The 72,089-nt window shown below is 43.9% G+C and overlaps 1 protein-coding gene across 1 annotated transcript; it reads left to right on the forward strand.

Moving 5' to 3' along the window:
• Positions 1-24,029: 24,029 nt before the first annotated feature.
• On the forward strand, positions 24,030-37,921 carry DYNLL2 (dynein light chain LC8-type 2). The gene is made up of 3 exons (XM_007426836.3): positions 24,030-24,349; positions 32,177-32,315; positions 35,867-37,921. The coding sequence occupies exons 2-3, from the start codon at positions 32,184-32,186 to the stop codon at positions 36,002-36,004; spliced, it is 270 nt and encodes an 89-aa protein (XP_007426898.1). The 5' UTR covers positions 24,030-24,349; positions 32,177-32,183; the 3' UTR covers positions 36,005-37,921.
• Positions 37,922-72,089: the final 34,168 nt, after the last annotated feature.

Consider the following 72,089-nt stretch of genomic DNA (forward strand, 5'->3'; position numbering starts at 1 on the left):
ACATATTTTGAGGGAAATATGTTTAGAAACTCGAGTTAAAATTGGTTGAGAAACATGTGTTTCTTTTCTTTGAAAATATTTTTATTTTAGAGAGCTTTAGCACATTTTGAAATGAATAACACAAGTCTCTCTTATGTGGGATGCGCTTCAAAATAGCACAGTTGTGAAATTAAAGGATTAGCATGAAGAAAACAAATCAGAACAAACTGCAGTAGGAAAAGCTATAACAGAGACTTGGTTGCATCAAGGACTTGATTATAGGCACTGAAGAAACTTGTTCATCCCAATCAGTAAAATATTTCTGAAAAGAACCAGTCTTTAATTGGCTATGTTTGAATGATAGAGCTAACGTAGTCAGCTGCTATTCCAGCATACAACCAGGTACGCCTTGGTCAGTTATGGATATGTCTTAAGCAGCCTCCCAGTTGTTGGAAAAACCCACACTCCCTCGCATTGATGATGTTACCTAGTTGGGTAATGAAACGTCTGCAAGCAAACCACCAAGCTCAGAGAGCCCCAAGGACTCCGTTGTTGGAAAACTCAGGCGCTCTATAGCAGGCCCATACTTGCATACAGACAACCAGCCAGTCTGAAGCAAATTCTCACAAGCAGCGAGAAACAATAGGGCAACGATGCTAGCATGGGAACCAGAGGCCCAGCAGAGATTATACTACCTGAGACTTCTCAGGAAACACCAACTGAATGAAAAACTGCTGGTGACCTTCTACCGCTGTACCATTGAGAGCATTTTAACCTACTGCACCTGTGTATGGTTTACTAACTGCACAGTGGCAGATAGGAAAGTGCTCCAGAGGGTTGCCACCACTGCTCAGAGGATCACTGGTTGCCCTCTCCCCTCTTTGGAAGAACTTTACAGCTCCCGCTGCCTTAAGAAGGCTCAAAACATTCTTAAGGACCCATCCCACCTTCTTTTTTTGAACTATTACCAACTGGCAGATGGTGCAGGATCATAAAAACAAGGACAAATAGGCTGAAGAATAGCTTTTATCTCAGAGCTGCAACTATACTGAACTCTACTGTATGGTGCAATATTAATGTAACATCAGGGGTTGTGCAATGGTGAATAGAATGTGAAGGATGTGTGTTTTTTATTCTGTGGTTTTTATATTTATAAGGTGCACTGGGGATGGCATTTCATTTCGTTGTACAAGGTACAATGACAATAAATCATCATCATCATCATCATCATCATCATCATCATCCTGCAACAAACTCAGATGTCTGCTCTGCCACCACGTCTACACCAACAGCACCATCACAGTCCCCAACACACACAAGCCTAGAAGGTCCTTCACATGCTTTTCCTCTAATGCAGTGTTGTGTTTGTTGAGACCTTTTGAGGGAGTCTGAAACCTTTTGATATATGTGAATTCAGCAGTCTCTCATTCAAGGGTGCGGTTGAAGTCTTTCCAAAACGACTACCCTGAGATCTGCAGTAGCATCCTGGGAGGTTGAAAGGCTCGGAGATTAACTTCTCCTCGTTTTGAGTCCTGATGTCAAACTGGCGGCCGTGAATTCTTTCACACAAAGCTTGTCCCGCTTGTCCTATGTAGAATCCAACAGACCATTGCTGGATGGTGATGGCATATATCACATTAGAACAGTGTTGTCCAAACTTGGCCACTTTAAGATGAGTGGACTACATAGGACAAGCGGGACAAGCTTTGTGTCAAAGAATTCACGGCCGCCAGTTTGACATCAGGACTCAAAACGAGGAGAAGTTAATCTCCGAGCCTTTCAACCTCCCAGGATGCTACTGCAGATCTCAGGGTGGTCGTTTTGGAAAGACTTCAACCGCACCCTTGAATGAGAGACTGCTGAATTCACATATATCAAAAGGTTTCAGACTCCCTCAAAAGGTCTCAACAAACACAATGGGGTTTTTAACACATTACAATTATTCCTTTGTGTGTGCATGTTTCCTTCTTCAAGTATCCCCACTCATTGTATCCCCATGTTTCATACTCATGTGGCCGTGGGGGACAGAGGGGGGACGAAAACAGAGATAGACACCGAGTTCCAAGAGCAGCAAATTTTTCAGGGCCAAAGTAGGATCCTGTTTCTTTGCTAGCAGCAGAAACAGATATTTAGCCATCCTCTATATCCTTCTATCCCGTTTGCATGGCACCGCTGATGGGTAGGTGGGTACCTGGAGAAGGTTAATTTATTTCCCTAAAGCAGTGTTTTTCAAGCACTAAAAGTCAGTGCTTGACTAAAGCAGTTGGCTGGGGAATTCTGGGAGTTGAGGTCCACGCATCTTAAAGGTGCCAAGTTTGAAAAACACTACCCTAAATGCTAGAAATACTTTGGGTTAAAATACAAAGCCCTTCTGTTCACCTTTCTGATGGATATGGGGATTTTTAAACATGCTAACCTCGCCTTCTTTGACCCAGGTGAGGGTTATGTACACAAACATTGTCCAGATACCCACCAATGCACTTAACCTGGTTACTGAATTAACCACGTTTATAGCTGTTTGAGTTCATGGATTTGCACCCTACTTTGGACTATAAATTAAATGGCATGCTGAGCTCCACAACATACTAAGCCATAAAGTGAAATTCAGCATGCTGCGTAAATACATATGCTAGCATTAACCTGCCCTTGTTAAATGTGTTGTGTGAACACAGCCATTGAATTGGTCATGTTCAGAAGGCAGCCCCAAGAAAATTGTGAATCTTCATATGCAAATTGTGAGTGTGAGTATGTCTTTTAAGGGCATATGATTATAGAAGTAGCATAGAACTGATTTTCATGTGAAGGTACTTGGAAGTGATACCAATCAGAACAGAGTTACCTGTCCATTGTTGGATTCATAAGCGTACCAGTTACACATCTACTGCCCTAACTCACTAACACATAGGGTCCCTTTCAACTGACCTTCATTTAACATTCCAGAACATCAATGTATCTGGTGGATTGCAAAGAAGCAAAGTGAAATGCAAGACAATACAGGTAGTCCTCATTTAGTGACCGCAATTGGGACCAGCAACTTGGTTGTTAAGTGAAGCTAAGTGAAAAATCACATGACTGTGATGGTGCTTATGATTTTACTTCAGCTTTCCTTTGCTTTACAGCGTCAGAAGGATACAACCGCAAACAGATAGATGAGACCAAATGGTGGGGAAGATTTCTGGAACTCGACTCACAAGGAAACCAGGTAAAAGGGCAAATCTTATGGCCCTTTTTCCCCACACCCATGCCTTTTGGAATGCTTATCCAAGTGCTGGGATAATTAACAAGAAGAGAATTGATGTTTGTATTTACATTCTTCGTAGAGGAAGGAAATACAAGAGAGTAAACAGGCACACCATGGGGACTACACATTGAAAGCAATGCTCTAGTGCTGCTCAGGAGGCAAAAGAAAGCCTTTAGTGTGAAACTGATTTTGTCTTGTCAGTTTCAAGCAACAGCACCAATGGTCATTGTCCCAAGCGGTCACTAAATGGGGACTCCCTGTACTAGCACTCTGGAGCAGCAAGCAACCTAGTATCTTCCAGATGTTTTGGACTGAAACTTTCAGTCCATCGCTTTCAGCCAGCATGGCCAATGGCAAGTCTTGTCACCTAAATATGATCTGCAGGGGGCCTATCCCTGAATTAAATGCTGGCCACACCACCTGCAGACCAGGAACCAAAATGTCAAGGGAGGGAGAAGAAATGCCCCTGTGCAATCCTTTCAGCTCCTTCATTTATTCAGGGGACGAAGTGAAAGGTGAAAAAAAAATCTCTGCTGACTGAATAATGCCACGCAAGGACTCCACACCCTCTTCGAGGACCTAACACTTCCGGACCTGCTAAAAGGAAATGCATCCATCACATGCAGAGGTTTTCATCCAGCTTTTGCTCAGATGCCTCGGGCTCTTTACTCTCGCTTCAGTTGCTCAACACCAGCCATGGGTGTGAATGCTTTCCCTGGAAGGCAAATTCATCACTGTCTAACCTGAACCTGGAGACATGTGGGCATTCTAGGAAGAGAATCACAAGCAAGAATGCAGCTGCGCTCTCCACAAACTTGCTCTCAGGGAGAAAAGAGTTTTCATTTATTTCTATAGGCTTCCTCCATGGCTAAGTTGAAGGACCTTTAACAGCTAAGGATGACTTCAGCCTGTCTTGCTCATAGGCTAAGGATGAGATGAAGTCAACATCATGGGGGCATGGCAGAAAACACAGATTGCTGGGGTATATTTGTGTCATTGAGGAAAGGCCCATGACCTTCTTGCTGGAACTTAGATCCCACCTTTCTGCCAAGAGATTGTGCTACTGGAATCATAGTAACTTTGGAGGCAGGAAAATGGATCGGGGAGGCTGTAGGAAACTCATAACTCAGAGTTGCCCATGTTTGTCCTATAGCCAAGGACCAAAGGTAGTTGAAGTGTTGGGACTCAAGTCCAGTTGATCTATCTGGAGCACCTCAAGTTAGGAAAGGTTGTGATAGGTGGCTGAGTAAGCATCCTGAGGAGCAACATTCCACACTGCAAAATGTAATTGCAGTTTCACTTGGAATTCGCTCATCTCCAAATGTTCTGCAGGCTAGCCTTGTCATATGGCAGGGTGAAGAAAGCAGAGATCAACACCAGACAAACAACCAGGCAGAAATCAATACTCTGATCAAGGAACCACCAAGGAGGAAACCACATCCCCACCAAAACTGGCTGGGCATGGGAACTTATTATATATAAACAGACAGCAAACCCCACACTCCCTCGCCCTGATGACACTAGCTAGTTGTGTAATGAAACATCTGGAAGCAAACAACCAAGCTCAGATACTACTAAGAACTTCACAGTTCAACCCTGAGCTACAGATACTCTCTTCTATTTGAGAGTGAAGAAACCTGTTTCAGGCAGCACCAGGACAGGTCCGTACAGGTAGGCCTCACTTAACAACCACAATTGGGACTGGCAACTCCATCACTAAATGATGCAGTCGTTAAGCGAGACATCATGCGACTGCGACTTGCAATTTTACTGCCAGCTTTTTCATTAGCTCTGCTTGTTGTAAGCTGGCTATGAAGCATGAAATTGTGATTACATGACCATGGGATGGTGTGACAGTCATAAATGCCCACCAGTTGCAAAGCGCCTGAATCTCAATCATGTGACTGCAGGGATGCTGCAACTGTTGTAAGTGCGAGGACTGGTCGTAAAGTTACTTTTTCAGCGCCATCCTAACTTCGAATGGTTGCTAAACAGGACAGTTGTTAAGCGAGGACTAACTGTAGAAGAACGCAACCACAGGTATCTGAATGGATAAGAAATACAGGGCTCTAATGCTGAACTAAATATTCAGGGCATGTTTGCACATAAGATTCCTTCCTTGCCTTCCCCCTCCCCTTTTAAAACTTTTTAATAAAATTCCAAGGCTTGAGGGGAGGACATGGGTCAATTGCAGCCTGGCAGGCTTAAAAGACAGTTGTTTCAGCCAAAGTTCACCAAGTTTTAGCTTTGTCAGCCTCCCCTTTTCCCTCTGGATGGTTATGACACAGCGTCTAATTCTCCCAACTGCTCTGTTCGCTGATCAAAGGCTCCATCACGCTTTGACGGAGCGCTTTGTTTGGAGCTGAGCAGAATGCTGATGAGAAATTGCCCCAGCCACGCAATTCCCCATCTGACAGCAGTGCCTTGACCCAGGACGTCACCTGCTTCTATTTTAGGTTTTAGCTGGTTATTTTGGAAATAACATTCAATTGGGAATTCAGTGCATCACCTGTATATTTACAAGAGAGAAGAAAGAATCTCTCAGATGTGAACCCTTAAAACCTTCCACCAAAAAGGAAGCCAAAAAGACAGAGAGGAAAAAAGGCAGGGTACTCTGAAAAAATCCATTAGGGTGGGGTGCAATATCTCCTTTGAGATATTTGCCCTAAGAAGAAGCTGGTGCAGGAAAACAAGATCTCCCAGAGTTTCTTCCCTATTGAAAGGTTTAGGCTGTGTCCGCATAACACACTTACCGATGGGGAGGCCTGGGAGTCTGAAAGCAAAATCTGTATCATATATCACCTCCACCTTCCCCTGGATGCAGTTCGCTTCCAAATTCCTGCCATATCTCTTTCAGCCTGTCACCCCCCAGATGGGACTGCTTGCTCTATCTCCTCCACTCCGAACCAGAGTGCGACCCACCCCTTTCCAATCCTAAACTTTCCAAAATCCACCCAAACACTTCCCAAAACAAGGAAAAACCTGCCAACTCCAACTATTCAAGAGCCCAACCACAATATTCAATTTTTCCTTCCCTGCCATTTGAAAAAACAAAACCTTGTGTCTCCCTCCTCCCCATGCTCAGTTTACTTTAATCCCTGTAAAGGATGCAGGGCTTTTTAAATTGTACAATCATTGTATTATTTTTCTTCATTTGTTCATTATGGTTCCCTAATAGAAATGAAAAAACATGGTAGACTCAACTCAACTGTCTGATACATGATGCATCGGATCAGAAACTGTAACGGCTGGATCCACCCATGTGGGTGGCTAGTTTATGATTGCCAGTTGTATAAGAAAGTCAGTTTGGTGTAGTGATTAAGTCACCAGGCTAGAAACCAGGAGACTGTGAATTCTAGTCCCACCTTGGACACGAAGCCAGCTGGATGACCTTGGGCCAGTCGCTCTCTCTCAGCCCTAGGAAGGAGGTAAGGGCAAACCACTTCTGAAATCTTGCCAAGAAAACAGCAGGGACTGTCCAAGCAGTCTCCAGGAATCCAGAATGACTCAAAGGCACACCCACCCACAAAATGTGATGGCAGTTGACAACTATTAAATATCAGTGGAATAACTGCCTTAGCTGCATTTCATTCATTCAGAATACATGAAACTGCTTTGATTCTCGTCCAGCCCCTTCTTCTGTCCTGGCCTTGTCTATTTTTTGACCTGCAAATCCTGGTGTGCCACTCCAAAGCCAAGGGTGACTCAGCCCAAAGAAGACGGTGCAGCTGGGCTTCAGAGGACATCTTCAATTCTCGGTAGCAGCCCCAGGGACTCATTACTGACCTATCGTCCCCATCTTTCACCCACTGGCCTGCTTCCTATGCTGTTGGTCCAAAGCGGGAGGTGAAGGGACACAGCTCCTCAATGTTCAGGGGGCTATTCTTGCAAAGAACTTCTAACCCAAAATGTTGGCCGCTCTAGCCCAGTGTTTCTCAACCTTGCCAACTTTAAGATGTGTGGACTTCAACTCCCAGAATTCCCCAGCCAGCCTTGCTGGTTGGGGAATTCTGGGAATTGAAGTTCACACATCCTAAAGTTGGCAAGGTTGAGAAACACTGCTCTAACCCAAGCATGGTGCCAGTAACAAGGAGCACCTTTCCAAATCACAGACCTGAGTCTTTTCCAGCCCTGCCTGGAGATGCTAAGTGCTGAACCTACAAACTTTGGCATGTAAAAAGGAGGCTCTACCACTGAACGATGGCCTACCCGGGCTGAGGCTTGGGGTCAGAAACTTGGTTCAGCTCTTCAGCTCCTAGTTCTGCTATTTTGTTCTTCTCCAGTGAAGCTGAGGCCAAGGCTGGGGTGCTCAGCCCATATTCCCACAATACAGCTGATCTGGCCATCTGTCTCTAGTCAACTGACTCTCCTCCGTGCATCGTCAGCACATGGGATGAAACGACTGATCTGCCAGGCGTCAGCCATTTTTTTCAATCCCCTCTGAAGCCAACCCCTTAAGCCAACTGAGAGCAGAGCCACGCAGGGCTGCCGAAAGGAAATGGAAGGCCTGTCCACAACCCCAATCATCGCCATCCTTGTTAATCATGGCGTTTGCGATCACGCTGTAAAGGGGTAGAGGATTATTCTTCTGGACAATTTCACTCTCAAGAATTGAAGAGCAGTTTCTGCCCTGAAAGCATTCCTGTTATATGGGAAGACTGAAGTGACAGCTAATGAGCTATTGCTGCCACCATCATTGCCACCATTTATCTCGTCTCCCCCCAGCCTGGGGATTCGCTGACACGTCTGGCAGAACTGGCAAGAGAAATGGGAAAAGTGGGTTTGGGGCACAGGGGGCCAGCTCTGATTCTCCCACTACCCTAATCAGGGACCAGAGGGGACAGTGTGCCCCAAACAGCTTCGGGTGACCAACTCAACAGGACAGGACTTTGCCCCTTGTTTTATCTTGATACTAAGTGTCACAGATGGACCACACAGGCATGGCTTGTGCCAGAAGCAGCTGAAAAACACCAGATTAAAATTGGAGCACAAAAAGGCAAGTTCAGGCTTCTTTCTCGACAGATCAGGTGAGTTGAAAGTGGCATCTTCCATTCCTCTAACTCAATGTTTATCAGACTTAGCAACTTTAAGATGTGTGGACTTCAACCCCCACAATTCCCCAGCCAGCATGGCATCACATGACCATGATGGACTTACATCCCATTTGGTCATTAAGTGAGTCATAAATGGTCATTAAGTGAGACATCACATGACCATGACTTGCAATTTTACTGCCAGCTTCTCCATTGACTCTGCTTGTCAGAAGCCAACTGTGAAGTGCCCAAGTCTTGATCACGTGACCATGGGGATACTGTAATGGTCGTATGTGTGAGGACCGGTTATAAAGTTACTTTTTCAGTGCCGTTGTAACTTTGAACAGTTGCTAACAGGGCAGTTGTTAAGTGAAGATTGATATTAACACTATTTATCATTGTTTCAAAGATAGATGTACATAATCATGTAAAGGGAAAAGAAAAAGAAAAAAGGGGGAGAAAGGAAAAAAATGGAAAAAAAAGAGAGAAATCAGTAAAAACAATATTGGGAAACTACATAGTTTTAAATTCCCCCCCATTGTACCTGATTGATGATTGCATCAATATATTTATTGAAATTGTTCTTAATTACTGTCTTTACAACAATTATTTCTCCCTTAAAAACTGTACTTTAAGTATCTGAATTTGCCTTGTTGTTTGTAATGGGATGTAAGAATCACCTTGAGGAACAGGAGGAACAGCCACAACAAAGACAATGTCGGATAAAAGAAGGTTGAGTCCAAAGCAGAAATGGAATTTGAGAAAACGTCTCAGACTGGACCCTCCCTAGTTCTCTTTAGGATAAAGGCAGGGAGGGAGGAGGCACATTCAAGACGTGCATGATTCTGTAATTGTAACCCTATTATAAAAGTACTTTTAGTATTCATGACTTTGGTATCCAAGTCTGGTCTACCTTGAAGGGCTGATACTTACGATATATTGGGGAAACCCTATCCACCATTCACCCAGTTAAGCACGGTGTGCAAACCCAAGGGTTGTACAACTGGGCTTAGAATGTATGAAGTAGCATACAAATGTTGTAAGTAAACAGTGAAATAAGCAAACCATATTTGCCCAAAGTCACCTGTGACATGAAGCTCCTCACCAGTTTGCATGTAGGAAACTCTTCTTCCCCTATCTGTCTCCACAGAGCAGTTTACGTGTTATAAATTACAGCGCTTTTCTCCTAAGCTACAGACAACATTTAAGCTGATAGACCAGTGTTGTCCAAACTTGGCCACTTTAAGATGAGTGGACTTCAACTCCCAGAATGCCCCAGCCAGCCATGCTGGCTGGGGAATTCTGGGAGTTGAAGTCCATTCATCTTAAAGTGGCCAAGTTTGGACAACACTGTGATAGACATTAGCGGGCCTATAAAAGGCACCATTTCCTTGAGAGCAACTGAATGAATGCATGCAGAGGTGTGTGCAAGGGGAAGGGTGTCCAAAAAGTCAAGATGGCCACAGCTGTGCAACTAAAGCCCCACTCTTTTAATCTGCATTGCACGTATATGTGTTGCAACATGCATAAAAAAGGGCGAGGCCTCAATGGCGTGGCCAAGGCTGCCATCTTGACTTTTTTGACTGCTACCCCGCCCATGCTCGGTATATGGATCTGATTATGATTACACAGAGGTGGGCAACCTTGGGGCACATTTGGACACTTGAGGGCATGACAGAGGAGCTCCTGACATGAGCTACTAGGAGGGTGTGTCTATCCATAACATGGGTGCCACGACAGCGATTTGTGAAGACACATGAATTGGTGAGATTGCTCCTACTTTTCTTCTCACTCCCTTCTGTCCCAGTTTACATTTCCCTTCTGTTTTTTTTAGGCAGATAGCACACTTCCAACCAGGTCTGGACTTCAGCTACTGTACCCTCATCCCCCCCTCCCCAAAAATACCAGTGGCATCCATGTGGAGTCCAGAGGCATTCTTGGAAATGAAGGACAATGTCTGATCCTGGTGCTTTGCCTTCTGGCCTGCCAGCTTCCCTCTTCTTAAAATTAAAATAATCCAATAAAAAGGTCAAGTGGGCAGGCAGCCTGATGGGAGGTATCCGTAGCAGCCATTTCATCTATTTCTATTTTAGATAGTGGGTGAGCTTGGCTCGAAATGAGGTAAGGACTGCAGGCAGAGGAGATAATCACTTTGGAATGCTGCCTTTTGCATAATAAAATAAAAGAAACACAAATCTTTCTGCAAGTAAGCAAAAAACACTACTAAATCCAGGAGGAAATGTTCTCTCTATCTGCCCAGCTGATCTTTTTTTATTGCAGGTGGTTTCTGCATTAGGGGAACATTTCCAAATCACAGTTGCCGTCTGAGATCTACAATGAAGTCCATTCTGTGGCCTCAGATCTTCACTGCCGTGTTTTGCAACAGATGTAGATCCCGGAATAGGAATCTATAAGGCAGGGTGGGGAGGAGATCAACATCTGTAAGGTGGTCGATTGTCCTGTGTTGCTGCCGCATAGAGATTCAGAAGGGGGCAGGGCTTGCATTGTGACGCCTTTTCTGCCATCTTGCGATTTTGACCCTCTTGTGGACACCTATGGCAAGGTGGTCTGGAAGGGGGTTACAAAGGTCAAAAGGCCATGATCATGCAATTCAAGTCCTGCCCTTCTATTAGGTGTATTGCATGGGCCATGCATATATAAAAAAAAGGAGGGCTTTAATCACATGGTCGTGGCTACCATCTTGACTTTTTTGACTCCCCAGATATGTAACATTTTGGTGGCCAGTAGCTACACCCAAAGTTACTGGGAGGCCAAGAGCCATGTTGTAAGACCGTATCGCACTACAGTTTTCAAGTTGGGTTCTGGCTTCCTCTTCTCAGAGGAAGCTCGGAGGCCACTAAGGAAGAGCTTAAGGACCACAAGCTGTCCATCCTTGCTCTAGATCAGTGGTTTTCAAACTTGGCCACTTTAAGATGTGTGGGCTTCATGCCGGCTGGAGAATTCTGGGAGGTGAAGTCCACACGTCTTAAAATTCCAAGTTTGAAAAACCCTGGTTTATAGGAAGCCAATGTGATGAAGATGTTCCTTTCTGTAGAGCAGTGTTTCTCAACCTTGGCCACTTTAAGATGTGTGGACTTCAGTTCCCAGAATTCTGGGAATTGAACTGAATTGAATTCAATTCAATTCAATTCTGGGAATTGAAGTCCACACATCTTAAAGTGGCCAAGTTTGAAAAAACACTGCTCTAAATCCTGATTGATGTGCTTCTCCAATACCACCTCCCATGGAGAACAATGTCAGCAGTAGATTGGGGATTGCCTGTTTTCAAGTCCATCTGAATCAAATGCTTTCCAGAGACCTAATTAACTGATGGACGGACTGGATCTAGGGATTGCTGTGGTCCTGATTTACTGCTGAAAGTTCAGAAATGCCATCCAAATGAGGTTTTCCCTCTTGGCCCACGAATGGCGTTTCGTGTACTTGGACCCAAAAAAGCAATATCTCCCTGGGGAAACCATCTGCAGAAAAGCTGCATTTTCTTTTTCAAATAAAAGGATAAGTGTGCAGTTCCACCATCCAACATGTGCTGGACGGATTCAGAAAAAGCAACTTGCTCTCTGCGGTGAATGGGATAACATCAAAACTGGTTTTGGAGCATGGTGCTTTCAACGCAGGGCACAGCTTTCTCATCTGGCCCAGAGACTGAGACACATTATGCTTAGCGCAGAACGGACCTCGGGCATCAGCTTCTGTGCCAGTTAATAACTCTTATTAGTGGTATGGTGGAAACTGAATTACTGCAAGCTGAAAACAGGGGGTAACAGTTATAATCAAAGCAACCTCATTGCATTCCACAGATGAACTTTTTAACAGAGATGCGTATGTCCGCGTCCCCTCCAACCCAAGGCCTTTTAAAATTTTGCTTCTGGATTCAACATTTGCAGAAATGTTGTATTTCAGAAAGGACTGCCAAGAGGAGAGTATTGTGAGGGGGGGTACAGTTGGCCCTCCCCACTACAAGCCATTAGGAAGACACAGGCTCTTTCCAGGCCTTGGGGTCAGGATGAGTTGGGTTCCCACAAAGAGTTCATTTCTGATTGCCATTTCATTGTTTTTGTACGTTTTAATGAAATACCTTAATTTGTATTGATTGTGGTGTTTTCCTTTTCCTTTTTCTATGCCACCCACATGGTCTGAGTCAGGGGGCCATAGAAATGCTTTAATCCAGTGTTTCTCAAACTTGGCAACTTTAAGATGTGTGGATTTCTTGCTGGCTGGCCAGGGAATTCTGGGTGGCTGGCTGGTGTATTCTGGGAGTTGAAGTCCACACATCCTAATGTTGCCAAGTTTGAGAAACACTGCTTTAATCAATCAATCAATTCTCCCCACCTGTATTTATCTTCCAATGTTTCCATTGTTTTTAGGCACCCCACATCTCTAATTATAAGGGGGGGTAAATGTGTGCATCCCTTTTTAGTATGATGCTTAACAGGGCCACAGAATTTCAGATGGCTACCAGATCTGGGCTGCAGGAACTTTGCGTAACCCCTAGATGGCAGCAGAGAGAAACCAAAAACTCCCTTTGCTGCCATCTAGGGCTCATCTTTTATAGCCCCAATCTTGCATTTAACCCCAAGGTCTGGCTAGAAAAGCCACTCCCTGCCCTCCTGAAGAGTTTGGCTGTCTTCACACAACCACCTGCTTCCTGAATTAATCCATTTTCAGCATTTGCACAATATCTTGACCCAGAAACTAACCAAGTGGGCTATGTTTGTTGTTATTTAGCCATTACGTGGCTTCTGAGTCTTTGTGATGTGATGTTCACCAGGATTGTCAATAGCTGCTTCTTCGAGTTCTTATAAGCTCATGCTTGTGATACCAGTGATAGTCTCTAGCTGCTGTGTCTTCTATCAGCCTCTTTTTCTATTGCTTTTGATTCTTCCAGTCATCAGTCTTTTCTAGAGACACTTGCTCAACCTCATGCATCCAAAACATTTAAGCTTTATCTTCATGATCAGCACTTCTGACGAACTGACTGGTCTTCCTTCATCTGGTACTGAAAGATTGGGTCTCCTTGCTGTCCAAGGCATTCTTGTAATGGCATGTGGGAAAGACCTTGGGAGACAGGGCAACAAGACACACCCAAGGGAACAGTCAGATAAGAGGCAGCATAGCCTGCAGCTGGATAATGGGCGGGGTAAGAGGCTCTGAAGAGACCCTCCCTAATTTCTTGGGGGTAAAGGAGATGGGAGGAGAGATCTGCTTTCAGACTTGCAAGATTCTGTTAATGTAACCTTACAATAAAGTAGAATTCACTCATCTGGTCATGTTTCCTGTCTGGTCTACCTCATAAGGCTATTGCTCAAAAGCATTGATTTTTCTTCGTTCAGCCATTCTGATGGTGCAGTCTTCACACCCATATGTTGCAACTGGGAAAACAATGACCTTGTCAATACGTTGGCAGGGTAATATTCCTATGCTTTGATATTTTTTCTAGATTTGTCATAGTTTTTCTTCCACAAAGCAAATATCTTTTTATTTCATGGGCTCCCAGACACCGTTCCTGTAGATTTGTGAGTCCAGGAAGATAAAGTCGGTGACTACTTCTTTATCTATTTGCACTGGTCTGGCACTAGCAGTTCACATATTCTTAGGTTTTTTTTCTAAATATGGAGTATCAGATTGGCTTCTACACTTTTCCTTCCACCTTCGCTGAGAGGCTCCTTAAGTCTTCCTCAATTCAGCATAACTATGGTTGTTAATATTTCTTCCAGCAATTTTAAATCCAAGTTCTGTTGTTTTTTAACCCAGCATTTCTCATGATACGTTCTGCACGTAAGTTAAGTTGATAAGGTGATGGTATATAACCCTGACTCATTCCTTTCCCAATTTTGAATCAGTTAGTTGCTTCATATGTGGAAGAGCAGCAGTTTTGAGAAAGCTAGCACAGACAATACTGAGTAAGATGGACTCACTTTTTCTGGTTCAGACACTCCCATTGAAAAGTCCCCAATATTCTCAGGAAACATGTTGATTAATTAATTATATTTCTATCCACCCCAATCCTAACAGACTCTGGATGGGGACAACAAATTTCCTCCCCCCCAAAGCAGTAGAAACATATATAATAGAAATGAACAGTTAAAAAGCCTGGTGCTTCAATGGTGCCATTCATTTAATCGAAGGGGCAAATACCTGTTTGAACAGTAATTAGCAAACATCTTGTAGGATTTTAGCAATTATATGTAAGATGATGCTTCCTGAGCAACTTGCCAATTCCACCAATTCTTGGAATTTATTTATTATTTATTTATGGCCGTTTTTATATTGTATGTCAATTATTTTATCTTCTCTGTAAACCACCCAGGGTTGCTTTTTAACGAGATGGGTGGTGACAAATTTGATATACTGTATGTATATGTAGATATTAATTAATTAATTAATTTTTATGTGAGATGCCCATATCTACTTTCTTGTAAGGCCTTGCAGGATTTTGTGACTGTAAGATTTCAGCCGTGTTTTATTTTATTTTACTTGGCTGGTAAGGGGAAACTGGTGGCCTTTGGCCTTTGTGGCAGGTGGGCATCAAACTGCAGATTTGGTCTAAATTGGATGAATCAGATTGGGTTTTTCCAAAATGTGCTTCTGAAATGGGACTTGCTATCTGCAGTTTTATTAGCAGGCAATCATGGGGACTTTAGTCAAAGGACGCAGAGGCCAGCAATTGGGGAAGACTGCCTTTAAACCGTGGTTAACAGTGGCTTTGTAGATCAAGATTGGAAGTAGCTGGCTGGTTGCAATAAATCATAAGAAAGGCGAATTGCAGTCTGTCAAGGTTTTAACATATCATCAGTTATCCCAAACCCAAAACAAAGGGGAAAACTTTTCAGAAAATGTACTGGAAGAGGAGAAGGGATGGGATGGGAGAGCCAATTTGGTAACTATAATGAATTTTATGGATATGCCCAAAACAAGCCATTTTGTTCCTCTGGAGATGCTGTCTCTAATCTGGGAGTTTCTAAATTTGCAGACTTCAACTCCCCAAATCCTCAGCAACTCCCATGACAAAGTTAAAGCCCCATATAGGGAGTAGATGCGAGCCTGCTCCAACATCTAGTATCCAAGCTAACCCTTCAATGTTCTGAAGACAAATTAAAAAATAGAGAGAGAGAGGCACAATTTTAACACCTGCACTTTTCCAGCATGCATTTTGGCCCGTGACTCCTCCGTCTGCAGTTATGAAGACACCAAAGGACATTACCCTGCCTGCTGTATTTTGCATTAACAATAAATCCCCCCCAACATTAAAAACCTTGAGGGTGTTGTTTCACTCAGTTAACAATATGCAAAACAAATATAATTATTCAGAGATAGATCTCTGTCGCTGTGTGTCAAATGACAGGCTGTCATAAATGTGGTAACCCTTGGCCAATTGCCTTTGTTGTTCTACCCAGGGTACCTCAACTGTGGCAACTTTAAGACGGGTGGACTTCAACTCCCAGAATTCCCCAGCCAGCCTTGCTGGCTGGGGAATTCTGGGAGTTGAAGTCCACCCGTCTTAAAGTTGCCAAGGTTGAGGAACCCTGGTTCTACCCACCTAGGCTGCCATTTCAGCAGGACCCCCAGTGTCATCACGAGAGTTGCTCTGAATGAGCACAATGCATTTAAATTTCCCACAATGCTTCTAATGTAGCACCACTGCCAGGCATTGTGGGAAATTAAAATGGCAGCATCTACTTGGGGAGCAGGGGAAGTGAGGCGCTGTCAGATTCATTTCCCACAGTGCCTTGGAGGGATGCTAGTTTGGAGACGTGGGAAATTTAAATGTTGTTGTCACTTGGAACATTTGGTTGCAGAATCAGGCACCAATGAAGTGGGGGCTCTGTTAAGGAGCTTTGCTGAAATATAGCAGTGCTAATCCCTGAATATACTGGACTTGCACCTTTGCATGAACATGAGAGACAAAGCACATCTACAAACCAGGAAAAAAAGCACATTTGTGGCATTTATGGCACATTCACACATTACATCCAATGCTTGTACAATCTGCGTGCATGTGAGCACAGAGCAATTCCCTGTCAACTCTCACAATTATTCCCTTCCTAGCAAATGGCCGCACCAGGTTGATCGTGTTTGAGCTCTAAACCTAAGCAAGGTTGGACCTGATTAATATTTGGATGGGAGACCACCAGGTCATCCTTCGGCTACAGACAAGGCTGAGAAGTTGAAAAAAAATCCTGGGTGGAAGAAAATAATAGCACGGATTATGACGCCCAAGACAATTGCAAGGATGGGGCTGTGAAACTGCAAGGACCCAAGCTGTTTGTAGCGTGATTCCAGGAACGGAAGCAAACAACAGCTAGAAGCGTTGCAAAAGCTGTTTGCTCTTCTGAGCATCCTTCTTGGAATTAGTTCCAGAGCGCTGCACAGTCCTTGTGGATGCAATCATGTGGCTTTCTTAGCAACAACACAGAAATGGTTCATGTTGTCAACTACCCAGCCAGGCCTACATCCCTGAGGTCTTCGTTCTTCCTTCCAGGCCCAACGCTGCTTGGGGTTTTCCAAGATCAACCGAGGTTGCTAAGTCCTGCCGCCTGCTGTATACTTGGCTAGAATCAACTTTGCACCTAAAATTACTTACCCAACCATCTAAACCAGTATGCACGCCAGGGGTGCTGCAGGGTAGGGTCAAAAAAGTCAAGATGGCAGCCACCACAGTGCAACTGAAGCTCCGCCCGTCACGACACACATCAAAAACAAGCGTAATTCAATCACACCATCACAGCTGCCATTTTGACTCTTTGGACCATGCCTTACGGACATCCCTGGTGTATACAGAGAACCTGAACTCCTATCAATCGCAGCTGAAAGAAGCAGTGGTGAAGGATGAGAGGAATTATAGTTCTGCATCATCTGGTTCTGAAATGAGAGTGCTCCTCCCACGTAATCGAGGAACTCCTCTTTAATTTCTAGATTAGATCCTGAGATAGAAACCGCATTTTCAAGTAGACTAACTATGTTTTAATAAGACATTGGCCAGAAGCAAATCCAGCTGCTGACTTTCCATCATGGGCAGAGAACAGAAAACAGGAATTGCTGTAATAATTAACATTTGAATCAGCCAAAGAGAAATTGCTGGGACAGCAGAGTTTATGACACATGCTGACAAGCCAGACACTGATCAACAGTCCTGGATGTTGGCTGACAGGAGCCTAAAAGGCTCCTGGTTTTACACCCTGCCAAGGACTCTAAAAGGAAAAGTGTTGCAAGACTTTCTCCATTTTTCCCAATCTGCCAGCCTTCAGATGAGTTGGGACTTCAGTTCCCAGAATTTCCAATGCACCTGGAAATGTTTCCAGGGCTGGGTTTTGGAACTGGTTGGAAATATGCACACCTGTCTCCTTATCTACAGTAAACAGCAGAGAAGAGGTTAACTGTCCTGTGACAGCAATCTGGAGCAAGCAAGGGAGAAGGCGTTTGAAATTATGTACATATTTCTTGTATGGTTATTCTCTGTTGCTGCCCCATTATTGAGACTCCAATTAGAAAACGAAGGAGAGATTAAAAAATAAAGTTCACCCCAAATTGAACTGGACTCCAATGGTCTGGGAAACATCTTCATGTCATTTTTTTTGCAACAATAAAGAAGTACTTTATCCTTCCTTCCTTCCTTCCTTCCTTCCTTCCTTCCTCTCTCTCTCTCTCTCTCTCTCTCTTCTGGGATGGTCTCAATTCACCAGTCGAGCCTACAACCCTCAGGTTTCTGGGTGACATTCCCTCCAAGTGGCAACCAGATTTGAACCAGCTTAACTTTTCTAAGATCAGCCGTGAGCTCCAATAACTTGAAGAAAAAAAAGTTTTGAAAAGAAGAAAAGGTACAAAAGTCTCAACGCTGATAAAAGTCTGAGGAAGAGTCTGGAGAACGTTCCCTCCCCCCATTAAAAAAGGGCTATCTTTGCATAACACATGAAGCCATGTTTAGCTCAACTATGGTTTTCTCAATCCAACTGCCTGCATTTGCACAATACAATGAATCACACTGAGTTTATGTAACATGCTAGGTTAACATTTCATTGTCTAATTTCTGGTTTTGTATATTATGAGCATACAGCCCCATTCTCTGCCCAGAAAAAAGGAGCCTGTTATGAAGCACATAAGAATATAAAGTCCTAAAATAGGCCTTGCTGGGCTAAGCCATTGATTATGTAAGTTGGTGTCAACTCTTAGTGACCACATAGATTTTCTCCATGACTATCTGCCCTAACCTAGTCTTTCAGGTCTTCTAATGGGCACTCACTGCTGCTGTAACTGAGTCCATCCACCTGGCTGCTGGTCGTCCTCTTCTTCTCTTTCCTTCCACTTTTCCCACCATTAGAGGCTTCTCCAGGGAGCTGGGTCTTCGCCTCATGTGTCCAAAGGAGGATAATTTGAGTCTGGTCACTTGTGCCTGGAGTGAGAACTCTGAGTTGATTTGTTCGATGATCCATCGGTTTGTTTTCTTGGCTGTCTACGCTATTCTCAGGAGTCTTCTCCAAAACCAAAATTCAAAGGCATCAAGACTCTTCCTATCCTGGTTCTTCAAAGTCCAGCTTCCACTTCCATAGAGCGTCTCAGGGAATACCGTGGCTTACACACTTCTCATCTTTGTAGGTATAGCTGCATCTTGGGTTAAGCCAAGATGCATACAAACAGAGTATTTTGTTTCTCCCAAAGCACAGCCAGATGTTACTATTACTTGGAATCAGTGGTGTCTGCAGAGGACATTAAACAAGTCAATACGGCAGTTGCAGCAAAGCCCCGTGCCTTAGTTTGTGCACCTATAGAAACAGGGCAGGCTTCAGTTGCACAGCTGCAACCACCACCTTGATTTTTTTGACAGACACCACTGCCTGGAGCTAACATTCAATCTTCCAGACAGATAACTCTTGACAGACCCGTCCTCCATGAATGTATCCAATCTCTCTTTAAGTCATGCAAGCTAGAGACCACCATCAGGACTTGTGCTAATGAATTCCAGAGCTTAATTATGAAGAAGGGCTTCCTTCTGTTTCTTTTACATCTTCTTCCCATCAGCCTGATGCTCTGATAGTTTGGGACAAGGAGAAAACCTTCTCCCTGTCTATGTCCATGCCATGTATAATTTTATGCATTTCTATCATGATCTCCCACCTCCCAGTTGCTTTATGTTCCACGCTAAGAAGATGCACACCTTCTAGCCAGCGTTTCTCAATTTTGGCAACTTTGTGATGTGTGGACTTCAACTCCCAGAATTCCCATGCTGGCTGGGGGGTTCTGGGAGTTGCAGTCCACACATCGTAAAGTTGCCAAGGTTGAGAAACACTGTTCTAGCCTTTTCTTGTTGGGGAAGTGTCCACATTTCTTGGTCATTTAGATTGTCCTCTTCTGCACTTTTTCCAGCTGTATGACTTTTTCAGAAGTCTATTGTCCACAGATCTCAAGAAGTAGACGCACAATAGATTGGATAGGGGCATTACAATGTTGGCGTTTTTATTTTCAACCTCTTTCCTACTTATGGAAATTTGCCTTTTTCACTGCTGCTACATGCTGAGTCAACATCATCATTGTGCTGTCCACTATGACTCCAAGAACTTTCTCCTGATGCATTTCAGACAGCTCAAACCCTAGCGGTGTGTATGTGAAGGCAGTATTTCTTGTCCCAACACACATCACTTTACCATTACCGTTACTTAGAGAAAATTGCATTTTATTTATTTATGTTATTTCTGTGGCTGCATATAAATCACAAAAGTGACTCTGGTTGGCTTTCAATTGGTTGGAAACATAAAAACAAAAGAACTCAAAATCAAACACAGCAAACAACCAGAACAGAAGAATAACAGAGGCCAACTATCACATTCCAGATCTTTCATTTCTGGATGGGCTCATGGGGGAAGAACCAGGTTTTCAGGACCTTAAGGATGGCCAACAGGGCTGAGGCTATCCCAGGGATCCCCAAACTCATTAGCTCATCAACCCCTTCATTAAGTTTCAGACTGTTCATTGATCCTCAAACATTTATTATATGAAAATAATTTCACAAATTCTACTTTAGCTAATAGTACTACTAATAAAAATAACAATAGCATAATCATAATTGGTCCCATGGATACTCCTATCAACCTTTGGGGGTTGATACTGACCACTTTGAGGAACCTTTGGGAAATGTTCCATAGGCACATGCTACAACCTCCAGGTGACTTTGTTTTGTAGAAGCATGGCCACGCTGCCAGATCTCATGGGATGAGCAGAGAAAATTGGAGACAGGTGGTCCTGCTAATAACCTGTCCCTGTGACATGAAGGGCTTTATAGGTGATAACCAGCAGCTTCAATTGCACCTGGAAGTCTACAGGGAGCCAACACAGCTTGCAAAGTAGTGGTGTGACATACTGAGGTGTACCCACAACTACTTTTGCCACTGCATTCTGGACTTTTTTTTATCACACCCTGTGGATACCCCTGGGTAAAGTGATGGTTTCTTGAGGGGGCACACCCCCACTTCCTTCAAAGCAGGTGGAATGACCCTCTCTTTCAAGGATGAATTTACCACTGCACAGATCTACCATATATCATCTCATGGAAGGCCTTAACCGTGCAGATGGAACACGGATCTGATACTGTAAATAGGTGTCCACTTCATGAACAGTTGCAACATCAAACATTTCCCAGGTAAGACAAGACAAGGCCATGTCTCGGTCAACCCAACAGGACCTGCCCAGTCAGAGTCTAACTCAGAGTGGATCTAAGCCACTTTAGCTGTTAGATGCCTGAAGTTTTCTTCACAACAGCCCTGTAGATGTTCTTGTCCTCCAGCCATGATCTGGACTCCATACTTTCCTTAATCAAGGCAATACGTGCCTTTTCAGTGCCTGCATCACACTGCTGGCTCAAGTTTAACCTGTGGTCAAGAAGGACACCTAGATCCCTCTATGTGTACTACTCCACCTTCCTATATTTGTCGCTCACATTTTTCCTGCCAGATATATTTCTGGCTCTTAAATCTCATCCTCTTCATTTCAGCCCACTGCTCAAGCCTGTTAAGATCTTTTTGAATCTTCTCTCTCTCTTCTAAAGCAGGGTTCCTCAATCTTGGCCACTTGAAGATGGGTGGACTTCAACTCCCAGAATTCCTTGCTGGCTGGGGAATTCTGGGAGTTGTAGTCCACCCATCTTCAAGTGGCCAAGGTTGAAGAACCCAGTTCTAAAGTATTCACCACTCCTCTGAGCTTGGTGTCACCTGCAAACTTGATTAGCGTCCCCTTGACTCCTTCATTCAAGTCATGGATAAAAACGTTGAAGCATTTCCGATCCCAAGGATTGGAATCCTGTGATGGGGGAAACCTAGAGCTTGTCCTGAATAAAGCAGTGTTTGTGGCTCATATCAATTCTGCTCTTTACAGTCTACAGCTGGTGCAAATATAGGGACCGAAGAGCTTGCAGGCCGATTTCCAGTCCCCGCTTTGCCTCAGCTTGCATGCTGGAACAAGGCGCTGTTAGGAACTGCGTTTCACATTTTTATTATGTTCTATTATCATATTTCCCCTCTCCTCTCCCTTAATTAAGATGAGTTAGTTAGTGCATGCATCTGATTTCCAGCTTTCTATTATGTTAGAAAAGAACCTTAGCTATTCTGACACTCTTAGTGAATGAGTCAGGTGTTGTGTAAATATATTTATAGAAACGTGTAGTAAATCTAACATCTGTCTTCTTTCATACTTTGCTCGATTCTCCCAGGCTGCCTTTAAATACTAGAATTAGTTCAGCCCTGGGCCCTAATACAGAAATGCTTCAAAAGCTTTTGGGCGGGTGGAGCTTCTCCAAAAGATGCCATATATTTTAACGCTAATATTTGTCTTTCCTTCTCTCCCATTAAATGCCGAGATATGAATTATGTGGCCTGTATTTTAATCAATGTCATACAAGTTTAATTACACTTAAATTCTATTTATTATTTTTTTCCTCCAGGCCCTGCCACTCATTCAACCAGTAGTCATCTGTTTTCAGGACTGTGATCCACAGCACGTTCCCTCGACTTAACCAGAAGGGTGCACCTCTCTCCCGACCGTTCAACTTGCTTGGTACGTTGGCACAGTGTTCATAGTCATGGTTAACTGAGACAGGATTTACTCTATGCAATTCTCCGTGTTTGCATGATGCCCAGAAGCATAAACTAACCACGGAAACTAGGTTCACTCAATCCAAGTCTCACTCAATGCACAAGGCTAAAATGTGATTTGCCGGCCGTATGTTATACAAACATGATTTTTGAAAAAGCTCTAAAGAGGAGGGATCCTATAGCTGTAGGATAACTGGTTAAATGTTGTGGTCAAGAGCACACACTCTTTCCTAATTCCATTTTTTTAACCTGTTAAATCATCAGAATGGTATCGTGGGAGAATCCGTATCACATAAAACTCTCCCCTTTATTCTCCTTTTCATATTAAGTTTTCTTCACTTCCTCTCATCATCTTTCCTCCAAATGTTTCAATGTAACTTTGATGTGGTTTTAAACAGACCTGGCCCATCTTGCTTCCTTTCTTAATGGGGTTCTGGAAATTGGTAAAAAATTAAACTTTCATTTTAGGAAGACACTCAAGCAGTAAGTTTTATTGTATGCCGCCCAGAGTCACGTTTGTGGGACTGGCAGCTATATAAATTTATAAATAAGTGCTTTTTTACGGGAATGTGGTTTTTTAACTGTGTATGTTTTTTTAAAAGGTATCATGATTACTTTCTGCTAAGGTCTGAATGTTTTACGGTTAGATTGTTGAGGCTTTTTTAAACTTTAGTTCTTGTTTTATTTTATTTGTTGCCTGTAACTCTTCTGGAAACGTGCCCCATTCATGTTGAAAATAAATTAGGTAAATAGTTGCACTTCCTTTCTGTCCTCCCTGTGCTATTAAGTATCCAAGAACATAAATCGATCTACTTTATTTCACTTTAAAACGTCCAAGTAAAATACTAGTCATTTCCTAATCTATTCATACGGATGGAAAAGTGCACCTTTCTGCAACACAGAAATGAGAACTGCACAAATGCAATGTTTAAATATATTGTTTTCACATTCCCCTCCTTTCAAACTCGCTTAACTTTATCACCCAGCCAAATCAGAGTTTCTGCTACAAATCTCAGTCAACGGGTAGCTCGAATTACCGCACTTTTAATTCCCACCGAGTAACACTGGGCTTGCTCCTAAATAAACAGGCGTCAGATTGCACCGCACGCCACCTAATCCTGAGAACCCGCTAACACAGGATCCTTAGCTTTTATTTCTTGTAACCTTTTCTCCAAGGGTGCTTTGCAACCGCGATCGTAACCACAGCCGTGCAACAGGTCATCCTTTTCCAGAGCCGGAGATGCAGCCACGGGAATAAAGCTCTACCTGTTGCAACTCTGCCTGGTGATGCAGCTGTTCATGGATCAGAGCGATCGCTGCTCGCCCCCTCCCACGCCAAAAAGGAGAGGCACGCTAATCCCCAATTTCTTTCTTTTTTTTTGCAAAATTAACACCCGCCTGTTTCCCTTGGCTGGCGGAGCGCGCTCCGCTCTTAAGATAAAAAGGGAACCCACCCGGCTTTCACGCTCCAGCCCAACCCCACCCCTCCCCCTGCCGCCGCCCCCCCCGGTTCTGCAATCTCCTCGTGGCATTATGGGATGAAATAAGATGTAGGTAGAGAAGAGCGAGCGGAGAATGCTACGTCGCTGTGGGACGAGGCTTTGCGGCAACCAATGGCGGCGCGGCGTGGCTGAGCCACTGCAAGGGGTGGGACGCCTATTTCAGCGCTGGGGGGGACGGGGCAGCTCGCCAGAGGAGGCTTGCTGGGGAAGAGGAGAGGAGACGAGAGGAGCGGAGGGCGTCGGCGCTGCTGCTGCTGTTGCTGCCTGCGAGCCCCACTGCCGCCACCGCGCCGAGCGAGCGAGCGACGCCACGCTCCGGACGTCTTGGCTCGCCGGCCGCTGCGCTCCCGTTTTGCACCGGGCAGGAGAGGCGAGAAGCCGCGGGCGCTGGGGCGGGGAGCGCGGCGGGCGCCTTGTGAACCTTGCTGCTGCAGGAGGGGCGCGGAAGAGGCTTCGTGTCGGGGCTTCCAAGGCGAAGGCTTTGCCTACACCGTGAGGGTAAGCGGCCCGCGTGTGCGCGCAGGTCGGGGCTCAGATCTGGGCGCATCGCCTTGCCTTGCGAATAACGTTTGCTGGGCGCGTAGGACCGGATCAGGTGGGAAGGGGGGTGCCAAGCAGCGCTCCGAGCGAGAGAGGCAGGCGGCGGGGGGATGGTGCCGGCGGTCTCTCCTGCGCTCCCGGCTTCGCGCGCGTTATGTTTTGGTCCACGCCCCTCGCTTCGAAAAAAACAGCCCCCGTAACTTCGCCGTCGTGGGGATGGCTGCTTGCAAGTTGGCCCCCTTGAGTAAAGGAGGACGCTCTCCCCCAGGGGAGCCCGGGTGCCCGCCTCCCCCCTCCCCGGCGGCTCCAGAAGCCGCCGCTCCGCTCCGCTACCTGGGGATGCGCTTCGAGGTCTCTGTAGGGCGCCGGGTTGGGGAAGACGGCTCTGCTCGGGGGGGGGAGCCTGTAAGTCATGCTACGCCCCCCCCCCCGCCTCGCAGCTCTCCTGGGCTGGCGATTGGGATCTACCTGTAATTCTAACGTACCTCTAGTTTTAATCTACCTTTAATTTGTGCCCACCTTGGCTGAGATCCATAGATGCTCTTCTGGCCGACTCAGCCTTTCTTTACAGGTACTAAGGGGAGGACTAGCCGCTTTCTTCTCCCTTGACTTGCCTGCCTCCCTCCTCCGCTGCATGGGAGGGGGAAATGGATGGGTACCACTGATCTGAATCTTCCTGGACTCCTTTATCCTGGCCTTCCCCCAACCTTCCCTGTGTCTTGCTAGAGAAATAATGTATCCTATCCCCCCTTTTTTTCTTTTGGGGGTGGGGCAGCAGTTTAACTTGAATCAGCCTTGAGACTTTTTGGGGTGCTGGGAGAAAATCTAGTGGGGTGTCTTCCTCCTTTGAAGGCATAAGGTTGATAGACTATGCCTTGCTTTGAGCTGCAAATGGCAAAGATTAAAAAAAAAACTAAAGGGGAGGGGGAGCTTTATAGAGGTGGTCTCAGAAATTGCCTTGTCATGTGGGAAAAGGTGGAGTAACGTGACCTTATATGGGGGTGTGTGGCTAGGTGGTGGCAGTTCTCTTTGCCGGCTTTTAACCTTGTGTATCCTTCCGCAATCCAGTCCCTTACCCCATGGACACCGAAGAACTGGCATGGATTCTTCTAGAGTAGTGGCTTTGAAATGGGAGGGGGTGTCTCTTTTTTGGCCAAGGTTTTTCATGAGTGAGAGCTGCCTCCTCCTAGCCTGCAGATGGAGTTCCTCTTGGACTGGATCCATGCAAGGGGGGCATTTGGACATTCTGCCCCCCTGGAAAAGCTGCCCATGAGGGAACCTCCCTCGTGCAGCCGTATAATTGACTGTGCAAAAGGATGAGAAAGGTTCCCCCCCTTTTAAAAAGCCTCAGATAAATGGCTGCAACCTTCACTGTGCTGCATTGATAACAAAGTGCAGCATAGCTCTGCAAGTAACTTTTATGGGTGTTCTTTTCCTTGCAGGATTCACCATCTTCTCACTGTGCAGGCAAAATGCTTGTCATGGCAGAAGGACCGTCATGGAGAAAGGTCTCTTCTCTAGGGAGGGTACTGATTAATAGCTCATCCCCTTATTGGGGAGAGGGTTGCATCAAGATCTTCTTGTCAGAGACAAAGCTTTATCCCCACCTTCTTTTGGTGGTGGGAATTCAAAAGGGACCTGGCTGTCTTCCTCCTCTGATTTCCTTTTGCACATATGGCAGTGACTGCACATGTTATTGTGCTGTGCTAGCCTTCTCCAGTCTTGGGGTGCTTCAGGTATTGGACTCTTCAGACCCTGTCACTTTCAGCAGTGGAGTCCTTGGGGTTCTCTGAGCTTGGTTGTTTTCTTGCAGACGTTTCATTACCCGGCTTGCTAACATCTTCACTGCGCTGAAGGTAACATCTTCAGTGCGCTGAAGATGTCACCTAGCCGGATAATGGAACGTCTGCAAGAAAACCACCAAGCTCAGAGAACCCCAAGGACTCCACAATTCAACCCTGAGCTGCATAGATTCTCTTCTATTGGTACTTTCAACAGTGGCATACTGGATGTGAATCCTGGGAACTGAAATCCACTTCCTGGAGGACATCTATATGGAAGGCTTCTATGCTAAGCCCAAATGTGTTGTGATGTATGCACCTTATCCACTTATTGTTTTGGGGTTGGAATTTTGGAAGGTAGCTGGTCCAAATGGCAAAAAAAAAAAATTCTTCTTCTCTCCAGGTCCAGTTTTAGATCACTGAGAGGTTGAGATGGATAATGCTTTAAAGGCAAAGCAGCTGATGCTAGTGGACAGATTTGTGTGGGTATCTGAGGATAGGGAACTGCTGTCCAGCCTTGTTTTGAGCTAGACTATCCCACATAAAGCTTATTTCCCCCAAAAGAGTAACAGCTGAAGTTTGGAGGTGGAATGTGTGTTGGAATGCACCAGGGGACAGATAGGGTACTTGCTCCCTAGATACAGCTGGGAAACTCCTGTCTGGCACTCAGAAGAGCATCTGCTACCTTAAGATTTGCTTGCTGGGTCAGCCAACGAATGCTTTGGTTCCACACAGGACTATTTCTTATTAAAGTAGCATATTGGGAATTTTCCATTACATGGTTAGTGATTTATGGAGTCCTTTTGCTGTTAGTGATCTTTTCTTGGGAGAAGGCCCCTGTTGCTCCTACCCACGAAGGTAGGAGCAATAGAAGGTGAAAAATGAGGCCGAAGACCTTCTACCGAAGAAAAGGCTTTAAAAAACAAAACAAAACCATGAAAATACTAATCAGTGGAAGGCTTGCAGTGAATGTAGCATCTCTTGATGTAAATGCAATTAGCTTATTTTATTCTGTGTAAATGCAAGAATTCAAGCTCAGCCTTGAACTGAAATCACAATCAACACTTTGGAGAATTAGAATCTTGGCCGTGGGTATTAATGTGATGGGCCCTCTTCTTCTTCTTGAATAGCAGTGTTTAATTCTATAACAGCTTCAGATCTTTTTTTGGGTCCATGCCAAGAAGTGAAATTAGCTTAGAATTTGCCCTACCCTCCACAAATAAGCTCTCATTCTTAGGGTACTGGCTTCAATTGGCCAATAGAATGAGCTGGGCGTCTAGCCTTGGGAAAGCCATGGATGGGTGATGGAAACATTGAAACAGGCTAGTGAGTCTTGTTTTCAAGGAATGCAGCACTCAATGGCAAGTTGGCTGGGGAATCCTGGGAGTTGAAATCCTCACCTCTCAAAGTGGCCATGGTTGAGAAACACCGTGCTAGTGTGTGCTCCCATTAGAAATGCAGCCATTCTTTGCTTGAAAATATGTTTTGCACATTTGTAGTTTGACTAGGAAAATTGCAAACTCTTATTGCTGGGCAGAACATGGATCCATTTAGCCAGTTAAGGTTCTGCTCTTAACAGAGAACATGCATTTTTAGGGCTGAGTAACTGAGCAAAGCCACAATTGGGGATCCAGTGGGAATTTTTTGCAGCCAGGGACTGCAGTCTTTTTCTTTATTTACTACTAGGGAGTGGCAGTGTTACCAAGAGGGGATAAAGACAGATATTTTTAGCTGCTTTGCAAATTTGCATGGTGCTTTTTTTTCTTTTTTTAAAGATCCATTAAGCCTTTTGAAAACCTAACTCAATTGTTCTATTGATTGCTAAGGGAAGTTAAAACATGCTATAATGATGAACTGCTGCCAAAATTCAGCAGGTGATCTTCAGCAGGTGATCTTCAGGGACTGCAAAAAGGACATTGGGACTTTTCATTTTGTCTACTGTTGTCATAATCTGGTTTACAATCCCTAATGGCTGTGTTAAGATACCATGCTGTGGCACAAACAGACCACATTATACTTAGAGGAGAGATACGGCAATTGTTTCTTCCTCCAACTCCAATTCCAGGTGATCTCATAGAAAGTTTAGGTGTCTTAAGAGTGGGTACAGGAGCAGAATGCTTTTGGGGAACTCCCTAGTCTGATTTCCACCCTTGGAAAGCCTCCCAAATTGTGGCACTGGGAGGCAAACAGGCTGAACTTTGGTACACTTTTGGGCTCTTTTGGTGAGTCGAGGGTGAAGACTAAAGTTCCCACTCCCATTTCCCTTTTGAATTTTGAGGGAAACTAAAATCGCACTGCTGAAAACAGGCCAGTTAGCTGTTGCATTTAGGTAGCGTGGTCTCAGAGTGCAGGAAGAAAGAAAAGTGTGTGTCTACAAAGACAGCCCTTGTATCTTAATGCTGCAGAATGGTCTTGACTCTGGTTCCAGATAGGCAAGTGCTGTGGCATCTTCTCCAGAAATCCTGTTCTCCAGCTGTGTTAGGATGACAGTTCCCACACATCTGAAAGAGGCAGATGAGGGAAAGATAGTCCACAGGGGAGAGGGTGTAGGACCTTACAGTAATTTTAAGGTTTCTTTGGTGAAAAAAGCTAGGGTGTTGGTTCTGTGGCTTTTGCTTTAATTGCACATTGAATAGGTGGTTGAGAGCATGTGAAACTAGAATCGTTTCCATGCTAATTTAAATGGGCATGGCTTTCACCAAGAATTCCGGGAACTGTAGTTCTGTGGAGTTGCTTGACATTCACCACTCCCAGATCTCCAGCCCGGTATGAAATTGGTTCTTGAGATATAGATTTATAGCTACTTCTCTATGAGCATAGCATAGAGGCTGTAGGGCAGTGTTTCTCAGCCTTGGCAACTTTAAGATGTGTGGACTTCAACTCCCAGAATTCTGCTGGCTGGGGAATTCTGGGAGTTGAAGTCCACACATCTTAAAGTTGCCAAGGTTGGGAAACACTGCTGTAGGGTGTGCCATAATTAGCAGAGAATGTTGATATGTGGACCAGTAATTTATTTACAATCTCTGGCTTAACTGCTGTTTCCTTCTTCGATGGGAACTCTACATCTGTCAATGTGTTGGGAATTTCATCAGTAGACATCCCCCACCTACTCACGGAGCTACAATCTAGTTTCTCTGGATCTGCTTTTAAAAGCTGAAATGTCAGTGTGTTGAGCAGGAGAGAGAGCACCAACTCCATGAATCAAATCCTTCCTAGTCCTGCCATGTCTGCTGCTTAGACAGCTGAGTACAAAGCTACTTTCTGAATAAGTGTGGATAAATAACTATCGATGCCCATGAGCAGCTGTCCACGGACAAACCTGTGCATGATCGAGCTATTTCAGTGGGCAGCACTTGTGCGACTTAGTGTGAGGACCCTAAGCCTTTGGAACTCTAGCTTTTAGCAAGCGTTGGTGAAGTTTCACACACAACCCCATGCTTCACATCCTTGTAAGCAGGTGAACATTAAATCCTGTTTGTGCAGTGCAGTTAGCATTGTGCTTTATTGAAGTGCAAGAGGTGGGAAGATCTCTGCGCTTAGCAGCTTGCAGTCAAGAGTTTCGTGCTGGAGAAGGAAATAGAAATGAGAGTAAATGGGAGTATATTTGTCTCTGGTACATCTTAAGTTCAGATGTAATGAAGGGTATCAACCCAGGTCCTGGGGAAAGTGTCTTTGGAGAATGGTTTGAAGCAAAGTGCTAGGATTAGATAGAGGTTGTTGACTGAGTACTTAGTTTTACATCCTGCCTTTATTTCAGGAGCTCAAGGCTACCTACGTACTGATCCTTCCCCCTGTTTTCCCATATGTGCTAAGCAACGAGCATAGCCGCTGTGCTATTTCAGCAGGATTTTAGAAAATGGAATTGAGTGAGTGGAGATCACAACTAGAAGGATGTGGAGGGAAAAGGAAAAAGTTGGAGTGAACAGAGCTTCTGGATATAGAACAAGGAAGTTCTCCTGCTTATGGAACTAGGTAGGAATCTAGGACAGAGAATCTGAGGGGGGGGGCGATGCAGAAGCCGTCATATTAAAGCGCTTACAAATTAGAAGGGGACAAAAAAGTAATTCCTCAGCAAACCTATAAAGAGGCCTCAGCAGTGTGGAGAATTGGGTTCAATTCATTGAAATAAACCACATTAATCACAAGGTGATAAACCATGCTTTAGCGATCACCATGGCTGGATCTGGACAGTTTCCTAAGCCATAGCAGGCCATAGTACATCATGGCTTAGCATAGGGGTCAGCGGTCTTTCCAGTCTCAGGCATGTTCCCAAAGGGTGGTTCAGTAGCCTTCTGAAATGTTTCAGTCCAGGAACATACTTGCTACTTTATAGTAACTGTCCTTTTACAGAGCATGCGTATTTCTAGGACAACTTGAGATAACGCTGATCTTCGTCTTTGAGATTTGGTAGTCTTGCCTACCTGGATTTTCAGGGTTGAACATTGAGATGCATTTGGCCTTCATTAGCATTAATAGGTCAACTTGGGCGAAGTGATCTTAGTCTTTGCAAGCAACAACCTGACCTGCTTCAGATATTAGTGCTATGAATGAATGACAGAATTGATAAAAGGGAGCACACACTGGCTGTGGGTGTGTCTCTCCTGGCAGTTCAGCAACCTCTATTTAAAGGCAGCATTCTAACATGAAAACTCCACAGGCACTTGCAAGAGAACGAAAAGGCAACCTGTATCATGATGCAAATGTCCACAATTTGCACCAGATGCACCTTGGATTATTTGCACAGTGATGTTATGATGCACGTTATTATTTTATATCATCATGGCTTATTTCAGATGCTTGTGTAGAGCACCGTATGGATTTCAGGCTGGTAAATAAAATAGCTGCTTTGCTTACTGGACAACTTTGCTGTACCCTTTGAACCTCTTGTCTTCCTGCAAATCATCTGATAGGTCCCAAAGACTAGTGGGGGTATAAAATTGGAGATTTCTCTGTGCAGTGAAGTCCTGGTTTGTTTCAACCATTGTTTGTTGAAGTTGGCATATTGAACTAAGCCCCATTGATTTATAAGCCACACTGATTCAGTTTGCATACTTGCTAAATCAAAACCATATTACTGCTTAATGCAATAGGAAGCCCCCTCACTTGCTGAATCTGCATACCTTGCTAACCTAGCATTTTAAACGTATGAATTAATTATGGTATGTTAATCCACAATGAACTTGTTCACGCATTGTGGCATGTGATTAGCTTTTAATATGATAGGTGTGAACCTAGCCAGTATCACCATTCAGGTGAGCTCCCAGAATTCCTAGGTAGACCATGATGGATGGGAATTCCAACAGGCACCAGACTGGTGAAGGCTGATCTAAAGTGCAGGTAGTCCTCGTTATCTGACTGCAATAGGGACCAGAATTTAGGTCGCTAAGCGATTTGGTCATTAAGTGAATTGTTGCATGACTGGAGCTGATTTTATGATCTTTTTATGACAGTCGTTAAGTGAATCCAGCTTCCCCAATGGATGTTTTTTGCTGGAATTTGCTTAACCACGTGATTTATTTAGTGACCGTGGGGATTTGGCTAACGACCATCATAAAAACGTAGCAAATCACAATCACGTGACCGTGGGGCATGGTGCAGCAGTTTGTGACGGCCGTAAGTGCGAGTACAGGTTGTAAAGCACTTTTTCCAAGGCCATTGTAACTCCGAGCCATTGTTAAACGGTCATTAAGCAAGATCTACCTGTATGGTGTATTCTTTGTGGATTAGTGACTTTTCAGATTGGCTTGTGAAGCTGATAGTTGCCTGTGCACTTGTGAGAAATTGTTCCTGTGTTTATTGGGACTGAATTCCTCAGTGACCTCAATGAATAATAGATATATTTGCAGGGATATGGAAGTTTGGCTTCCTCCGCAGAATATCTACAGTTATACATCCTTACCCAGCAGATACAAAACAAGACTGCAATTCCTGGGTGCTTTCTTGGAAGCAGATCTGGGATAGGTTGAATTGTGGCTTAGCCTCCATCTCTGGTTTCTTCCCACAGGTCCATCATGTCTGACAGAAAGGCTGTGATCAAGAATGCTGACATGTCTGAGGACATGCAGCAGGATGCTGTTGACTGTGCCACGCAGGCCATGGAGAAGTACAATATAGAGAAGGATATTGCAGCATACATCAAAAAGGTATGTTTTGGCCTGCCCAGCGCAAGGTGGTAGGGCAGGGTTGGAATAGCCCTACTACAGTGCTGTCCAAAGTTGGCCACTTTAAGATGAGTGGACTTCAACTCCCAGAATTCCCCAGCCAGCCAGGCTGGCTGGAGAATTCTGGGAGTTGAAGTCCACTCATCTTAAAGTGGCCAACTTTGGACAACACTGCCCTACTAGCTTATCTCACCCAGTGCCAGCCAGACACTTCTGGAAAAGCCTGAAGCACGTTTTATAAGCATTTACACTTTTCTGCAGCTGATATAGTTGATTTAGAAGGTTCTCCCTGGTTGTTATAAAAGTGAAGTTCACCCATCGCAAGCTGTGATTTCCTTAGGCAAGGAATCCTACAGTAAACCAGTGTTTTTCAAACTTGGCAACTTTTAAGATGTGTGGGCTGGGGGAATTCTGGGAGTTGAAGTCCACACATCTTAAAAGTTGCCAAGTTTGAATTGGCCTGTCTAATTCTGTGTGCGCTGTTGATAGCAGATTTCAGACAAGAGTTTCTTCCCTGGAGATACCAGGAATCAAACTAGGGACCTTCTCCCTAGAAAGCAAATGCTTTATCTGGGTCTGTCTCTGAATTGGAAGGCTTAATGTTGTGTTCTACTTTTAATGTTTTTTTTTAATTCAAAGTTGTTCAATAAAACAAAGGGAAACATTAAAAGGCCATAGTTTTTTTTAAGTGATTCTTTCTACTGGAACATGATCTAAAAGAATTGTTAAAACCTTTTTGGAAGAGTGAATGTGCTAATGGATTGGGGAACAAGGATAACTTTAGGTGCAGTTAACTGCCTCTCTCTATAGATTTGGAAAAGAAATTGAACAAGGAATGACCTCAGGGTATGGGGGGAAAAAACTGGAAATGGGTGTGTAGAAGGGCCAGGACTGCATTAGTAAAGAATAGTGTACCAGATTTAAAAAAAGAAAAATCAGGCGAGTCTCTGTCTGCAAATTGCTAATCCCTTTTACAAAACCTTCATTCTAGGAAGAGCACAGAAGTTAAAACTGATTTCACACAGAACTGAATCATTGTTTGTTTAACTGTGATTGTGGCATAGGTTACTATTGGCTGGGATTTACATATACTAAACCAAAAATCATGATTTCTAGATCACAGTGTTTGGACTCAGGCAATATGTGAAATTGAAACCAGCCATAATTTGGCTTAGAGCAGTGTTTCTCAACCTGGCGACTTGAAGCTGTGTGGACTTCAACTCCCAGAATTCCTCAGCTAGCAGTCTCCAATTCTTCAGCAGGAATTGGCTGGAGAATTCACCATGGCTGGCTGGAGAATTCTGGGAGTTGAAGTCCACACGTCTTAAGTTGCCAGGTTGAGAATCACTGGCTTAGAGCGATGTATTAATTTAACTCATGAAATTCACTTTATGAACCAATGATGCATATTTTTTTAAATGAACATATGCCTGATTAAATGGAAAAGGTGGCACTCTAAATATTTATGTGGTGCATCTATTTTATAGCACTTGTAAGTGCAACAATTTTCCCATGTGTTGCAAAATTGTGCCTAAATAAAAAGGATAGAAGATGCTTAAGACTCTTCATTCAAAATATAAAGTCAGAGTCGTAGCCAAGGTGTGAGATGTTTGCTCCAAAGAGTTGTTAAGCCTTTCTATGTGTTTGAGGCCTTCTCTGTGAATATTTAAACCCTTAAAAGCCCCCAGTCCCTCTACGCTTGGAGAGAAGAAACATTACATTGGCAGGGTTCTGCTCAGTAGAGTCCTTATAAGTACTAGTTGCTGTTCAGGCCTAGATATCTGGTTACACATCAGACTAACTTTTCACCCTATGAAAAATAAAACCGTGTATTTAAATGTTAATGCATCAAGGTGATTTAGCCAGCCTCTCCTCTCTCTCAGGCAACTTACCCTGTCTAGGCCTCATTTCTGAGGCCCCCAGATTGCTTAAAAATGTGGCACTGGCCTTTTTTTGCAGCAGGAGTCTTTTGCAAACTCTCTAATACAAATTCCAAAATGGGATTGATCCCTGCTCAGGAATGATAGGCGTCCGATGGCCCTGTTGAATTGGCGTTATTGCCTTACTGTACTCCTTACCCACCCACCCCCCCATGTCAGAAGCGGCTCCTGATAATCAGACGGCTGGTTGCCTCCACTACAGTGCTAGAGGATGACGCGTCACTGGAGTCGTGCTTTGTTCCTTTGGAGTTGGCGGAGCAGAATGAAGTGTATCGTGGAGTGGAACCTTTATTACTCCAGTTGTGTTCTGAGCTTAGGGATGGTCAGATCTTCCAGAGACAGGAACTTGATGAATACCTATAAGTTCTGTGCAGTTGCTCTTAAAGGGTTTTTTATGAAGCCTGTAACTTGATCAAATCACGGTGGAATAAGGAATGGGGGGGGGGGCGGTGGGGAACGGTCATGCATATTTAATTATTTCAAGGAGAAGCAGAAGTAAAAATACTATTTAAAATGTGGGTTTGGGGTGAGAAGTTGTTTGACGTGCTATGGGTTAGTGCAACGTGAACTCAGTTTGTGGAGAATTCACACCGGTCAGGGAAAACACTGATGCATTAAATGGAAAAGGGATGTAAATTTCCTGAGAAACTGTGGTAGATGGAAAGGAGGGGAATATCTAGTCCCTTGATACCTAGGATTCAAAGGGGGCGATTAACCTGATAAAGAATACAGTGTCTGAACTAATGGGTGTGCTTCTCATGTATGATACAACTTATAGGTCATGCAGTGTGAGATTTTACCCTGTAAAGTATTGAATGATCAGAGGCAGGCAGCTGGGTGTTAAATCTTTGGGGTTTCCACCTCCCCTTAGCCTACCCATCTTCCCAGGGCAAGGGATTGTGGGAATTGCAGCCAACAATATTTGAAGCATTGTCCAAGAAAGGTGTAGTCAAGAAAAACATTCAATTCATAAATTGAAGAAATAAAGAAAAATAGAGTTGGTGCAATCACGCCATAAGGCAATCACACCCTAGGTTTTCAATAATATCCTTGGATCATACTAAATGTCATTTGGTTGACTCTAGAGGTGGCCCCAAAGACTTTCTAAAAGTGTTTATGGGGCAGAGGGAGCCCAGATCTGCTTGTATTTTTTACCAAGAAAACCACATGGATAAGAAATTTAAAACAATTGACAATTTATGGAGAAAAAGTATCTGTGTGGTTGCTAAGAGTTGACATCAACTTGATGGCACGTGATCAGTGCAATGCAGATAAAACAGTGATGGACCTCCCACCACCTCAAACAGTGGTGGCTGCCGCTTTGACTTTTTTCAGTCACCCCCACAGAGGCCTTTGCCCAGGGGTAGTACAAAAAGTCAAGATGGTGGCCTCTACTGTGCGGTTAAAGCCGTGCGCCATTCCTACTTGCGTGGCAGGGCCTCCATTGCCTCTGTTCTGGCTTTTTCAGCCGCCATGTTGACTTTTCCTCCCCTAAGAGCAAGGCCTGGTGAGCGTACAAAATGCTTTGCCTGTTGAAGATGCTGCAAAGTCACTGATTTTCGCCTTTCCTTCCCGCTTTTGCTTATTCCTCAGGAATTTGACAAGAAATACAACCCCACTTGGCACTGCATTGTGGGCAGGAACTTCGGCAGCTACGTAACGCATGAGACGAAGCACTTCATTTACTTCTACTTGGGCCAAGTGGCAATTCTCCTCTTCAAATCCGGCTAGGGGGCAGGCGTGGGCCTGTGGGGGTCACGGCTGGTGAGGAACACGGACTGTAGTGCACTAAAAGCAGGAGCCCCGGCTTCTTTAACCATGGCTGCACCACTGCATGGACTCAATACTATATTTAATGTGTATATGTTGCCGTAAAACACCTACAATTCTCGTTTCTTTCTCTGTTTTGGGGGGATTGCCTAGGAGAAGAAAGGCAGCATATTTTCCCCTCTTTTTCTTCTTTTTTTTCCCTTTTATGTTCCTGCTTCTTATTTTTCTGTTCTTTTGCACTAGGAGAACTGTAAAATGCTTCAACAATGGCCTTTAAGTGAGAAGAAGAAATAAATAAAACAAGAAACTTCAATTCCACAAAATAAATCTTTGGGTTTAACTTTCTTGCAGAAGGCTTAAAGCCTAACGTAACAGAGAGAAAAAAAACAGCGTCAAGTGTAGAATCTATGTAAAAGTTACTAAATAATTTTTAAATTCTTGTCAGGCTTCCTCTTCCCGAGATGTCATTATTCTCCCATGAAGTCGCCTTAGCTCTAAACGAGGTGGTTGGAGGCAGCGCTGGGCGTGTCTGCGTATCTGTGTTGTCTTGACCCAGCTTTTTGGGATTCACCAGGGCTGCCTCCAGCACAAATCTATATAAATATGAATAAATAAATAAATAAAACCGAGCAAGCCAAGCTGCTTCTGATTTGCAAAATGCTCGGTATCCTCTTGAGGAGACGGCTGTCGGAATCGGCTGGCCTGGTCTCTCCCACATTCCTGTATTGGCACTTCCAAAGCCTTTTCAAACGAAAGATGTCTAGTCTTGTATGTCCAAGAAGATGTCATGATGCCCAGTGGATGTGATCAGGATTTTCTATGCCCCCGTTTTGAGTCAGTACGGTATTGCCTTATTGTAGCTCACGTCCTCTTGTTGTGCAGGGCAGATCTGTCTGAAATCAGTGGCTTAAATGTTGCTGTGCTTTAAATGTCTCCAGTAAAGATGGATAGACCTTCATCTGTTAGAGGCTGAACCCCAGTCTCTCTTCGGTGGGCTTTCTACTCTGATCCCCTCCTGACCCTACAAGAAGAGGGTCCTCAGGAGCAGCTGTGTACCTAACCAGCTCCTGAAGGTGCAAGAAAAGGTCTCCCCTGGGCTTCCTTGGCCTCCTTAGTCTATGGTTGTACAGGTAATATTTTAAGTTCTGTTGCAACAATAAAAATAAAGTGGGATTGTTTCTTCCTTTTGCAAAGGTTACGTGTGAAATGCAGTGATAGCTTTAACATCTTGGGTTGCTTTTTGAAGTTAAAAGAGCCTAGACATTCTTTTTGGGGGTGGGGTGGGGTGGGGAAAGCAGGTCCCTCTTTTGAAAGCAAAGTGGTGCGAAGAAGCAAGACGACTTTATTGAAGGAGCACTCTAACTCCCGGGTTCAAAATGTGAGGATACGGCCCCAGTCTTTCCATTCTGTACCTGGGGTTAGCGGTAAGAGAAATACGGCAGTCTCCCCTCACTTATGGGGTGCGTGTGTGTGAAAGAAGACTGACCCAAACCACTTCTCCGAAAAGAAAAACCGGCACTGTGTGTCGAATCCAAAGTATGCCAAAAATCACAGGCTCTTTGTTAGAACTGTTGGGTGAAATAAAACAAATGTCAAGGTTGGAATAGCTGTTGTGTTCAATGTTGACTGATATTCTTACATCTAAGGGGGCAGTGGCAAAGTGCCTGGGGTTCAACGGGGCACCTGGGTCACCATCATACAGAAAACTTCATCCTTGATCGGAAAAAGAAGACTCTCTGTTTCTTTAATTCTGTGCATGAGTCTGTGAATAAGCTCACTTCATGGAGCGTGAGAATGAACGTTCCCATCTTAACAGCAGTTGCTCAGACTAACCCTTTTTATTTTTCAAAAACATTAAAACCGAACTGACACATTTAAGACCGGTGTTGACTTTTGTTCTTGGGGGTGGGTTGGGGGAGGATCTTCACGTACCGAACTTAGGTATTGTTTGGGGAGGGGGTCAGGTACTCCTAATTTGGTTATGACTCGGTTTATGCAAAAGCTGTTTGTTTGGCATGTTGTGGGAAGCCCGTCATTGTGGCTTGTAAACCAGCATTTATACCAGCAGTACAAACTTTACAGCCTCACCTTCACGCTTAAATAGTGACACCCCCCATTAAAGCTGGCTTGATATAGTACCTCACATCCAGTGCTGAGCCAAAACGGATCCTTACTCTGCAAGTACAAAAGAATTGGCAGGATGCAAACAGAATAAACTGATTCTGAGTTCAGACAATTCCAAGACAGAATTTGTTATGCCATGGTTACAAATGGATTTGTCATTACTTTTCTTGATCTGGATTTGCATATTGATTTCTGCCAACATCAAAACCAAATCACCATTGTAAAAGTCTATTTCTCCTAGCCCACAGCCTAAAACTAACCACTGCCTGGGTTTATGTTATACCGGGCCACAAACCAGCTATCAATGGTTTAACGTAATGCGCAAGTCCACCCTATGACTTGGGATAATATGGAAACATGACCATAAATTGGTTTGGGTGTGGGGTCCAAAAGCACATGTCGAGCTGAACTTCTACAGTGAGGTTTCAGACTGCTAAGGAGCTGTGTATCTTTGGGGCAATTTTGTGTCCTTTTTAAAAAGCCCTTGAACACAGTGATCAAGTACTGAAAATTTTAAAGTTAACTACAAAAGGAAAAAATGCTATATAATTTGGAAGTACATAAATATTTGCCAACTTAAGGAAAATTGCAGATTGAAATTCTTTTTAATTCCTGTTAACATTCTTTATATCCTATCTTTGAGGATCATAGTCCTCGCAAAGAGGCAATACGAACAACCTTTAAAGTAATTGCTGCATTTTTATTTGCAAGCATCGGGGCAGGACAACTGGCAGCTAAGATGGTTTCTTGGAGCCACAGTATTCCCCATTATGACCACAGTACCCGAACAAAAGAAATTCCGTTTCTGATAGAATATTTGTCATCTCTCCTGTTTTGTATATTGGCCTTCCAAATCTTTTGGGACCTCCCTGAATTCCACCCAACACAGCATCTTTCTAAGAGAAAAGTTGTAGAATTCATCTGAAATAGCAAGTTGCATTTTGGAGAAACATTGTGAAGACCGCAACTTTTTTCCAGATTTGCTTTTGAGAATGCTGGGAGTCCTATTCCAAAAGTGAGCCAGGAGGAAGTGGGTTGAGCTAGCAAAAAAAAATTTTTTTTTAATTTATTGAACTGTGTTCATTTAATCCTTATATATTAATTATTTTCCATATTAAAAAAAAGTTAGTGGCAACCTTTGGAAAGACTGGGGGGAGGCTATGGCCATTGGTTTTAGCTTAGTCCATTTTGGCTGAGTTGTCCCAACTTTGGAGGACAATGGTTCCCCATTACTAATTTAATAAAAATGCAGGTGAGGGCAACTAGGAAGCTATATATGAGTTTTGGGAGTCTGATCTTTGAGGATGAATCCCTGCTTTTGGGGAAGGGAAGTGCTAATCCCAAAATAAAGGACTCATCCCATGGCCTTCCAGATGTTGGAGAGATGAACTCTCAGGAGCCCTGGTCAGCACGGTGGTAGGGATCATGCTGGAAATGGCTGCTCTGTAAGATCAGGAGGGCTACAGCATCACAGCTCTTCCTGGCACAAGAAGACGGTCCTCTGCTTAGAGAAAAAAAAATTGGAAGAATGGAGAGAAGACAATCAAGGCCTGTTGACAGGAGAAAAATTGTTCCAAGGTCCTTGACAAAGATAATGACAGGGGCCTCCATGGGGGAGGGTCAGAAAAGTCAAGATGGTTGCATGATCAAAATTTTGCTCCTTTTTTACAGACATAAAAAGGATGGGGTTTCAACTGGGCTGCCATGGCCACCATCTTGACTTCTGACCCTCCACCCCCACCCCCGAGATGCTTCTGAATATGGAGCAGGCATGAACAGTCAACTTTGGTTACCACTGAGCTACAAAGCTATCTTGGTAACAGTCTTACTCCTTCCAACCAAACGGAAGGTTGGAGAGAAATTCTGGGAAGGGGGTCAGGACTCTATGCTTCCCCCTGCTGAAATCTGCAGCTCAGATATAGTGACTAGGCCCAGAACATTGGAAAAACATCTGGGAGATACTAGATTGTTTGGCCCACTCTTGTTCACCCAAACCTAGAAGACTGACCACGGTCTGACTGAATTATTTCAAACTACAGCAGATAACACCCATTGTTCAATACTCCTCCCAAGAAACAACATTTCCTTCACATAGCAAGCCAGCACCTCAGGGACATAAGAAGCTCCTTTATAATGGCTGAGTTCATGTGCTATGCTTAACCATAGGTAACCGAACTGACTATGAATTCACAAAACGTGCTGAATTGTAAAGGAACCCAACTGGCTGGTTCATCAGTGTCTTCATGGTGGTTCAAGCATGGGCTCAGATTCTCTGTCCTGATAGCTCAGGGACAAGCATTTTGGGTCCGGCCTTCACCCACACCCACAATGGATCCAGAAGATGGGTTTATAATGGTTATACTCCAACACCTTGAGATGGTATCACCTAGGGATGATATAGTAGTGCCTTTCTCAGCCCTTCTGAAAATTCCCAGGACCGAAACAAGAACTTCTGCATCAGATCCCACCTACTACTACTAAACTAAGCAGGAAATCTGTGGAAGTGGGTTAAACATTTCAAGATGGTGACCATGACTGTGCAGTCAAAGTCTCACCCCTTTCTACATGCATTGCAGGTAAAAAAGAGGAAGGGTTTTGACCAGGTGGTTGTCACCATCTTGACTTTTTTGACTCTCCCTGTGGATACTCCACTAGCTTTAAAAAACAGCTAAACTAAAATTCTGTCCTTTGATGCGCTAATATTTTAGATGTTGTGCAGAAGAAACAAAAGATACACACCTAAGAATGCAATTCCATGTCACGGTAAAAAGATGACTTGCAGAATTCTTTTTTTTAAACATTAGTGTTTTTTCCCCCAAGAAATGTTTTTAAAAAGTTTTAAGCCTCTGTTGGTAAAGGAATTTAAAGCTGACCTTGGGGAAGGAGCAAATTGTTAAGGAGGGACGAGAGACTACATTGTACAAAAATAGAAGGAAGGGTGAGAAAGAAACTGGAAAGAACCCAGCCTTGATTTTGTTTCGTATAAGATGAGACAGAGAGAAACTTGGACAGGCTTTCAAGTTGCTTTTATTATACCTTACAACAATAAAGTAGTATTTCTGGAAGCCCTATGGTGTCTGGTATCCAACCACATTTTTTCATTAAATGTGTATGCTGTTAAAAAAGCAGATCATGCAGGATCATCAGCCAGCAGTTTCCAACATTTGGTGGGGTGGTGGCCTCATCTGGAATTTTGAAAACATGTCTCTGAGACTGCCTGAGTAGGCGGCTGGTTACAAAACACTCATTTATTAAGAGCAGTGTTTCTCAACCTTGGCAACTTTAAGATAGGTGGACCTCAACTCCCAGAGTTCCCCAGCCAGCATGCTGGCTGGGGAATTCTGGGAGTTGAAGTCCACCTATTTTAAAGTTGCTAAGGTTGAGGAACACTGATCAAGAGGCAAATGGGAAATTGCTCCCTAGCAGCAAGTCTACTGTCAGCCCCTCTAGGTAGACCAGACCCAAAACTCCACTCCACAGGAAGGCTAAAACTATTTTTATTGAGATGGGCTGCAATAACAGAATCTTGCAAGTCTTGATTGTGCTGTCCCTCCTCCCCCTTCTTATATTCCAGTGAATCAGGGAGGTGTCTGTCTGAGGCCCTTCCAAATGATATCTCATTGTTCTGGACTTAAAAAGGTTTCGGCCCCTCTTGCTTAGGTAACGGTTCCTGCATATCTCCACCAAGGCCATCTTCCGTACTCTCTACACCAGTGTTTCTCAACCACTTTAAGATGTGTGGACTTCAACCCCTGGAATTCCCCAGCCACCGGTCACAACATGGATGGTGTTGACGAAATTGACAGCATTGATTCGTGACAAGACATTGTGTAATTTTAATACTATCTGGAAACTTTCTGGGGACTTTTTGCGAGTTACTGAAAAAAATGAAGTTTTGTCGTATGGATTCGATGATTCGAAATAATATGGATTAATAGAAATAATGGAAGTTGTTTTTTAAACTTAGAGTAAGAGTTGGATGTATATTGTTACTTATATCTGTTGTGAGAAGGGTCGGAAGTCAATTTTTTCTTTTTGCTCTTTCTTTTCCCTTTTCACACTTTTAATCTTTACTATTTTCACTCTTTTCAACTTTCCTTTTCTTCTTTTTCTTAATATTAGTTCTTGTTCGTTTTTATTGTTTTTTCTCAACATGTAATAAAGTTATAAAAAAAACAACCACCTTTAAGATGTGTGGACTTCAAGTCCCAGAATTCCCCAGCCAGCATGCTTTAAGATGTATGGAAGTTGGGGAATTCTGGGAGTTGAAGTCCACACATCTTAAAGTTGCTGAGGTTGAGAAACACTGCTCCACCCAGCTGCCCCAAGACAAAAGCCACACCTAAAAGGTGACTCCCAGTGTGCACTGGGCTTTCAATCATTTGGGACAGGTCCATGAACTCCTGAGCCATCGCCAGGCACAAGTTGAAATCCCCAAGAACGAACAGCCTCCCTGTTTCCACAGCCGACTCATCAAAGGAACTCAGTTGTTAACGGGACTATTCTCTGTGTACTTAACAATTTTCTCCTCCAGATTCATTAAAAGTTCTCACTCAGCAGCAGCTTTTAGAGACACTCTACGGGGTACACCCAGTGGGGTGCATGTTTTAGGGTATTAGACGAGGAGCAAATTGACCTGGATTGAAATTTTCACCCAGCCACTGAATTCACTGGTGATTTGGAGCTCAGCACTAAAATTCAGAATAATTTGCATGTGGCTCTGAGCTTCCTCGGGATCACAAAAGAACATCACAATTCTTTTTCGCTCCCTTTTTTGCTTTTTCCCTTTTATTATATTTTATGGCAAGATTACAAAAATAAACAACCAAATAAACAGAATGCAAAGATGCAAAAGGTAACAGGTCTAAATTTTATTTTGTTGAGTCTGTTGGTTTCTTCAAGACCTTTGATGAAAGAAACTCTGATCTAACCCAGTTGTTTCTGATCCTGGACAGATAGAAACCCCAGCCTTTTCTGGAGCCTTTGTTCTTATGGAAAGCTCCTTCCAACCCTATGAAAGTGGATTAGTTATTATTTAAAATATGTTTATATTGCTTTTAGGGGAAAAACAAAAAGAGCCCTCCCCTCAAACCAATCCTTGGGGTCATTTGCACGTATAGCTGTAGCCCCCTGTGTTATAAGGAAAATGCATGCACGCAGAATTCTATATTAAATTTGTGGCATACAGCTGCATTTTGTACAATGCAGGAAGTGTTTGCAAAAAAATCCCTGCAAACTAGCTATGTTTTGTTGAGAGCAGTGATACAGCCCTTTGATAGGACACCTGATTTGCACCGTAGATGTAATTCCAAGCATCTCAAAGGAAGGCTGAGAAACCTTGATGCCTCTGAAAAGCCATTGCTACACTGTATTGGCCTGAAACATCTGGCTAGTCTACATCTACCCCCAGACTTACCTGCAGCTGCAGCACGCAGATAAATCATGAAAAAATGGTGATCAAGAAGAGACTCAGCTACAGACAGTCCTTGTTATTCACAGATCCATGTTTGCGAATTTGCTCATTCGCAAAAATGTTTTTGTCACCCCCACATCAGTACTCGTGGCACTGTTGCGCTTGTTCGTGGACAAGTGGAGCAGCAAAACATTGGATTTGCACAACGCGCATGTTCCCAGCTGAGGTTTCAGCCTTCACTAATTCAGTATTCGTGGCATTTTCAGAGAATGTAACTACCGCGAATAATGAGAATTGCCTGTATTATTTTTCTCCCACGGCCTCTTTTCTGGGAGCAAGATTAAAAACTCCTCCTCCTCCTCCTCCTCCCCTCCCCTTCCCTAAGCTGCATACTTTTTTTTAACCATAAGGCAATGTGAAGAAGCAATCACAGCATGCAACAATTTCTATTATGATAATAATGGTAAAACCCCGAGAAGAATGTTCCATCTCCCTGATGAGCTGATTGGCCTTAATTAAGCCAGTGAGCAATTCATATGAGCAGCTGATCTTGTGGTCCTTGGGCGACACATTGGGAGGCGCGTGGTTTCTTTCGCTTCGCTGCGATAGGGTGCCCAGGTTGCTATCCCCGGGGTTCCCAGTGGCAATGCTTTAATCTTCTAGCTATTTTCATTGCCCTTTGGGGCTAATGAAGATGGCAAGGCTCTTTTGGAAAGGCAGCAGTGGGTTCGGGGGGCCTTCCCCTTCCTTCCCACTGTAACGTTCAATGCGGCATACACCACAACACTGGTTAGAGCACATCTAGAATTACTTGATGTGGTCCTCAGACTATGGGCATATATGCGAGAGATGGTGGGGAAGCTGGAGAAGGAATGACAAGGAGATTAGACATAAACAATCAAAAGATAGAAGGTGAGTCTCCTGGCAGCTTATTTCAGCAACTCAGACCAGGTGACTAGAAACCTGGGAAGAAACGTTTCAGATCATCCAAAGAGATTCCACCTTATCTCCTAAATGGCAACTTAGCCCAGGTGGACAGAAGCTGGGAAGAAGCGTTTCAAAGCATTCCAAGAATCTCCACCTTAATGAACTCCCTAGAAAGGAGGGTGGGAGATCCCTCTGGCTGTTTCCAAAACTTTGCCTGCACCCCACACCTAGCATTAAAGAGACCTGACTGCGATCTGTGTCGTTCTTGCTTCCCAGCTGGGTGGGGTTTGACAGTCTATGGGTGCGCATATAGAGGTGCATGCCTGCCAACGGCTGTGCTGAACGACAAGCTTCTCCACACAGCCCCTTCTCCTAGGCAATAAGACGTCAACACAAGGTGGGCATCTGTGAACGATGGAGGTGGGCAGCGTTTTCTGAGCGGCTTAGGCTTTTACAGAAGAAACTTCCCTGCCAGGCTGAACACTAAGCAATTAGCTTCCAAAGCAATTGTCTTGCACGCGCTCACTTATCCACAACATGTACAAGGAAAGCAGGGAGCAGTTTTTGCATGAGAAACGCAGCCATTCCCCTTGTCGGATTTAATCCCCCACCTCCCGCCTTCCTTTCTTCCCCCTTTCCCCTTCTCCTTCCCTCTCTTTGATGCCTAGTTGGATTCCAGCCTGAATTCCTGCTTCAAAATAACTGTAATTATCTCTAATTGCCATGATTATTTCAGGTTTTTTAGTATGCAAGGGGAGCAAAAATTGGTGAGTGTTCTTTATCCACTTGGGTGCCAGAAATTTGCAGCTAAATAGCTCAGATTGAGAAGTGTGTGTGTGAGAGAGTGTGTGTCTGTGAGTGGGAGAAGATTATACAAATCTGTCAATGCAGCCAACTGATGTTTAGGTTAGAAAAAGCTTTTTTTTCCTTGATCAGATAGGAAAACAGGTGTATTCCGCTTCTCTTACAGCAGGGTAAAAACTCTATAGTCCATGGGCCACAAGCGGGTCACAGAGCCTCTGCATCTGGCCCATAGAAGCCCCTCTTTTCCGCTGGAGATTCATCCTTCCTGTTATTTTTTCCCTTTAAGACCAAAAAAGCAGACAGGGGCAACTTTTGCCCTACAAAGAACTAACCCCAATTATTGAAATTCCCCCATTGCAGAACCCTTGCAGGAAGAGTAATAAAAAGAGTAGGATAATAGAATATTAAAAAAGTATAATGGATTCCCCAGGGGCATCTTTGGAGGGGGGTCAAAAGAGTCAAGATGGCAGCTGCAACTACATAATAGAAGCCCCAACCCTTTTACCATGCATGCAAAAAGGGGCGGGGCTTTGATCACATGGTAACTTCCGCCATCTTTGATTTTTTTTACCCCCCTGTGGAATCCCTTGTGTCCTCCCCCCCATCCCAGTTCTGATCCCCTAAATATAATCCCTCCCCATTCCAGGTATGAAATCCAAATTTTGAAATACTGATTTTAAGCCGGTCATCCCAGGCTCAGCTGCTGGCCTCATCTGGCCAATGCGTTGTCTATGGAGGAGCACACGCAACAATTAGTTTATGGCTCTGTTCATACAATGTTGCTTAATCAGAGCAGGAGAAGTTGTGAGAGCTACATTGGCACAATGTATTAACCCTGGTTAGGGTTTGGTTGTGATGAGCGGGTGGGTGTGTGGCTTAGAGCTGCACAAATTGCATCCGTTCGGCTAGATTGAAGGACCGTGTACTGCGTGAACATAGAAAATGGGTTACAGTGGTACCTCGGTTCACGAACTTAATTCGTTCCACGATTCTGATCGCAAACCGAATTGGTCGCCAACCGAATCAAATTTCCCCATAAGGTTCAATGTAAATAAGGTTAATCCGTTCTGACCCCTACGAACGTGGTCATGAACCGAATTGGTCGCCAACCAAATCAAATTTCCTCATAAGGTTCAATGTAAATAAGGTTAATCCGTTCTGAACCATGTTTTTTTTTTTAACCACAAAAATATGAAACAAAGTACAGGCGATCTCACCTAGAGGAAGCTACGACCAGGTGTCAGAGCAGGGAAGATGGCCGCGGGTCGTGTTCGTCACCCGATGCGGAGTTCACAAATGGAAGCAAAATTTTGCGAACACTGCTGTTCGTGAACCGAGTTGTTCGTGAACAGAAGCGTTTGTGAACCGAGGTATTACTGTACTTCAGCAAGCAGGTTAAGCCAACACCGAGCCACCCTCAAACCATCACTGACTGCAGGGTTGTTGTGACATCTCAACCCAAAGTCTTTTCCTCTTTCCCTCGGGATGCCAGAACGGGCTTGGCATCTTTTACATGCAAACCAGCCAGGAGTGTCCGCAGGGTATGGTCAAGAAAGTCAAGGGGGCAGTTGTGATGGTGTGATCAACATAAACATCTCTTGTTTATGTGTGTTGCACTTCCTACATGATGATCGATCTACTGTAGAAATCAAGCCGTGAATAGGCGGAATCAGTCAGGGCTGGGTTCAGGCATCCTGCCAAACCAGGGGCTGCTTAAACGTGGTTGAATAAACCAGGGCTGTGGAGTCGGCACATAAAACCTTTGACTCCGACTCTGACTCCTTTATTCGTGATACCGCTGACTCCGACTCCTTTAATTATATGTTGATATAGGAAATAAATTATAAAGATACTAATTCTAATTTCCAAAATATGTTATATTTTGAAATTTGCAGAGAACTTGAAATTAAAATATATCCTGAAAAAATAGGTTAATTAATTAATTAATTAATTAATATTTCAAATTTAGATACCGCCCATCTCACGAAGAGGTGACTCTGGGCGGTTCACAATAAAACCACAGATAATCAAATCATTATCTATGAAATAGGAACTTTTAACATATTATACTATTTATATTATTATATACAATTTAAATTTATCAGGAGTCAGAGTCGGTACGTTTTTACCAGCTCCGACTCCCACTCCAGTAACCCAAGAATGGCTTCCGACTCCAACTCCAGAACTCCGACTCTGACTCCACAGCCCTGGAATAAACTGCAGTTGGTTTGATCACATTGAGTCGGGAGCAAAGAAATCACAAGGGTGGTTTGGTCTGTGACTCCATCCAAGGATAAAATTGCAACTGCTGCCGAAAGTCACAATCATTTTCTGCAAGGGGGAGATAGTGATCCAAGAACCAACACGGACCACTTTAAGGCAGCGTTTCTCAGCCTTGGCAACTTTAAGATGTGTGGACTTCAACTCGCAGAATTCTGGGAGTTGAAGTCCACACATCTTAAAGTTGCCAAGGCTGAGAAACGCTGCCTCAAAGGACATCAAAGTGGGTCAGTTGATGGGGATGGGGGAAAGCCTGGCCCAGGACGATGCTTACAAATTGACTGCCAAGCAAGAATGGTGCCCTCTAAGATCTGAGATGGGCATGGATGTGTAGAAGGGGTCTTTGAGACCCTCCAGTCCAACCTCTTGCTTTGATTAGCATTAGTGTTAAAGCTTCCCAGACAGATGGTTGTCAAGTCTCTGCTTGAATACATTAAACGAAGGGGGGCTGACCACCTCTCTGGGTCATTGGTTCCACTCTCAAACCACTCTTGGTATTAGGATTTCCCCCCCTAACATTCAATCAGAATCTGCCTTCTTGTCACCTTGTATCCTATAGTCCATGTCCTCCATTCTGGAACAAGCCATGATCTTCCATGTGACACCCTTTCAGGTATATATCTCCATATTCCTTCTCAGGCATTTTTCAAGGCAAAACACGCCCAGCTCCTTCTATCTCGCATTGTGCAATTAGTTTCCACTCCCTCAGTCATCTTCACTGTTCTTCTCTGAACCTGTTTCAATTTCTTTGAAACCTCCTTTAAGCGTGGGTTGTGTTGTCCAGGAGTAGATGCCCCTGAAATCTGACCCAAGAATGAAATTATTACTATCAGTGATTTGGAAACAATGTTTCTGTTGATACAGCCCAAAATTGCATTTACCTTCTTTGCAGACACAATCACACTGCTGGCTCATAATCTGTTTGCAATTAGCTTCTACTCTCAGATATTTTTTAAAAGTACTGTTAATAAGAAGGTATTCTCTATTTACAAGTAGTCCTTGTTTAGTGACTACCTTGTTTAGTGACCATTCACAGTTACAACAGTCATGAAGAAGTAACTTTGTGACCAATCCTCGCAGTTACAACCTTCGCAGGTCTGTGAAGCCAAGGAAAGCTGAAGTGAGATCATAAGCACAGTCACAGTTTCACTTAGTGACTGCTTCGCAAGTTGCCAGTCCCAATTGTGGTTGCTAAACGAGGACTACCTGTGTACTTGTGCATCTTTGTTTTTTTAAGTAAAGTATTTTGAACGTAAGTTTCTTTCCTCACCCTCCTGTCTTTCCAAGCTAAGCTTATTTTTTGTTAATGGCTGTTGCATATTTTGTTCAAAGCTATCTCCCTACCCCTTCACATCCACCCTTTGGACATTGCAGCCTACAAAAATGGTACCAGTGCATGGCAGAACTGAATGGCCACAGCGGGTGACAGCACCTGGCTGATTTTGAAAAGCAGCACTGGACCTGGTTGGGACTTGGATGGGAGGCCACCAGGAAAAGCCAAGCCACTCCTGTATTACTGGCTGGAAAATTCCATAGCTGTGTTCATGAAGTCCCCAGGAGCTGTGTTCAGTTTGAAGGAATTATTACTTTTTTAATATTCATACTAACCTTCCTCTTGTTTGCCGCAAAGCGCAGAACCCCTTTCCCCTGAGTTCTGCCCTGAAGATGAGAATGGGCTGCTCCTCTTTTTATTGAAGCGCCTCAAGAAAAAGAACTCCGTCTCGCTAAAGGGAGAGGGGCCCCGAGCAAACTTTTACATCTATTTTTATACGTGTGGGAGAAAAAGGGAATAAACATAATTGGTTATATTGAGATAAGAAGATAGGTATAATTGGTTACAATGTTGCGCAGACGCACCTGATTCCATGTTACATATGAACATCCCATAATAAGCTTAGTTTTCTGAAATTCCCACCTTTGGGGCATGTGTTTTGCTATGCTCATTAAGCAAAGGATACCTCTCGGCCAAGCCTCTAGCTTTGCCAATTAAGCGAAGGTTGTCTCTCCATCAAGCCTCCGATCTTCTGCATCTCTAACGCTCCCTTATCTCTAACATTCCTCTTTTATGCCAAGCCATCTGTAGTTTTTACATGATTCACACTTACAAATCTCATCTTCTGACCACGAGGTCTTATTGTTGCTCTCGCTCTCAGGTCAGGACGCCTAATGCTAAAGCCTGGTCCAGATGTTCTCCTGCAGAACATCTCACAGCCCTGGCAGTACAGTCACAATGAACGATGTGCAGTCCTTTCCGTCTTCCGCCACAGGCAGCTTTTCACTCTTTTTTTATTATGGGCTCCATCACCTGTATTGAGTTCTGGGAAGAACAGAAAAGCTTCTCTTGGTATCTATGCTTATATTTACCCCATTTAACAGTATCTCGATGGCTGATCTGTTGAGGCTGTCCGTATGCCATTTTTCTTATGCTGCCCATTGGCGGGTGTTCTGCGCTGGCAGAGCAGACCAAGACGCTGGCACGAGGGTTGGGCCTGGAAGACCAGAAACGTGTTCCAGCAGCCCCCTTGGAAGTCTATAAAAATAACTAATTCCTGGTTTCCTGGAAAAGCTGCTTTTGGGGCTGGAAGAGCCCAAACCAGCTTGGGAAGAAACAGCTCGAGGTTCCCTTGCACTACAAGCCACCACTTAAAAGGCAATTGCCCAATTAAAATGCAAGATTCCCACCGAAAGCGAGACACCTCCTTTGTTTTCCATTCATAAGCAGCTGGCTTTGTGGGAAACATGCAATCGCTCAGGATGAAAGGCGGCACCTTATTTGCTGAGTCTCTTCTTCGGCCTGCAGAAAACCCCAGCCAGGTAGGAAGGAATGAAACTCTGGATGAGCCCCTGCAAAACGGCTCTCGCGGCAATGGGTATTACTAGGTTCGGCGTACAAACAGTTGCTCGCAAAACCGGGAGTTCCCCAATCACGAGCTGATTGCTTTAACTCAAATCTGTGGTTCTCCCCTTTGTCTACAGCACCCACGGCAACCTGGCATTAACACAACGCATCCACTTCCGGTTTAGTTAAGCGGCGCCAGCTGGCCCATTAATCAGTTTGCGGTTTCTTACTTCCCCTTTCCTTGCTAGCGCTCGAGCGGTGAAACTGACTAAGTGCGGCTGGGCAAGTTCCTAGCCGTGCTGCGCCGGCTGAATCTGACATATTGTCTCTTTCCAGTTATGACCAGTCCCATGACTTTCATTCAAGGTCATGGGTGACAAAGCCTAACACATTTTATGTACTTTGTGGCTCTCTTTTGGATGGTGTTGAGTAAGAGGAAAAATATTACTTTAATACTAGCAGAGCTAAGGATGACTTAGCTTCTATAAGACTGCCCTTCCTGCAAGCTACTGACAGTCTGAGATAGCTATAAAGCTAAATGCACAGTATATTCAACAAGTGCATGACCTAGGGGTTCACAGGTTAAGAGGTTCATCACAGAACATCTAACGTGGAGGATAGTTTCTATGAAGCCTGTCTCACTCATGTGCTGGAAATGAAATGTGGACAACACCAGGAGGACATGTTGGAAAACAGATGTTTCCAGGGATCTGGTTGTGCCGTGACTAAATACAAATAGGTAAATGCCTTAATTCTCCTGAAGGAAAAACTCTAACTTGGATTTAATTTATATTTAAATGTTGTTGTTGTTGTTCAGTCGTTAAGTCGTGTCTGACTCTTCGTGACCCCATGAACCATATTGCGCCAGGCCTTCCTGTCCTTCACTGCCTCCCTGAGTTTGCTCAGTTTCATGCTCATTGCTTCAGTGATGCTATCTAACCATCTCATCCTCTGCCGTCGTCTTCTCCTTTTGCCTTCAATCTTTCCCAGCATCAGGGTCTTTTCCAAAGACTCCTCTCTTCGCATTAGGTGACCAAAGTATCTGAGCTTGAGCTTCATTATCAGTCCTTCCAATGAGCAATCAGGGTTGATTTCCTTTAAGATTGACTGGTTTGACCTCCTAGCAGTCCAGGGGACTCTCAAGAGTCTTCTCCAGCACCACAGTTCAAAGGCATCAATTCTTCGGCGCTCGGCCTTTTTTATGGTCCAACTCTCACAGCCATACATTACTACTGGAAAAACCATAGCTTTGACTATGCGGATCTTTGTCGGCAAGGTGACGTCTCTGCTTTTTAATATGCTATCTAGGTTTGCCATAGCTTTCCTCCCAAGGAGCAAGCGTCTTTTAATTTCATGGCTGCAGTCTCCGTCTGCGGTGATCTTGGAGCCCAAATAAATGAAGTCTGTTACTGCTTCCATTTCTACCCCTTCTATTTGCCAGGAATTGATGGATCCAGATGCCATGATCTTAGTTTTTTTAATGTTGAGTTTCAAGCCAGCTTTCGCACTCTCCTCCTTCACCCTCATTAAGAGGCCCTTTAGTTCTTCTTCACTTTCTGCCATTAGGGTGGTATCGTCTGCATATCTGAGGTTATTGATGATTCTCCCTGCAATCTTAATTCCGGCTTGTGATTCTTCCAACCTGGCATTTCTCATGATGTACTCTGCATATAGGTTAAATAAGCAGGGTGACAGTATACAGCCTTGTCGTACTCCTTTCCCTATTTTGAACCAATCGGTTGTTCCGTGACTGGTTCCAACTGTTGCTTCTTGGCCCGCATACAGATTTCTCAGGAGACAGATAAGATGGTCTGGTACCCCCATCTCTTTAAGAATTTGCCAGAGTTTGTTGCGATCCACACAATCGAAGGCTTTTGCATAGTCAATGAAGCAGAAGTAGATGTTTTTCTGGAACTCTCGTGCTTTCTCCATGATCCAGCAAATGTTGGCAATTTGATCTCTAGTTCCTCTGCCTCTTCGAAACCCAGCTTGTACATCCGGTAGTTCTCGGTTCACGTACTGCTGAAGCCTAGCTTGTAGGATTTTGAGCATAACCTTGCTAGCATGCGAAATGAGTGCAATTGTGTGATAGTTTGAGCATTCTTTGGCATTGCCCTTCTTTGGAATTGGAATGTAAACTGACCTTTTCCAATCCCGTGGCCACTGTTGCGTTTTCCAAACTTGCTGGCATATTGAGTGCAGCACTTTAACACCATCATCTTTTAGTATTTTAAATAACTCAGCTGGAATACTGTCATCTCCACTAGCTTTGTTGTTAGCAATGCTTCCTAAGGCCCACTTGACTTCACTCTCTAGGATGTCTGGCTCAAGGTCCGTGACCACACCAGCATGGACATCAGGGACATTAAGATCTTTCTTGTATAGTTCTTCTGTGTATTCTTGCCACCTCTTCTTAATCTCTTCTGCTTCTGTTAGGTCCCTGCCTTTTTTGTCCTTTATCATGCCCATCTTTGCACTAAACGTTCCTTTGATATCTCCAATTTTCTTGAAGAGATCTCTAGTCTTCCCCATTCTATTGTTTTCCTCGATTTCTTTGCACTGTTCATTTAAGAAGGCCTTCTTATCTCTCCTTGCTATTCTCTGGAAATCTGCATTCAGTTGCTTATATCTTTCCCTTTCACCCTTGCTTTTCACATTCCTTCTTTCCACGGCTATTTGTAATGCCTCATCAGAGAGCCATTTTGCTTTTTTGCATTTCTTTTTCCTTGGGATGGTTTTAGTTGCTGCCTCCTGTACAATGTTACAGACCTCCCTCCATAGTTCTTCAGGCACTCTGTCTACCAAATCTAACCCTCTAAATCTATTCATCACCTTCACTGTGTACTCACAAGGAATATGATCTAAGTCATACCTGAGTGGTCTAGTGGTTTTCCCTACATTCTTCAATTTAAGCCTAAATTTTGCAGTAAGAAGCTCATGATCTGACCACAGTCAGCTCCTGGCCTTGTTTTTGCTGTCTGTATAGTGCTTCTCCATCTTTGACTGCAAAGTATGTAATCAATCTGGTTTCGGTATTGACCATCTGGTGATGTCCATGTGTAGAGTCGTCTCTTGTGTTGTTGGAAAAGAGTGTTTGCTATGACTAGCCTGTTCTCTTGACAGAATTCTATTAGCCTTTGCCCTGCTTCATTTTGTGCTCCAAGGGCAAACTTGCCTGTTATTCCGATTACTCCTTGACTTCCTACTTTAGCATTCCAATCCCCTATGATGAAAAGGACATCTTTTTGGTGCTAGTTCTAGAAGGTGTTGTAGGTCTTCATAGAACCGGTCAACTTCAGCTTCTTTGGCATCAGTGGTTGGGGCATAGACTTGGATTACTGTGATGTTGAATGGTTTGCCTTGGATACGCACTGAGATATTTAAATGTTATTAGAATTAAATTAATTGCACTTCATATGGATATTCCCCATGTATTTAATAAGGTCCCCTTTCTGTCATATTCAAAATGACAGTGTGGTGTCAATTTGGGAGAACTAGATCAAAAGCTTTTGAGGTCATACATGGCCTAGAGCAGTGTTTCTCAACCTTGGCAACTTTAAGACAAGTGGACTTCAACTCCCAGAATTCCCCAGCCAGCATTCAACTCTGGGAGTTGAAGTCCACTCTTAAAGTTGCCAAGGTTGAGAAATACTGGCCTAGGGTGTCAGGTTGTACAATCTTGCATTATAATCTGAATTAGAAAACAGATGAAGATCATTTTGTTCTCCATCCATTGTCCTTAATGGTGCACAGTTCTCCCCGGGCCTGAAGTGCCAAGAACTTGATCCATTGCTCCCAAACTGCTGATACATTTGGTCTTTGGACTAATTTAGATGATAGTCACTGCATTACAGTTAGAACAAAGATTTCTTTTCTCTTCTTTTGTGTTGGCATGCAATTTCCAGAGCAGTTTGGACATAGCAAGTATAACTGTAAGGCCAGCTAAACAATAACACTATGATAGCACATCCTTTACATTAGAGGAAATTACACTTCCAACTAATCAGAACAGAGAATCAAACATATGATCATTGCTATCTTTACTTGAAGTCTCCCTTTTGCCCAGTAGAGAATATGTCATATACGTTTAAGTTTGGAAATCTACAATATGCTGTTTCATTTTGAGAAATAAAAGGACATGGTAGATTTCAATTTGAATTCCAGCATTGACTCCACTCTACATCTGTTTGGCCTTAAAGTTAGTCTCTTCCACATTAAATACTTTATCATTATCACCTCCTAAATAGCTCCTTACATTTTCCCCTCCAGATTAGACACAGACACTAGACAATGAGCCTTAATGCTAGAGCAAGCAAAGTGCCACACATTTAAAACCGATTTGCAACCATTTGTTTGCCTAAAAGCTGCAATTTTGCCTCCACAATATACTATTATGGATCATTCTTTTTGGCATAAAGTAAACACTGTCTTCATCCTGGATGTTCTGCTACAGCTGGGTAGATTTTTAATGCAGCAGCCAAATGAAGCTCTCTCCCATTTGCCTTTTCTTCAGTGGAAGAGTAATTCCTATTGGAGAAAATGGGCTTAAGAAGAATTTACATTTGCCTGGATTTTTCCTGTGTTTTCAAATAGGGCAACAGTCATGCTGTAGTCTTCTTCCCCACCTGCATGCAGACACATCACTAGTGTTATGGCTTTGGAGAGGAAGCAGAAGGTCATTGGTGGGCAAAGAGGTGGAATGCATATTACATTAAGCCATTATTTGTTTTGCCCAGCACACTAAGCCATACACTGGTTTGTGTGTGTGTGCATTTGAATCAGTTTTGGGCGCCTGGCGACTGCCTGGACAAGTCCCTGCAGTTTTCTTGCAAGATTGCAGGAGTGGTTTGCCCTTGCCTCCTTCCTAGGGCTGAGAGAGAGGGACTGGCCCAGGGTCACCCAGCTGGCTTTGTGCCTAAGGCAGGACTAGAACTCATGTCTCCCAGTTTCTAGCCTGCTGCCTTAACCACCACACAAAATTGGCTCTCTAAAAACCACTACACCTAACTGGCTGTCCTGTAAACGGGTTTACAAACCGCAATAACAAGATCTACACATCTCAGAAGCTAATTACATCCTTCCTTATTGCTGTTCCACCATCCAATAGCTCTTACCATTGAAAAGCTATTTTCCTAAGGTTCAAATGAAATCTGTTTTCTAACAAATTCCACCCATTGTCCTCTGGAGCAAAAGGAACAGATCTGCTCTATTTTCTGTTTGTCAACCTGTCAAATAATGAATACAGCATTTCAGCTGGGAATGCCAGAGGATTTGCCTTCTAAGTGGATTGAGGGCACTCTAGAAACAGGATTCACCTTCACCTTTCCTGAATATTTTCATTATTACCTGTGAACAAAAGTGCTTGTGGTAGAGATTCAGGGAAGATGTCAGAATGGGCAGTTACTATGTAAATAGATGTGGAATGAAGTGGAATATGATTGACTAAAGCAGTGTTTCTCAACCTCAGCAGCTTTAAGATGTGTGGACTTCAGCTCCCAGAATTCCCAGCCAACATGGCTGACTGGGGAATTCTGGGAGTTGAAGTCCACACAACTTAAAGCAGCCGAGGTTGAGAAACACTGCTTTAAGGACTTGTCTTCATGACAGTGCCTTCCTCTCATCCCTATCCCATACAGGTAGATGAATCTGCCTAACTTTGTATTTAGCTGATCTGACATTTATGGCAGCTTCCATCTTTTTCAGACCCAAGCTTTGCATGATTTATGGTGTGTCAGTGGCACCTGTGGTCGTGGTGGGACAGTCAGGAGCTGCACAGCTCTCGTTGGCCACTTTCAGCTGCAGTGGGTACATGGTACGCTTTCACTTGCCAGCCACTGTCCTCCACAGCCCTCTTGGTTTCTGCTGCTGGATGTAACTTTGGCACTTTCTAAAGCTCAAGTCACAACTTACAGGGGGTCCTTATGAAACGCTGCTAGACTGCTATCAAAACATGTTCAGTCCTCTTATGAGAGACCGCTAGATGTCACTTTAAAAAAATATCTAAAAAACAGGAATGGAGGAGGACCAGTGGTGAGATTGCTACCAAGGTGGACGTCACGTTTGCCATGAAGAACGCTCTCCCGTTGCTTCCTTTGTTTGCAGCAGGAACTGCAGTGAACACTGACTTTGCAGCTACTTTGTGGTTGAACTTCATAGGGATCTATATGAGACCAAACGAGAGAGAGCAAAGCTGGTGGTCTCTTTGTGATCTCTCCCACTTTATTCCATGGTCCAGCACTAGGCCACCAACCTATCAATCTGTTTGTTAGTTAGCCACTGGACTGGGACTCTCCCAGAATAATGCTAGATACAAGTTCAGAACTAGCCCAAATGACAGGCAACCATCTCAGAGCCCCTCTATATCAGTGCCCCAACATTTGGGCAACTAGTACAGGATACTGTCTTTGGCACGATTGTCCAGTTCTCAATATGGCTGTAATATCTTCTGATGGAGAACAAGTTTCGGGTTTGCAAGCTCCGGCCACCCAGCCCATTCCACTGCAGTATTAAGGGGAGTGACTGGTAGCTGTTTTGGCTACTCAACAAATGGGAGTGGGAAGACTGGTATGCAAGTTGGAACACCGGCAGCCAACACCCAGATAAGCAGAAGGCCACTTCAGATAAACAATCAGGGGAGAAGCAATACACTAATCAAGGAACCATCAAGGAGGAAGCCACATTCCCACCATGACTGGCAGGGCAAGCAACTATGTACAGTGTTTCTTAACCTCAGCAACTTCAAGATCTGTGGACTTCAACTCCCAGAATTCCTCAGCCAGCCTTGCTGGCTGAGGAATTCTGGGAGTTGAAGTCCACCCATCTTAAAGTTTGATACGGTTGAGAAACACTGATGTAGTATATAAACAGCCAGCAAACCCCACTCTCACTCTCACTGATGACGTTACCTAGCCTGGTAATGAGACGTCTGCAAGAAATCAACCAAGCTCAGAAAACACCAAGAACCCAACAGGTCAACCTTGAGCTATAGATATCTGGACAGTTATCAATCTAACAAGCTAACAGGAAGGCAAGCTGGCCTCATGACTGAGCCTGGATAGAGATCAGCATAACAAATTCTGCCAATATACTTTTGTGTTCCAAGGTCCTTGACAAAGGACAAAGATAATGACAGGGGCCTCCATGGGGGAGGGTCAGAAAAGTCAAGATGGTTGCATGATCAAAATTTTGCTCCTTTTTTACAGACATAAAAAGGATGGGGTTTCAACTGGGCTGCCATGGCCACCATCTTGACTTCTGACCCTCCACCCCCACCCCCGAGATGCTTCTGAATATGGAGCAGGCATGAACAGTCAACTTTGGTTACCACTGAGCTACAAAGCTATCTTGGTAACAGTCTTACTCCTTCCAACCAAACGGAAGGTTGGAGAGAAATTCTGGGAAGGGGGTCAGGACTCTATGCTTCCCCCTGCTGAAATCTGCAGCTCAGATATAGTGACTAGGCCCAGAACATTGGAAAAACATCTGGGAGATACTAGATTGTTTGGCCCACTCTTGTTCACCCAAACCTAGAAGACTGACCACGGTCTGACTGAATTATTTCAAACTACAGCAGATAACACCCATTGTTCAATACTCCTCCCAAGAAACAACATTTCCTTCACATAGCAAGCCAGCACCTCAGGGACATAAGAAGCTCCTTTATAATGGCTGAGTTCATGTGCTATGCTTAACCATAGGTAACCGAACTGACTATGAATTCACAAAACGTGCTGAATTGTAAAGGAACCCAACTGGCTGGTTCATCAGTGTCTTCATGGTGGTTCAAGCATGGGCTCAGATTCTCTGTCCTGATAGCTCAGGGACAAGCATTTTGGGTCCGGCCTTCACCCACACCCACAATGGATCCAGAAGATGGGTTTATAATGGTTATACTCCAACACCTTGAGATGGTATCACCTAGGGATGATATAGTAGTGCCTTTCTCAGCCCTTCTGAAAATTCCCAGGACCGAAACAAGAACTTCTGCATCAGATCCCACCTACTACTACTAAACTAAGCAGGAAATCTGTGGAAGTGGGTTAAACATTTCAAGATGGTGACCATGACTGTGCAGTCAAAGTCTCACCCCTTTCTACATGCATTGCAGGTAAAAAAGAGGAAGGGTTTTGACCAGGTGGTTGTCACCATCTTGACTTTTTTGACTCTCCCTGTGGATACTCCACTAGCTTTAAAAAACAGCTAAACTAAAATTCTGTCCTTTGATGCGCTAATATTTTAGATGTTGTGCAGAAGAAACAAAAGATACACACCTAAGAATGCAATTCCATGTCACGGTAAAAAGATGACTTGCAGAATTCTTTTTTTTAAACATTAGTGTTTTTCCCCAAGAAATGTTTTTAAAAAGTTTTAAGCCTCTGTTGGTAAAGGAATTTAAAGCTGACCTTGGGGAAGGAGCAAATTGTTAAGGAGGGACGAGAGACTACATTGTACAAAAATAGAAGGAAGGGTGAGAAAGAAACTGGAAAGAACCCAGCCTTGATTTTGTTTCGTATAAGATGAGACAGAGAGAAACTTGGACAGGCTTTCAAGTTGCTTTTATTATACCTTACAACAATAAAGTAGTATTTCTGGAAGCCCTATGGTGTCTGGTATCCAACCACATTTTTTCATTAAATGTGTATGCTGTTAAAAAAGCAGATCATGCAGGATCATCAGCCAGCAGTTTCCAACATTTGGTGGGGTGGTGGCCTCATCTGGAATTTTGAAAACATGTCTCTGAGACTGCCTGAGTAGGCGGCTGGTTACAAAACACTCATTTATTAAGAGCAGTGTTTCTCAACCTTGGCAACTTTAAGATAGGTGGACCTCAACTCCCAGAGTTCCCCAGCCAGCATGCTGGCTGGGGAATTCTGGGAGTTGAAGTCCACCTATTTTAAAGTTGCTAAGGTTGAGGAACACTGATCAAGAGGCAAATGGGAAATTGCTCCCTAGCAGCAAGTCTACTGTCAGCCCCTCTAGGTAGACCAGACCCAAAACTCCACTCCACAGGAAGGCTAAAACTATTTTTATTGAGATGGGCTGCAATAACAGAATCTTGCAAGTCTTGATTGTGCTGTCCCTCCTCCCCCTTCTTATATTCCAGTGAATCAGGGAGGTGTCTGTCTGAGGCCCTTCCAAATGATATCTCATTGTTCTGGACTTAAAAGGTTTCGGCCCCTCTTGCTTAGGTAACGGTTCCTGCATATCTCCACCAAGGCCATCTTCCGTACTCTCTACACCAGTGTTTCTCAACCACTTTAAGATGTGTGGACTTCAACCCCTGGAATTCCCCAGCCACCGGTCACAACATGGATGGTGTTGACGAAATTGACAGCATTGATTCGTGACAAGACATTGTGTAATTTTAATACTATCTGGAAACTTTCTGGGGACTTTTTGCGAGTTACTGAAAAAAATGAAGTTTTGTCGTATGGATTCGATGATTCGAAATAATATGGATTAATAGAAATAATGGAAGTTGTTTTTTAAACTTAGAGTAAGAGTTGGATGTATATTGTTACTTATATCTGTTGTGAGAAGGGTCGGAAGTCAATTTTTCTTTTTGCTCTTTCTTTTCCCTTTTCACACTTTTAATCTTTACTATTTTCACTCTTTTCAACTTTCCTTTTCTTCTTTTTCTTAATATTAGTTCTTGTTCGTTTTTATTGTTTTTTCTCAACATGTAATAAAGTTATAAAAAAAACAACCACCTTTAAGATGTGTGGACTTCAAGTCCCAGAATTCCCCAGCCAGCATGCTTTAAGATGTATGGAAGTTGGGGAATTCTGGGAGTTGAAGTCCACACATCTTAAAGTTGCTGAGGTTGAGAAACACTGCTCCACCCAGCTGCCCCAAGACAAAAGCCACACCTAAAAGGTGACTCCCAGTGTGCACTGGGCTTTCAATCATTTGGGACAGGTCCATGAACTCCTGAGCCATCGCCAGGCACAAGTTGAAATCCCCAAGAACGAACAGCCTCCCTGTTTCCACAGCCGACTCATCAAAGGAACTCAGTTGTTAACGGGACTATTCTCTGTGTACTTAACAATTTTCTCCTCCAGATTCATTAAAAGTTCTCACTCAGCAGCAGCTTTTAGAGACACTCTACGGGGTACACCCAGTGGGGTGCATGTTTTAGGGTATTAGACGAGGAGCAAATTGACCTGGATTGAAATTTTCACCCAGCCACTGAATTCACTGGTGATTTGGAGCTCAGCACTAAAATTCAGAATAATTTGCATGTGGCTCTGAGCTTCCTCGGGATCACAAAAGAACATCACAATTCTTTTTCGCTCCCTTTTTTGCTTTTTCCCTTTTATTATATTTTATGGCAAGATTACAAAAATAAACAACCAAATAAACAGAATGCAAAGATGCAAAAGGTAACAGGTCTAAATTTTATTTTGTTGAGTCTGTTGGTTTCTTCAAGACCTTTGATGAAAGAAACTCTGATCTAACCCAGTTGTTTCTGATCCTGGACAGATAGAAACCCCAGCCTTTTCTGGAGCCTTTGTTCTTATGGAAAGCTCCTTCCAACCCTATGAAAGTGGATTAGTTATTATTTAAAATATGTTTATATTGCTTTTAGGGGAAAAACAAAAAGAGCCCTCCCTCAAACCAATCCTTGGGGTCATTTGCACGTATAGCTGTAGCCCCCTGTGTTATAAGGAAAATGCATGCACGCAGAATTCTATATTAAATTTGTGGCATACAGCTGCATTTTGTACAATGCAGGAAGTGTTTGCAAAAAAATCCCTGCAAACTAGCTATGTTTTGTTGAGAGCAGTGATACAGCCCTTTGATAGGACACCTGATTTGCACCGTAGATGTAATTCCAAGCATCTCAAAGGAAGGCTGAGAAACCTTGATGCCTCTGAAAAGCCATTGCTACACTGTATTGGCCTGAAACATCTGGCTAGTCTACATCTACCCCCAGACTTACCTGCAGCTGCAGCACGCAGATAAATCATGAAAAAATGGTGATCAAGAAGAGACTCAGCTACAGACAGTCCTTGTTATTCACAGATCCATGTTTGCGAATTTGCTCATTCGCAAAAATGTTTTTGTCACCCCCACATCAGTACTCGTGGCACTGTTGCGCTTGTTCGTGGACAAGTGGAGCAGCAAAACATTGGATTTGCACAACGCGCATGTTCCCAGCTGAGGTTTCAGCCTTCACTAATTCAGTATTCGTGGCATTTTCAGAGAATGTAACTACCGCGAATAATGAGAATTGCCTGTATTATTTTTCTCCCACGGCCTCTTTTCTGGGAGCAAGATTAAAAACTCCTCCTCCTCCTCCTCCTCCCCTCCCCTTCCCTAAGCTGCATACTTTTTTTTAACCATAAGGCAATGTGAAGAAGCAATCACAGCATGCAACAATTTCTATTATGATAATAATGGTAAAACCCCGAGAAGAATGTTCCATCTCCCCTGATGAGCTGATTGGCCTTAATTAAGCCAGTGAGCAATTCATATGAGCAGCTGATCTTGTGGTCCTTGGGCGACACATTGGGAGGCGCGTGGTTTCTTTCGCTTCGCTGCGATAGGGTGCCCAGGTTGCTATCCCCGGGGTTCCCAGTGGCAATGCTTTAATCTTCTAGCTATTTTCATTGCCCTTTGGGGCTAATGAAGATGGCAAGGCTCTTTTGGAAAGGCAGCAGTGGGTTCGGGGGGCCTTCCCCTTCCTTCCCACTGTAACGTTCAATGCGGCATACACCACAACACTGGTTAGAGCACATCTAGAATTACTTGATGTGGTCCTCAGACTATGGGCATATATGCGAGAGATGGTGGGGAAGCTGGAGAAGGAATGACAAGGAGATTAGACATAAACAATCAAAAGATAGAAGGTGAGTCTCCTGGCAGCTTATTTCAGCAACTCAGACCAGGTGACTAGAAACCTGGGAAGAAACGTTTCAGATCATCCAAAGAGATTCCACCTTATCTCCTAAATGGCAACTTAGCCCAGGTGGACAGAAGCTGGGAAGAAGCGTTTCAAAGCATTCCAAGAATCTCCACCTTAATGAACTCCCTAGAAAGGAGGGTGGGAGATCCCTCTGGCTGTTTCCAAAACTTTGCCTGCACCCCACACCTAGCATTAAAGAGACCTGACTGCGATCTGTGTCGTTCTTGCTTCCCAGCTGGGTGGGGTTTGACAGTCTATGGGTGCGCATATAGAGGTGCATGCCTGCCAACGGCTGTGCTGAACGACAAGCTTCTCCACACAGCCCCTTCTCCTAGGCAATAAGACGTCAACACAAGGTGGGCATCTGTGAACGATGGAGGTGGGCAGCGTTTTCTGAGCGGCTTAGGCTTTTACAGAAGAAACTTCCCTGCCAGGCTGAACACTAAGCAATTAGCTTCCAAAGCAATTGTCTTGCACGCGCTCACTTATCCACAACATGTACAAGGAAAGCAGGGAGCAGTTTTTGCATGAGAAACGCAGCCATTCCCCTTGTCGGATTTAATCCCCCTCCTCCCGCCTTCCTTTCTTCCCCCTTTCCCCTTCTCCTTCCCTCTCTTTGATGCCTAGTTGGATTCCAGCCTGAATTCCTGCTTCAAAATAACTGTAATTATCTCTAATTGCCATGATTATTTCAGGTTTTTTAGTATGCAAGGGGAGCAAAAATTGGTGAGTGTTCTTTATCCACTTGGGTGCCAGAAATTTGCAGCTAAATAGCTCAGATTGAGAAGTGTGTGTGTGAGAGAGTGTGTGTCTGTGAGTGGGAGAAGATTATACAAATCTGTCAATGCAGCCAACTGATGTTTAGGTTAGAAAAAGCTTTTTTTCCTTGATCAGATAGGAAAACAGGTGTATTCCGCTTCTCTTACAGCAGGGTAAAAACTCTATAGTCCATGGGCCACAAGCGGGTCACAGAGCCTCTGCATCTGGCCCATAGAAGCCCCTCTTTTCCGCTGGAGATTCATCCTTCCTGTTATTTTTTCCCTTTAAGACCAAAAAAGCAGACAGGGGCAACTTTTGCCCTACAAAGAACTAACCCCAATTATTGAAATTCCCCCATTGCAGAACCCTTGCAGGAAGAGTAATAAAAAGAGTAGGATAATAGAATATTAAAAAAGTATAATGGATTCCCCAGGGGCATCTTTGGAGGGGGGTCAAAAGAGTCAAGATGGCAGCTGCAACTACATAATAGAAGCCCCAACCCTTTTACCATGCATGCAAAAAGGGGCGGGGCTTTGATCACATGGTAACTTCCGCCATCTTTGATTTTTTTACCCCCTTGTGGAATCCCTTGTGTCCTCCCCCCCATCCCAGTTCTGATCCCCTAAATATAATCCCTCCCCATTCCAGGTATGAAATCCAAATTTTGAAATACTGATTTTAAGCCGGTCATCCCAGGCTCAGCTGCTGGCCTCATCTGGCCAATGCGTTGTCTATGGAGGAGCACACGCAACAATTAGTTTATGGCTCTGTTCATACAATGTTGCTTAATCAGAGCAGGAGAAGTTGTGAGAGCTACATTGGCACAATGTATTAACCCTGGTTAGGGTTTGGTTGTGATGAGCGGGTGGGTGTGTGGCTTAGAGCTGCACAAATTGCATCCGTTCGGCTAGATTGAAGGACCGTGTACTGCGTGAACATAGAAAATGGGTTACAGTGGTACCTCGGTTCACGAACTTAATTCGTTCCACGATTCTGATCGCAAACCGAATTGGTCGCCAACCGAATCAAATTTCCCCATAAGGTTCAATGTAAATAAGGTTAATCCGTTCTGACCCCTACGAACGTGGTCATGAACCGAATTGGTCGCCAACCAAATCAAATTTCCTCATAAGGTTCAATGTAAATAAGGTTAATCCGTTCTGAACCATGTTTTTTTTTTTAACCACAAAAATATGAAACAAAGTACAGGCGATCTCACCTAGAGGAAGCTACGACCAGGTGTCAGAGCAGGGAAGATGGCCGCGGGTCGTGTTCGTCACCCGATGCGGAGTTCACAAATGGAAGCAAAATTTTGCGAACACTGCTGTTCGTGAACCGAGTTGTTCGTGAACAGAAGCGTTTGTGAACCGAGGTATTACTGTACTTCAGCAAGCAGGTTAAGCCAACACCGAGCCACCCTCAAACCATCACTGACTGCAGGGTTGTTGTGACATCTCAACCCAAAGTCTTTTCCTCTTTCCCTCGGGATGCCAGAACGGGCTTGGCATCTTTTACATGCAAACCAGCCAGGAGTGTCCGCAGGGTATGGTCAAGAAAGTCAAGGGGGCAGTTGTGATGGTGTGATCAACATAAACATCTCTTGTTTATGTGTGTTGCACTTCCTACATGATGATCGATCTACTGTAGAAATCAAGCCGTGAATAGGCGGAATCAGTCAGGGCTGGGTTCAGGCATCCTGCCAAACCAGGGGCTGCTTAAACGTGGTTGAATAAACCAGGGCTGTGGAGTCGGCACATAAAACCTTTGACTCCGACTCTGACTCCTTTATTCGTGATACCGCTGACTCCGACTCCTTTAATTATATGTTGATATAGGAAATAAATTATAAAGATACTAATTCTAATTTCCAAAATATGTTATATTTTGAAATTTGCAGAGAACTTGAAATTAAAATATATCCTGAAAAAATAGGTTAATTAATTAATTAATTAATTAATATTTCAAATTTAGATACCGCCCATCTCACGAAGAGGTGACTCTGGGCGGTTCACAATAAAACCACAGATAATCAAATCATTATCTATGAAATAGGAACTTTTAACATATTATACTATTTATATTATTATATACAATTTAAATTTATCAGGAGTCAGAGTCGGTACGTTTTTACCAGCTCCGACTCCCACTCCAGTAACCCAAGAATGGCTTCCGACTCCAACTCCAGAACTCCGACTCTGACTCCACAGCCCTGGAATAAACTGCAGTTGGTTTGATCACATTGAGTCGGGAGCAAAGAAATCACAAGGGTGGTTTGGTCTGTGACTCCATCCAAGGATAAAATTGCAACTGCTGCCGAAAGTCACAATCATTTTCTGCAAGGGGGAGATAGTGATCCAAGAACCAACACGGACCACTTTAAGGCAGCGTTTCTCAGCCTTGGCAACTTTAAGATGTGTGGACTTCAACTCGCAGAATTCTGGGAGTTGAAGTCCACACATCTTAAAGTTGCCAAGGCTGAGAAACGCTGCCTCAAAGGACATCAAAGTGGGTCAGTTGATGGGGATGGGGGAAAGCCTGGCCCAGGACGATGCTTACAAATTGACTGCCAAGCAAGAATGGTGCCCTCTAAGATCTGAGATGGGCATGGATGTGTAGAAGGGGTCTTTGAGACCCTCCAGTCCAACCTCTTGCTTTGATTAGCATTAGTGTTAAAGCTTCCCAGACAGATGGTTGTCAAGTCTCTGCTTGAATACATTAAACGAAGGGGGGCTGACCACCTCTCTGGGTCATTGGTTCCACTCTCAAACCACTCTTGGTATTAGGATTTCCCCCCCTAACATTCAATCAGAATCTGCCTTCTTGTCACCTTGTATCCTATAGTCCATGTCCTCCATTCTGGAACAAGCCATGATCTTCCATGTGACACCCTTTCAGGTATATATCTCCATATTCCTTCTCAGGCATTTTTCAAGGCAAAACACGCCCAGCTCCTTCTATCTCGCATTGTGCAATTAGTTTCCACTCCCCTCAGTCATCTTCACTGTTCTTCTCTGAACCTGTTTCAATTTCTTTGAAACCTCCTTTAAGCGTGGGGTTGTGTTGTCCAGGAGTAGATGCCCCTGAAATCTGACCCAAGAATGAAATTATTACTATCAGTGATTTGGAAACAATGTTTCTGTTGATACAGCCCAAAATTGCATTTACCTTCTTTGCAGACACAATCACACTGCTGGCTCATAATCTGTTTGCAATTAGCTTCTACTCTCAGATATTTTTTAAAAGTACTGTTAATAAGAAGGTATTCTCTATTTACAAGTAGTCCTTGTTTAGTGACTACCTTGTTTAGTGACCATTCACAGTTACAACAGTCATGAAGAAGTAACTTTGTGACCAATCCTCGCAGTTACAACCTTCGCAGGTCTGTGAAGCCAAGGAAAGCTGAAGTGAGATCATAAGCACAGTCACAGTTTCACTTAGTGACTGCTTCGCAAGTTGCCAGTCCCAATTGTGGTTGCTAAACGAGGACTACCTGTGTACTTGTGCATCTTTGTTTTTTTAAGTAAAGTATTTTGAACGTAAGTTTCTTTCCTCCCCCTCCTGTCTTTCCAAGCTAAGCTTATTTTTTGTTAATGGCTGTTGCATATTTTGTTCAAAGCTATCTCCCTACCCCTTCACATCCACCCTTTGGACATTGCAGCCTACAAAAATGGTACCAGTGCATGGCAGAACTGAATGGCCACAGCGGGTGACAGCACCTGGCTGATTTTGAAAAGCAGCACTGGACCTGGTTGGGACTTGGATGGGAGGCCACCAGGAAAAGCCAAGCCACTCCTGTATTACTGGCTGGAAAATTCCATAGCTGTGTTCATGAAGTCCCCAGGAGCTGTGTTCAGTTTGAAGGAATTATTACTTTTTTAATATTCATACTAACCTTCCTCTTGTTTGCCGCAAAGCGCAGAACCCCTTTCCCCTGAGTTCTGCCCTGAAGATGAGAATGGGCTGCTCCTCTTTTTATTGAAGCGCCTCAAGAAAAAGAACTCCGTCTCGCTAAAGGGAGAGGGGCCCCGAGCAAACTTTTACATCTATTTTTATACGTGTGGGAGAAAAAGGGAATAAACATAATTGGTTATATTGAGATAAGAAGATAGGTATAATTGGTTACAATGTTGCGCAGACGCACCTGATTCCATGTTACATATGAACATCCCATAATAAGCTTAGTTTTCTGAAATTCCCACCTTTGGGGCATGTGTTTTGCTATGCTCATTAAGCAAAGGATACCTCTCGGCCAAGCCTCTAGCTTTGCCAATTAAGCGAAGGTTGTCTCTCCATCAAGCCTCCGATCTTCTGCATCTCTAACGCTCCCCTTATCTCTAACATTCCTCTTTTATGCCAAGCCATCTGTAGTTTTTACATGATTCACACTTACAAATCTCATCTTCTGACCACGAGGTCTTATTGTTGCTCTCGCTCTCAGGTCAGGACGCCTAATGCTAAAGCCTGGTCCAGATGTTCTCCTGCAGAACATCTCACAGCCCTGGCAGTACAGTCACAATGAACGATGTGCAGTCCTTTCCGTCTTCCGCCACAGGCAGCTTTTCACTCTTTTTTTTATTATGGGCTCCATCACCTGTATTGAGTTCTGGGAAGAACAGAAAAGCTTCTCTTGGTATCTATGCTTATATTTACCCCATTTAACAGTATCTCGATGGCTGATCTGTTGAGGCTGTCCGTATGCCATTTTTCTTATGCTGCCCATTGGCGGGTGTTCTGCGCTGGCAGAGCAGACCAAGACGCTGGCACGAGGGTTGGGCCTGGAAGACCAGAAACGTGTTCCAGCAGCCCCCTTGGAAGTCTATAAAAATAACTAATTCCTGGTTTCCCTGGAAAAGCTGCTTTTGGGGCTGGAAGAGCCCAAACCAGCTTGGGAAGAAACAGCTCGAGGTTCCCTTGCACTACAAGCCACCACTTAAAAGGCAATTGCCCAATTAAAATGCAAGATTCCCACCGAAAGCGAGACACCTCCTTTGTTTTCCATTCATAAGCAGCTGGCTTTGTGGGAAACATGCAATCGCTCAGGATGAAAGGCGGCACCTTATTTGCTGAGTCTCTTCTTCGGCCTGCAGAAAACCCCAGCCAGGTAGGAAGGAATGAAACTCTGGATGAGCCCCTGCAAAACGGCTCTCGCGGCAATGGGTATTACTAGGTTCGGCGTACAAACAGTTGCTCGCAAAACCGGGAGTTCCCCAATCACGAGCTGATTGCTTTAACTCAAATCTGTGGTTCTCCCCTTTGTCTACAGCACCCACGGCAACCTGGCATTAACACAACGCATCCACTTCCGGTTTAGTTAAGCGGCGCCAGCTGGCCCATTAATCAGTTTGCGGTTTCTTACTTCCCCTTTCCTTGCTAGCGCTCGAGCGGTGAAACTGACTAAGTGCGGCTGGGCAAGTTCCTAGCCGTGCTGCGCCGGCTGAATCTGACATATTGTCTCTTTCCAGTTATGACCAGTCCCATGACTTTCATTCAAGGTCATGGGTGACAAAGCCTAACACATTTTATGTACTTTGTGGCTCTCTTTTGGATGGTGTTGAGTAAGAGGAAAAATATTACTTTAATACTAGCAGAGCTAAGGATGACTTAGCTTCTATAAGACTGCCCTTCCTGCAAGCTACTGACAGTCTGAGATAGCTATAAAGCTAAATGCACAGTATATTCAACAAGTGCATGACCTAGGGGTTCACAGGTTAAGAGGTTCATCACAGAACATCTAACGTGGAGGATAGTTTCTATGAAGCCTGTCTCACTCATGTGCTGGAAATGAAATGTGGACAACACCAGGAGGACATGTTGGAAAACAGATGTTTCCAGGGATCTGGTTGTGCCGTGACTAAATACAAATAGGTAAATGCCTTAATTCTCCTGAAGGAAAAACTCTAACTTGGATTTAATTTATATTTAAATGTTGTTGTTGTTGTTCAGTCGTTAAGTCGTGTCTGACTCTTCGTGACCCCATGAACCATATTGCGCCAGGCCTTCCTGTCCTTCACTGCCTCCCTGAGTTTGCTCAGTTTCATGCTCATTGCTTCAGTGATGCTATCTAACCATCTCATCCTCTGCCGTCGTCTTCTCCTTTTGCCTTCAATCTTTCCCAGCATCAGGGTCTTTTCCAAAGACTCCTCTCTTCGCATTAGGTGACCAAAGTATCTGAGCTTGAGCTTCATTATCAGTCCTTCCAATGAGCAATCAGGGTTGATTTCCTTTAAGATTGACTGGTTTGACCTCCTAGCAGTCCAGGGGACTCTCAAGAGTCTTCTCCAGCACCACAGTTCAAAGGCATCAATTCTTCGGCGCTCGGCCTTTTTATGGTCCAACTCTCACAGCCATACATTACTACTGGAAAAACCATAGCTTTGACTATGCGGATCTTTGTCGGCAAGGTGACGTCTCTGCTTTTTAATATGCTATCTAGGTTTGCCATAGCTTTCCTCCCAAGGAGCAAGCGTCTTTTAATTTCATGGCTGCAGTCTCCGTCTGCGGTGATCTTGGAGCCCAAATAAATGAAGTCTGTTACTGCTTCCATTTCTACCCCTTCTATTTGCCAGGAATTGATGGATCCAGATGCCATGATCTTAGTTTTTTTAATGTTGAGTTTCAAGCCAGCTTTCGCACTCTCCTCCTTCACCCTCATTAAGAGGCCCTTTAGTTCTTCTTCACTTTCTGCCATTAGGGTGGTATCGTCTGCATATCTGAGGTTATTGATGATTCTCCCTGCAATCTTAATTCCGGCTTGTGATTCTTCCAACCTGGCATTTCTCATGATGTACTCTGCATATAGGTTAAATAAGCAGGGTGACAGTATACAGCCTTGTCGTACTCCTTTCCCTATTTTGAACCAATCGGTTGTTCCGTGACTGGTTCCAACTGTTGCTTCTTGGCCCGCATACAGATTTCTCAGGAGACAGATAAGATGGTCTGGTACCCCCATCTCTTTAAGAATTTGCCAGAGTTTGTTGCGATCCACACAATCGAAGGCTTTTGCATAGTCAATGAAGCAGAAGTAGATGTTTTTCTGGAACTCTCGTGCTTTCTCCATGATCCAGCAAATGTTGGCAATTTGATCTCTAGTTCCTCTGCCTCTTCGAAACCCAGCTTGTACATCCGGTAGTTCTCGGTTCACGTACTGCTGAAGCCTAGCTTGTAGGATTTTGAGCATAACCTTGCTAGCATGCGAAATGAGTGCAATTGTGTGATAGTTTGAGCATTCTTTGGCATTGCCCTTCTTTGGAATTGGAATGTAAACTGACCTTTTCCAATCCCGTGGCCACTGTTGCGTTTTCCAAACTTGCTGGCATATTGAGTGCAGCACTTTAACACCATCATCTTTTAGTATTTTAAATAACTCAGCTGGAATACTGTCATCTCCACTAGCTTTGTTGTTAGCAATGCTTCCTAAGGCCCACTTGACTTCACTCTCTAGGATGTCTGGCTCAAGGTCCGTGACCACACCAGCATGGACATCAGGGACATTAAGATCTTTCTTGTATAGTTCTTCTGTGTATTCTTGCCACCTCTTCTTAATCTCTTCTGCTTCTGTTAGGTCCCTGCCTTTTTTGTCCTTTATCATGCCCATCTTTGCACTAAACGTTCCTTTGATATCTCCAATTTTCTTGAAGAGATCTCTAGTCTTCCCCATTCTATTGTTTTCCTCGATTTCTTTGCACTGTTCATTTAAGAAGGCCTTCTTATCTCTCCTTGCTATTCTCTGGAAATCTGCATTCAGTTGCTTATATCTTTCCCTTTCACCCTTGCTTTTCACATTCCTTCTTTCCACGGCTATTTGTAATGCCTCATCAGAGAGCCATTTTGCTTTTTGCATTTCTTTTTCCTTGGGATGGTTTTAGTTGCTGCCTCCTGTACAATGTTACAGACCTCCCTCCATAGTTCTTCAGGCACTCTGTCTACCAAATCTAACCCTCTAAATCTATTCATCACCTTCACTGTGTACTCACAAGGAATATGATCTAAGTCATACCTGAGTGGTCTAGTGGTTTTCCCTACATTCTTCAATTTAAGCCTAAATTTTGCAGTAAGAAGCTCATGATCTGACCACAGTCAGCTCCTGGCCTTGTTTTTGCTGTCTGTATAGTGCTTCTCCATCTTTGACTGCAAAGTATGTAATCAATCTGGTTTCGGTATTGACCATCTGGTGATGTCCATGTGTAGAGTCGTCTCTTGTGTTGTTGGAAAAGAGTGTTTGCTATGACTAGCCTGTTCTCTTGACAGAATTCTATTAGCCTTTGCCCTGCTTCATTTTGTGCTCCAAGGGCAAACTTGCCTGTTATTCCGATTACTCCTTGACTTCCTACTTTAGCATTCCAATCCCCTATGATGAAAAGGACATCTTTTTTTGGTGCTAGTTCTAGAAGGTGTTGTAGGTCTTCATAGAACCGGTCAACTTCAGCTTCTTTGGCATCAGTGGTTGGGGCATAGACTTGGATTACTGTGATGTTGAATGGTTTGCCTTGGATACGCACTGAGATATTTAAATGTTATTAGAATTAAATTAATTGCACTTCATATGGATATTCCCCATGTATTTAATAAGGTCCCCTTTCTGTCATATTCAAAATGACAGTGTGGTGTCAATTTGGGAGAACTAGATCAAAAGCTTTTGAGGTCATACATGGCCTAGAGCAGTGTTTCTCAACCTTGGCAACTTTAAGACAAGTGGACTTCAACTCCCAGAATTCCCCAGCCAGCATTCAACTCTGGGAGTTGAAGTCCACTCTTAAAGTTGCCAAGGTTGAGAAATACTGGCCTAGGGTGTCAGGTTGTACAATCTTGCATTATAATCTGAATTAGAAAACAGATGAAGATCATTTTGTTCTCCATCCATTGTCCTTAATGGTGCACAGTTCTCCCCGGGCCTGAAGTGCCAAGAACTTGATCCATTGCTCCCAAACTGCTGATACATTTGGTCTTTGGACTAATTTAGATGATAGTCACTGCATTACAGTTAGAACAAAGA

This window comes from Python bivittatus, unplaced genomic scaffold (assembly GCF_059951505.1).
Source record: "Python bivittatus isolate LINGU-HERP-01145 unplaced genomic scaffold, Pbiv_v1 ctg000690_np1212, whole genome shotgun sequence".
Lineage (NCBI taxonomy): Eukaryota > Metazoa > Chordata > Lepidosauria > Squamata > Pythonidae > Python > Python bivittatus.

Bases quoted from the DNA above. Each gene is read 5' to 3' on its own strand.
- DYNLL2 (XM_007426836.3), top strand. From the start codon at position 32,184: ATGTCTGACAGAAAGGCTGTGATCAAGAATGCTGACATGTCTGAGGAC. The intron at 32,316-35,866 runs GTATGTTTTGGC...CTTATTCCTCAG, and splicing joins TTGCAGCATACATCAAAAAG to GAATTTGACAAGAAATACAA.